We start from the raw sequence: 60,948 nt of genomic DNA, 5'->3' as shown, positions 1-60,948 counted from the left end.
CGACGGCTGGGCAAGCTCTCATCTACAGCGGCATCACACACATATATGCAGACCGTCAGCCCCACGGGAAGGAGCACATGCCTGACTTCTGTATCGCGTCCTCTCTCTCGAAGCTGAGATCAGTTAACTATGACAAGGACAGCCTTGCATGCTCCAGGCAGTGGAAAAAACACAGTGTGTTGTAAGCAACTAGACAAGAGCCACATAGCAGCAAGTAATGAGTATAATCTAGTGAGAATTCAGGAGGTGGCATAAATTTTACTTCTTATTAATGTTTTAATCGTCACTTTGTAAAATGTATTAAACCAGTTCATATCAAAACTCAGTGTGAAGAATGTGAAATGGAAAACTACAAAGACATTTTAAATAAATAATTTATTTATTCAAAATAGTTTTCTTAACCTTATTCACAGTTTCAAGTTTAAAATGAAAAAAAAAAATAAGGGGGTGGGGGAAGGGGAGAGGTACCTATCCTTGATCAACTGTCATACAAAGTCAAAGAAAAGCAGATCTGTTCAGAACATGCACTACAGACAGACTTGCACAATGGCTGGTCTTGGAAAAATCCCGTACTGAAGTTTGAAAAGGGTAGGCTTTTTCTGTGCGACTGAGAAGGAAACACTGTGGATGCACCAGAAGTTTCTCTAACCCACCTGAACCACTGCAATCATCTGGATAGAAATGCCCTTGACCAAAGCAACATTTCTCCAAGATAAGTATCTCTTAAACCCACATAGCTTAACATACTTCAAAAATATTTAAAAGTGTTAACTGCCCTACAGCAAGTCTATGAATACTGAGGTACCACGTCCTTCTCAAAGAAACGAACGTGGGAGCTCTAAGTCTGACTGTGATGCTGGCGCCTCCGACGAAGAAGCCAGAGAACTCTGCCACGGTTGTCTGTCGTGGGCAATGAGAACTCTGTGTTTCCATCGCTGTGCCTGTTTTAAGTGGGTATTTCCCTCATATTTAATGACACGGAGCACCGAATGGAAACGCTAGTACCCGAGTGCAGAAGGCACTGACAGCATCTGTGGACGCAGCCCCAGGCGGGAGTCACTGGACAGCGGTGCTGCCGCCTCCGCCGCGAGCCAGCTGGTCCAGCAAATGGATGAGGAGGTCGACTCTTTCCAAGAGAGAGGCGTTTTTGTTCGCAGTGGCTCTCAGGAGCTGGGAGTAAACCTGCTTGTTGGTTTTGAGGAGTACGTCTTCATCAAGGATACTACTGGGTAAAAAAAAAAAAAAAAAAAAAAAAGCAAGAGATGAAGAGAATAGTGGTGCCCACCAAGAACAGTAAGAGACCCAAAACTAAACACTGATGGCCCTGTCATCACTTTTCATGGAAGCAGGGGTCCTATTAATGCCGACTTCATACTTACTTTCCTAAACCGACTGTTCACAGGCCTGTTTTTAAACACTTATTTTAAAACATCAATTAAAGCCAATACTTATTCTTTTCATAAATAGTCGAGTGTCTACCATGTACCAGGAACTGCTCCTGGTCATGAACGAAACAGACCTGGATTCCCAGCCTTCATGGAAGCCACATTCTCCTGAGGGCAAGCTGGGCGGGTATACGAGGATCTGGGTAAGGTGCGGGGAAAGAAACTCCCCCAAGCCATTTACTGTATACCTTGTTTTCTTCTTAGTTGAAGACAGCAGCTTGATGGACTGAAGGAGAAGGAATGCCAAGCGAGATTCAAATATACTGAGCAGTTTTGTCACTTCTTCTCGATTAAGACTAGGAGGAGAATCAGCAGCTGGAGGGCTCTCTTCACTCTTAGGCTAAAAACAACAAAAAGAGATTTCAGCTCAGTCACCCCACAGTTACTGCTTCATACTAAAGTGTTGGAGCCACAGTTTGAATAATCTAGCAAACGTTTTAACCAAAACAAAGAGCAAATCGAGAGGATTTTTGTCCAGGGACAGCCCTGTTGGCGGCCTTGTCTCAGCCTTCTCTGCCTCTGGGAGAACATTCTGATAGACCAAACCATGTGAAAAAACTGTCTCAAACCTAAATGGCACTTATGTAGAAGAAACTTAAGCTTGAACGAAACCCTCCTGACTTTCCAACACCACATGCTCAAGGAACAGATGGAAACTGGTCCCATGTGGTTTGAGAACCAGAACCGGAAGTTCGCAGGATGGAGGCACCACGGGAACTCAGGGAAGCTTTCAGCCACAGAGAAGGCAGCATGAATACACGGATGCTGGGGAAACTGAAAGGCCTTCCCAGGGAGCCGGCGTAAGCCCACTCACCGTTCAGCTGTAGGCAGTTTAGTGGAAACTGATACAGACCTTTTTTTTTTGTCTTTATTCCCAGGGCCTTATTATTAACCAAGGTCTATGTGGTTATTTAAAGAAACAATTTTAAAATATAAAAGATACACTTGCAAGTTAAAGAACTGTTTAATAATTCCACCAAAAAAAATAAAATAAATCAGTTAATGTGTTTTTATGCAGTGTTAGTCGCTCAGTTGTGTCCAACTCTTTGACCCCATGGACTGTATCCTGCCAGGCTCCTCTGTCCATGGAATTCCCCAGGCACAAATACTGGAGTGGGTTGCCATTCCCTTTTCCAGGAGATCTTCCCAACCCAGAGATCAAACCCGGGTCTCCTGCATTGCAGGTGGATTCTCTGCCATCTGAGCCACCAGGGCAGGCCCATGCAAAGCATAGATATTTCTGTATTTGTATCCACGCATGCATGCATATGCCCACTGTACATACTCACCATGTAGCACTGACTTTAAGACATAAAAAACTGATAAATCTGTTTTTCCATTTACCTGTTCAAATTCCTCCACAAGCTCTTTTCTGATAAGCTGGAATGCATGCTTAGTTCTCACCATTATATCAAGGGCCCCAGATAGCGTTTTTAATTTCCCAACATTGCTATTCTGACCTAGAGTGGCAAACACAAAATGATCATTCCTTTAAATACAGAGAAACTCATCCAATGTATTAATGAAAATTCTGATTTTCAAACATTATGAAGGCAGCTCATGAAAATCCCAAGAAATCTAAATCCAACTTCTGCTCAGTAGTTATCCCTAGAGAAAAACAGAACTAGAGAAACAATAAACAATCATTGTTTTCTTGCCTCACTACCTGGTTTCATACTCAAGAGTAGTAAACACTGTTTAAAAAGGAATTAACCATATTGATCATCATAGCAAATCTGTTCCTAGTATCTACTTAAAAAAAAAAAAAATGAATCCTGCTCATTCTAAGGAATTCAAACATGGAAAATTCAAAGATGCAAACTAGAAAAGACCTCCCCAGACCACCCCCAGAAAGAGCTACTTGACGTTCAGTTCTGCACATGCTGCCAGAATTTTAAGAAGATGATTTTAGTAAAAGGTATTTCTTCCTTTTTTTTTTTTTAAAGATCTTTTTGATGTGGACCATTTTTAAAGTCTTTATTGAATTTGTTACAATATGGCTTCTGTTTTACGTTTTGCTTTCTTTGGCTGTAAGGCATGTGGAATCTTAGCTCCCCAACCAGGGACTGAATCTGCACCTCTGCACTGGCATTGGAAGGCGAAGTCTTATCCACTGGACTGCCCGGGAAGTCCCCCTAGTAAAAGGTGTTCCTAAAAACTGTTTTGGGTAGGTAATACGTTCTCAAAACGTGTAACGTTCAAGTGGGCATACGCTGAAAGCTGCCCTGCCGGCCTCCCCAGAAGAGACAGTGCCATCAGTTTCGTGTCCATCCTTCCAGAGACACTGTATAAACATGTACACATTAAACTCATTTTAATTTTATAGAAGAAAATAACTGAAATGAAACCAGTAGGATTGCTGTACTTCAAATAAATGTTTGTTTCTTTACCAGACAAGAGATACTTCTCGCAAGATGCTTCTGCAGAAAGGGAACAGCTGAACAAGGTAGAGGAGTGAGTTTAGAAAAACACACCCGGTGGTGGAGAGCCAGCCCACTCCAAGCTGAGGCGAATGGCAGAATACCACGTCTCCCTTTACCCCTCCCTGCCCTCCCACCTCATCTGCACCTTGTCAGGCTCTGTGGTTACCGTGCAGAGGGACTCAGTGGGGCCGCCACGCTGCCACCACCGCTTCTCCGCCCCCACCTTGTTCATGATGACTCAAATCTTTGTCTAAAGTAACTTGTCAGAATTTTTTTTTTTTTTTTCAAATAAGAAATCCTGGGCTGTATTCCAGTATTTCTAGTCATTAAACATAATCTAACACATTTATGTTTTAAACAGCATTTCAAAAAAACATCCCTATCCAAAGACATTAACTATAGACAAATTTAAAAGAAGACAGCATTACTTACATCCAAGAGTGATCCATAGGTCTGCCTCACTCTAAGACAATCCAACACTAAGCCAATGCATACAAATCTGAGAAATAAAGAAGACTTACTGGCCATCTGGAACTCTGCAAAGGCTACTCTTTCTAACTGTACTCTAAGGAGTTCACACGGAGCGTCTTTCAGAAGCTGAAAAAGCTTCCCAGCCTTGCTGTAATGAAGGTCTGCCAGCACCCGGTGCTGCTTCCTAAGCTGCTCATCACCAACCTAGAACCAAAAATAAGATAAATCCTAAGGCTTGGGCTTCACAGCAACGACTTCACCAGACCTCTGGATCACTAAATGCTTTTCAGCATTTTGTTGAGTCCCAGAGTTTTAGCTCTTGCATCTGGGTCTGTGTTTCACTGGTTTTGGGTGTTGCATGCGGAAGGCAGGCCAGCTCCATCCTTCTGTGTGCAGGAGTCCAGCTGTCCCGGCGCCAGGGAGCTGCCTCAGAACCCTCTCATGCTGGCATGTGCCATGAGGATATTAGGCCATCTGGACAAATATAAGTTTAGGTTGGGGCCCCCCTGAGGCAAGTGAAAGAGTCTAGGGTCAGCTCAGAGGAGAGAGAAAAACCCTCTCCAGGTTAAGCTGGGCCTCAAAGGACAATATTCCTGGGATAAAGGCAACCCAGAAGCAAACCCACACCCAAGGGACTGCAAGGTAAGCTGCCTTGGTGCTAAGGAAGGGAAAACAACAAAACCATTAAAAAAAAAATCCCTGAGAAACTATATAGGCACAAGACTCCTGGCAGAAGCAGGTCACCCTCTCTGAAGGAAGGCACCTCGACCTCAGGCCTCAGATTATTCTCAGAAACACATGGATTTGAGCACCAGGGTTCACGTACAAGACTGTTCATAGTACTGTTTCTAATTAGCCCCCTGGTAGCTCAGAGGTTAAAGTGTCTGCCTGCAATGCGGGAGACCTGGGTTTGATCCCTGGGTCAGGAAGATTCCCCTGGAGAAGGAAATGGCAACCCACTCCAGTATTCTTGCCTGGAGAATCCCATGGACAGAGGAGCCTGGTGGGCTACGGTCCACGGGGTCGCAAAGAGTCAGACACGACTGAGCGACTTCACTTTCACTTTCCAGCCTCAAATGAGAACCACCCCAAAGTTCAGCTATCACAGAATGGATAAATAAACTGATATACTCATTTAATGAATCCTACAAAGCTAAGTAAATGAACAGTTATGCATCCACCTGGAAGAATCTCCAAAATGTGATGTTAACTAAAGAGCAGTAAGTCAAAGAAGAATATATACAGTATGGTTTGTTCTATAAAGGTCAAAACCAGATAAAATATAAACATACTGCTTAAGTGATAAAACACAGAAAAAGTATGGACATAATAGAAAGCCCCGGACAGGAGTTAATCTGGGCGGGTACTGAGAGAGACTCAGCAGGGGAAGGGGCACACAGGGCGCACCTGATGGACCCTTCCACTCCTTAACCTCGAGGCGAGGTACACAGGGCTTTCCTTTGTTATTCTTTAAACTGTACAAATGCTTCACATGTATCCCCTGTGTCCTTTGATATGCATGCTCCATTTCACAGTAAAATTTTTTTAAACTGAGTGATGGATACTTTAAATTGGCATAGAACCATTTTCTATAAAGAGTAACTACATTAAAAAAAAAAAAAAGACTAAATAATACACTCCGGCAAATGTCTAATTTTGCAAACTAAGGCCTAATCAACTGTAATGGAAAAAAATATGCAACATGGGGGAAGGGGAAACACTTACCCTTCAAGCTTTTCTGAAATGGCTACAAGAACAGATGGCATTTAAAATCTATACAGAAATGCAAGACAAACAACACTTCTAAGTGGACTGAATCGGAATGGCAGTACCTGGTTCCGCAGGCAGCTATGGTACATGGACGCCAGCCTGTGATGGATGGTTGCAGCCCGGTACTGACAAAGGGGCTGTCGGGCAGACACCGAGTCCACGTCGCAGTATTTCAGCGACTTCATCATCGCCTCGCTGACTTCTTTTTCAATCTGTGTATTTTTTTTTTAAGGGAAAGGGAAAAATGACCATCTCATAATCTTGTGTAAGAATTTTAAAAACAAATACTGCTTGTCAAGGAAAAGACTGTAACAGATGCTATGTATCTGTTAAAGGAATATATAAGGTTAATACTTCTACATAATCAAGCAAATATTATTACCTGCTCTTGAGCTTTTCTAGATAATGGAGCATAATCTTGCTGTAGAGTTGCCATCGTAAAATAAGTAGTGGACAGTTCCCAATTCACCGAGTCCCAGACGGCTGGGTGTATGTCCCGTGTTCCCAAGGACCTTAGAGCTTTCAGGTAGTAATCGACAGCCTGTGAGGGAGCAGAGGGCCACTGTGACTCAGCTTAAGTACACACCTTAAACTAAAACATGCCTCATAGTCACCCCAACAGCAACTTTCCTTGAGAGAATTTATAGGACAGTGTCATGAAGAAAGGGAAAAAAGTAAATCAATGACACTCTTCAATGACGGAAGTGATTTCAAGTGGACTGCATTTCGCCCGCCTTTCCTCTTAAGTGTCATCAGGCAAGCTGTTTTACGACTCATGTGAACCCATGAGGATTCATTTCTTCCTTCATTTTTGTCCCCTCCTTTCTAAATAAAAATTATAGCTTATATAACTAGCAAACTAGATAAAATATTTTTTGACGAGTCTACAGATGGAACAATTTGCTGGGTTTGACTGTATTTAAAGAAGCAACCCTTCCCACCTCTATCATAATGCTGAAATGCATGGTCATTGTATTCAGCCAAACAAAATCTCACTGAATTCCATCACCCACCAATAATTTCTACATTTCTGGTGTGTACTTATCCACTTTTTCTATGAATATGTAAACTTAAGAAAAATAAGATCACTTTGTTTTAAAGCTCAATATGCAACAAACATTACTCACTAAATATAAACAGATTCAAAGTTCTTGACTAAATGTGTGTTCTTGAGTTCTTATACCTTCTCCAATACTAGATATCACCATTTGCCAAAAAATTTTACAATTTGATAAAAGAAACTCAGTTTAAAAGTTTCATAAAACTTTGAAATTGTTCTTACATATGAACCAGTTTTTTTGTTCAAGGTTAGTTGTTCTGCTACTGGGGCAGCTTATTTTCAAGGATTCTTAGTTTTCTTTTTATCTTAAGGGTTTATTAACCTCTGAGCTGTCACGTGCGCTTTGTTTTCCCTAGATTTGGACTACTCTGCAACTGTGCTTTCTGTTGTGCATTTAAAACACAACTTTTATGCATCTGAACATCCATCTTTTACTTTGTGATTTTTGTTCATTGTGTTATGAAGGGAAAATCCCATCTCATCAGATTAACTATCTACTTATGTTTTCCTTTGAGATTTCTACAGCTTCACTTCTCCAGGTCGATCTTTCATCCATTTGACATTTACTCTGGTGGTAGTTGTTGTTCAGTTGCTAAGTCGTGTCCAACTCTTTGCACCCCCATGGACTGTAGTCAACCAGGTTCCTCTGTCCATGGGAGTCTCCAGGCAAGGATACTGGAGTGGGTTGCCTTTTCCTTCTCCAGGGGATCTTCCCAACCCAGGGATCAGACCCATGATCTCCTGTGTCTCTTCACTGGCAGGCAGATTCTTTACCACGGCACCACACAGACTGGGGTGGCTTTAATCTGGTTCAGTTCAGTTCAGTCGCTCAGTCGTGTCCGACTCTTTGGGACCCCATGAATCGCAGCATGCCAGGCCTCCCTGTCCATCACCAACTCCCAGAGTTCACTCAGATTCACGTCCATCGAGTCAGTGATGCCATCCAGCCATCTCATCCTCGGTCGTCCCCTTCTCCTCCTGCCCCCAATCCCTCCCAGCATCAGAGTCTTTTCCAATGAGTCAACTCTTTGCATGAGGTGGCCAAAGTACTGGAGCTTCAGCTTTAGCATCATTCCTTCTAAAGAAATCCCAGGGCTGATCTTCAGAATGGACTGCTTGGATCTCTTTGCAGTCCAAGGGACTCTCAAGAGTCTTCTCCAACACCACAGTTCAAAAGCATCAATTCTTCAGCGCTCAGCCTTCTTCATGGTCCAACTCTCACATCCACACATGACTACTGGAAAACCATAGCCTTGACTAGCTAACCATAAAACCAATAAACCATAGCATTATTGACTATGCCAAAGCCTTTGACTGTGTGGATCACAATAAACTGTGGAAAATTCTGAAAGAGATGGGAATACAGACCACCTGACCTGCCTCTTGAGAAATCTGTATGCAGGTCAGGAAGCAATAGTTAGAACTGGACATGGAACAACAGACTGGTTCCAAATAGGAAAAGGAGTATGTCAAGGCTGTATATTGTCACCCTGCTTATTTAACTTATATGCAGAGTACATCATGAGAAATGCTGGACTGGAAGAAACACAAGCTGGAATTAAGATTGCCAGGAGAAATATCAATAACCTCAGATATGCAGATGACACCACCCTTATAACAGAAAGTGAAGAGGAGCTAAAAAGCCTCTTGATGAAAGTGAAAGAGGAGAGTGAAAAAGTTGGCTTACAGCTCAACATTCAGAAAACGAAGATCATGGCATCCAGTCCCATCACTTCATGGGAAATAGATGGGGAAACAGTGGAAACAGTGTCAGACTTTCTTTCTTTGGGCTCCAGAATCACTGCAGATGGTGACTGCAGCCATGAAATTAAAAGACGCTTACTCCTTGGAAGAAAAGTGTTGACCAACCTAGATAGCATATTCAAAGGCAGAGACATTACTTTGCCGACTAAGGTCCGTCTAGTCAAGGCTATGGTTTTTCCTGTAGTCATGTATGGATGTGAGAGTTGGACTGTGAAGAAGGCTGAGCGTTGAAGAATGACGCTTTTGAACTGTGCTGTTGGAGAAGACTCTTGAAAGTCCTTTGGACTGCAAGGAGATCCAACCAGTCCATTCTGAAGGAGATCAACCCTGGGATTTCTTTGGAAGGAATGATGCTAAAGCTGAAACTCCAGTACTTTGGCCACCTCATGCAAAGAGTTGACTCATTGGAAAAAACTGATGCTGGGAGGGATTGGGGGGCAGGAGGAGAAGGGGATGACCGAGGATGAGATGGCTGGATGGCATCACTGACTCGATGGACATGAGTCTGAGTGAACTCCAGGAGATGGTGATGAACAGGCAGGCCTGGCATGCTGCGATTCATGGGGTTGCAAACAGTCGGACACGACTGAGCGACTGAACTGAACTGAACTGACTAGACGGACCTTAGTCGGCAAAGTAAAGTCTCTGCTTTTTAATCTGGTTACACCAATGCAATTTACTGAACGATTGTGTTTTCCCTATCAATTCAACCTGTCGTCTTCACTACTGAATCCCTAGTACTCTTAGGCTAGATGCTGATGTCTCTTCCTATGCCATCACCAAGTTAACTATTTCAGTTTTATCACCTTTTAGTGGTGCTATAGCAAAGTGGAAACAACAATCAAGTGTGAACAGATGAAGCCCCATATGCAAGTGTTACCTTATTGTAATACAAGCCTTCTTCTGGTGAGAATTCACGTTTAAATTCATCACCTGCGCCACAGTGCGCCTGTGCGCAAATCCGCATGAGTCGTCCCGTGTTACATAATAAAAGGGCCGCATTTGTGGCATCGTCGATTGACTCAAAGTTGTGAATTCCCTTTTCAAAACAAGAAAAGCTTTTTTTCCACAACTGTTGCTCTGCAGTGGACACAGTTTTGCTCACTTTGCCAGAAAAGAAAGAAAACAATTGCGTAAGCAGGTATCAGTGTAAGCCCACCAGTGTGTCTTGATGAGAGGAGCGTGGCAGTGACAGGGTGCCCAGGGCAGCAGCAGCCACCTGGACCAACTGCAGCGCGCTATTCTCATCACACCTGTTATACTCTCTTCACGCCTCTGTTCCCCACCCCCCAAACCTATGCTGAGGTCCTACACACAACTGCGATTCACTTAAGGTCATCTGTGGCTGTTGTTCAGTTTCTAAGTTGTGTCCTCCTCTTTGCGACCCCCTGGACTGTAGACCGCCAGGCTGCTCTGTCCGTGGGATTTCTCAGGCAAGAATACTAGAGTGGATTGCCATTTCATACTCCAGGGAATCTTCCCATCCCAGGGATTGAACTCGTGTCTCCTGCATTGGCAGGTGGGTTCTTCAGCACCGAGCCACCTGGGAGGTCATAAAGTGGGACTCTGATCCAAAATGACTGTCCTCATAAAAGAGATGCCAGCAATGTGCACAGAGAGAAGGCCAGGGGAGAAGACAGCAAGAAGGGGGCCACCTGAAGGGGGCCACCTGCAAGCCAACGGGAGAAGTCTCAGAGAAATCCAGCCTTGGACTTTTAGCTCCAGACTGTGAGACATCAACTTCTGTTGTAAAACCATCTAGTCCGTTGTATTTTTTTTTAACTCTTTATTTTGTATTGGAATACAGCCGATTAACAATGCTGTGACAGTTTCAGGTGGACAGCAAAGGGACTCAGCCACACACACACATGTATCCATTCTCCCGTAAACTCCCCTCCCAACCAGGCTGCTACATAACACTGAGCAGAGCTCCCTACTACATCCCTATGCTATACAGTAGGTTAGTCTGTGCTATTTTGTTATGGCAGCCAAGCAGGCTAAAACAATATTCTGAATCCTCTTCTCTATTAATCAGCTGGTATTAAAGCAAGCAAATAAGAACATCTGAGCAAAGCACCATTTTATAAAGATTCTAGAGACATGGTCCCATGAATTTTAAGAGGCACAATCTGCGTCTTCTCGAATTCTCCTTTCTGACTACCACTTTTCATATGCCTTTACTGACTTCCTCCTCCAGAAGCACCTTAAAAGCACATGTTCTTGTATCTCAACTTAAAAAAACAGACTATATATGTATAAATAACAAAGCTCAGGTCCTCCCACCAGCAATGACCTCTTGTACCTTGGTGCCAAGCACCACTCACAGGGCACAGGCATACGGTAACTCACTTATTCAGCTTATGCACTGTCCCCCGCTTTCTCCCTCAGCCCGTTTTGTTTCTCATGCTGTGTGTACAGCCTCTACAATTTCACCCATTCTCATGGGTTCAACTATCACCCTGATGTGAATGGTTCCCAGTCTAAGTTTCGCTAACCCAAAGAGCTCTTGCTGACCCACACATTTCTGACTACTAAACCAGACCATTCACTCACATGTCCACTGGCCTCTCACACTCAACATGGGTCCAGAGGAATCCAACACCCTCTGCCTGAATCACTGAAGACCACTCGTTGCTACTCCCAACGCCCTCTGACATGGTATCTCTGGCTCTTTCCTTCTGCCTACTCTGGTCAGGACATCCCACCTTTCCCACGTCTGCCTGCTGACGCCCTACATGTCATGTGCCATCTGCCCAAACTACATCTTCTTCCCACAAGCCTTCCAAACACATGCAACTCGAAGAAACGTCTCCTTTCCCCACTCCTCTACTGAACTGCACTGGTGCTTACAGCATCTTTCAGAGACCTGTATTCATATCCAGCTTCCCAACTTGGAGAACTACGTGTTAGCTGACTTTATATCCAGCACAAAGCCTACCACGTGGCTGACTGTCCAACTCACTTCTGAACTGATCAGGTGGAGGACAGAGGACACCGAAATAACTCCCAAGGGAAAATAATGTCTCTTCCTATTTTTATTTCCTCAGGATTTAATAATAAAAGATAAAAAGTGTATCCCTTTATGAAATTACACCAAATGCCACAGTTCCTGGCTTGAACCATGTAAAAAATCAGCATGATTTACTAAGAGGATAGGTGATAGAGAGGGGACCCCAGAAAGATACTCACCTAGCCTCTCGCTCTGTAACGCAGCAGCCTGATTCATGTAAAAGACACCGATCTCGTTTCTAATGTTACCCATTCTCTTCAATACTTGTACATAGTGCTCTGGGTTTTGGCTTTTTAAGTCACTAAACTGCAGGATTTCATTAGCAGCCTCATAACATTTACAACTAACTGAAAGTTGACTTTCTAAGTCTGTAGACAAATCAGTGGCCCATGCAAATCCTTAAAAGAAAAAGAGGAAACATTACCGTGAATCATATGAACCCTTCTTCCTTAGCATCTAAGTAATCTAATACTTTTAAGACAAAAGAACAAATAGATGCAATATAGCATAAACATATTAAAATTCAATTAATACCACTAAACTTTTAAATTTCAGAAGGTCTCTGAATTTATTTAAACAACTGTGTTTTGTTGAAACATTAACATCTGATTAAGAGAAGTATTTTCCTGCCTAAAAATACCAAACAATTCCCAAGACCCAGATTTTACCAGATGCGCTGCTTATTGGTACAGACCTAAAGTTGTCCACTGATACGAAGTAAACCATTTTTTCCTTTTTAACTACTGAAAACCGTTCTTGAAATAAATTTCTGACTGCTACCAGAAGCTAGTTATGTACATTTCCTTCTCCAGAGGATCTTCCCGCCCCAGGGATCGAACCTGGGCCTCCTGCATTGCAAGCAGATTCTTTACCGATTTAGCTACAAGGGAAGCCCCATTATATGAATAGTTAAGTTTAAGTCGCAGAAGAAGCTAACTGATAAGCTCTAAAGACTTAAACCTGCCATCTAGTGGAGACTGGAGTAAACTCAGGGGCTGGGCCCAAAAACTCAAGGGAAAAAAGGGCAGTACCCCTGCTGCTAACTTTCAGGGAGCACATCACTCTTACAAAGAGGTACCTTAAGTGAAACCAGCATGATGGGAGCTGCAAAAACAAACTATGGATTTTCTCACCACATCTATTAAAATAAAATGGTCATCTGAGAAATTCAGACAGGGAGGAAGGGAAGAAAGAGGGCCAGAAACCCCCAAGGAAATTATACATTTCCTCCCTCTGTGTACTCTCTAGATGTTAACAGTCCAAAACTTTTTGGGATGTGGGTATCAAGTGATATAAACAACTCAAGAGCATAATAAACAATTTCATGATACATTACAAAAGCACCTTACATCTCATTTACTGCCCAAACTGCGGGTGCTTATATCTACTGGACAGAGCTAAGAGGAGGAATACTGCTGCTGTGGACTAAATTCTCCCATCTCCCAGGCTTAAAATCTGACGACTCCAAAAAGACAGCCGTGAACCACGTTCAAAAAATAATGACCTCTGTATCTTAGCCCCTAGGAACCATTCAGAAGGTAACACATTCCCTTTTATGCACTGCTAATTCCTTTTCAAAAGAAAATCATGGGTTGGTCAGTTGACGAAAGGGTTATTACAGAAAGACAAGTGTAAAATGGTCAGTATGATCGCCCCCCAGAGATTATTTTTAGTTAGTTCCAGTTGTATAATTAGTAATTACAAAATATTCCAAAACCATTTTAGACACAAATACACAGGATTGTGTTCAACGTTAACATTAAGAAATGATGACACCCTGACGTTTCTGGCGCTTCTCTGAGCCACAGAGCAGGCCCCTCCCTGCGTACCCTGGCAGCTGGACTCCCTGTGGAGGCTGTGCAGGATCTCCTGGTCCTCCTTCGTTTGGTAGTTGAACTCCTCAAGGTGTGCCGCCCTGTTGCTTGCGTTCTGGGCCAGCATTAGCTGGATATCACCGCAGAGCGTCAAATACTGAGAAAGAAACAGCAGCACTTCAGAAAGCATATTGGTGCAGAGGCAGCAGTAAGTATCTATGTGGAAAGAGCAGGAGGGAGAGAAAACATAGCACATTAAAAATGAAGGGACACAGTAAAACTTAGGAAGATCGTTCATGTATTTCAAAATGAAGGGCTATTAAACCAGAGTGGAAAGTACTAGGAAACATACAAGGTTAGAAAAAAATTTTTACATGAACATTTCACTGAGCAAAATTTCACTGTGATTCAGATGCCTTCTCTGATCTCTTCTCCCAAAGCTACTGAACATATTCATCTGCAGTGACTTACCATGGCTCTGCAAAGCTAATTTAATGTATCGTAATGCTCTTCCGTACTTCTGAAGACTCATGGCAGCATCAGACAAGACGTAATAGGCCTTCGATGACTTGAGAATCAGCTGGAGCTTCATTTTATGTTGCCAAGAACCAGGGATCATTCCAGATTGACTGGAATAATTGCCCTTCTGAAGGGAGCCCACTACAACATGAGGGGGAGAAGACGTACATTTTATTTGAATATAAGTCTCACTGTACCAAAAAAAATTGTTTCTTGATATAAACACACCAGGCTTTGGTACAATTAACAGTACAACAAAACTGGTAAATGCTATGCTACTTAAACGCGGCGAAGTATTACTAGAACAGCAGTGTTTCAATCCCCTTGAGATCTCCAAAGCCCTCCTTCCACACAGCTGTCAACTCTGTCACTCCCTCTGGGGCTCACTGACATCCCTGGGTTCGTGACTGGCATCTACTTCCTTTCTCTAGCCTATGGGTCAACCTGCCCCAAAGTGCACCTTCCTGAAGCACAGCTTTAATCACAGAACTCCTGTTCTAAACATTAAAATGGTTCCTCACCACTTATTATGTCATGCTCAGCATCTCCCAGGTTCAAGATTTCTCCTTTTTTGATCAGCTCTAATGTTTGAGTCTTTCAAAATACAAATGAAAAGTATTTAAGGCTCTTTTATGGTTTTATTCATGCCTGTATTTCTTTTTCCTCTGCTACTGTAAGCATTTTCGATGTGTGAGGCATCTTCAGAGAACCAAAGATGAGGTTTTGCTCACAAGCGTATTTGTGTTTGTGTATAAAACCATTAAGCACAGCTGAGGATGACTAAGGCAGGCTTCAGGAAGTGCTTACAGGACAAAGTGGTGAGGGAACCAAGGAATTGTGACTCAGACAGAGGTGGTGAACACAGAGGCCTTGAACAAGAGCAGGATATTCAACAGTTGAGAGGGGGAGGAAGGAATAGACAGAAAAGGCGTTTCAGAAAAGACAACAGCGTGAGAAAAGCAGAGACAGGAGTCTCCATGCTGGTGTGTAGAAGCTCAGGCCAGCACACAGGAGGCACAACGTAAATGCTGGGGAAGCGAGTCCTGCCACGCCCCACTTATGCTCATGAAGAGAAAACCTTTCAGAAAGCTCTTGGTACGATTTTAAACATACGGGCTTTCAAAATACTTTTAAAATTAGCTGGAAACTGGTTTCAAAAAAGGGAGGGGAGATAGGGTTGGGAAAAGAAATACAACTTAGGTTAAAATGAGAAACTCAGCACTTTTACTTTGAAGCCCACAAGTTCCTCGTGACATGGCGTCCTTGACCAGATTGACGCTTTTAAGCACACGTGCAGCTTACTCCAGCACTGGGAGGGGAACAGGCTGCCACTGCTCTGGTCATCACGTGCCCCGCTCTGAGCTCATTTACCTGCACCGACTCACTTAATCCACACAGCACCCCTTTAAAGGAGGCCCTGCTTTTGTCTCTACTTTGGGAGAGAAAACATGGCTCAGCAAAGTCAAACGACCTGCCCCAGTGAAGCTGGGACCTGAAGCTGTGCGGTTTGGCTCCTAAGTACTTGTGTTTAAGCCCTTGACTGCTCCTACTGAAGCAGGGCCTTCTCAGGAGAAGCCTAAGGGCTGAGGGCATTAGTTCTTCACAGCGGGTGACAGGAGGAGGCAGGTTCCTCACACTCTCATTAGAAATATCTACCAAGGATCGAAATCACCCAGCTTTATTTTACACTTTGAATGAAACGATATCTTCCCCTACTTTCCATTCATATGTAGCCTTTATTTGAATTCCTTTCAATGAAGGCCTTAATTGACCCAAATCTGCTGCTGATAAAGGCCCAGTACATTATTCCATTGAAATGGCCTTATTTGCACTTCAATTCAACTTACTTTTGTCCAAAAACAAGGCCATCTGCTTCTCTAGACCCTCAGGACCCCCTCTTGTGGATTCATCCTCATATTTTAATGGGATTGGGGTATTGGGGTCAGCGGCAGGGAGGTCACTTTCTTTTTTGATGCTGCTGTCCACAGACTTTAAACCCTTTAAAAAAAGGAGAAATGTTTACTATACATGTCACTGAACATCAACTGGAAATGAAATATAACACAGTATCTGGACAACCAGATACACCTAAGAGAATTTATATTTTGAAAACAGACTTTAGAAACTACATTTGGCCTGAAAGTTAGGAAAAACTAATTTTCAATTCATGCTTTAAGGGGGAAAAAAAATCACAGTAGAATATCACTCAGAATAGCATTTAGCTGATTCACTTTGCTGTACAGCAGAAACTAGCATAACGCTGTAACAGCAACTATACTCCCAATAAAACTTTATTTAAATGAAAGATTAACATGTAGACACCAATAAACAACTGAGAAGGCAATGGCACCCCACTCCAGTACTCTTGCCTGGAAAATCCCACGGACGGAGGAGCCCGGTAGGCTGCAGTCCATGAGGTCGCTAAGAGTCGGACACGACTGAGCGACTTCACTTTCACTTTTCACTTTCATGCACTGGAAAAGGAAATGGCAACCCACTCCAGTGTTCTTGCCTGGAGAATCCCAGGGACGGCGGAGCCTGGTGGGCTGCCGTCTATGGGGTCACACAGAGTCGGACACGACTGCAGCGACTCAGCAGCAGCAAACAAGTGCCATCTGCATATCAAGTACAAGCTTTACTGAAAGAGTGATGTCTAAACGGAAACTTACCTCCAGAACATAGCTCAGCACAAGCCTACAGCGCTCTTCTGTGTCATGACAAACCGGAAACGCACAACTGGGCTTCAGAAACAAACATTAAAAATTATTAACGTGCTGCCAATACAACAAATTCCATCTCCCAGGAATTACTAAAATTCTGCAAATCAATAAATTTTGAACTTTTCTGTGTATTCAGCTTAGTGAGGTATCTGTTTCAAGGTTAATGAATTGTTTCAATTACACACTAATCTTGTTTTAATTGCAGAGTAAATGGATATAAGCATCAATAAAAATTTTGTTTAAAAAGATCTTCCAGTATATGTTGCTTTAAGTACTTAAAATTGAAAAAAATAATTCTATTACAACAAAAAAGGCAAGCAAGAGATGTTTTAAATAAATCTACACCTAATCCGAAGGGTCAGCTCACCCCCGACGAGCACGAGTGCTTGCTAACACACAGTTTACAATATCAGCAGTTTAGCAATGTTAACCAGCACTGCCCACGGTCTCATGTATAATGCATACACTTAATTAGGAGCAGAGCCAGTTAATAACCTCTGCCTAGTAGGTGATATGATGTGTAAGCAGTTCTGTGAGGCATTCCACTTGGTGAATCTTACAGGCTGGAATTACCACTCTCATTATACAGAGAAGTAAACACAGATGTTAGGTGCTGTGTTCAAGCTTGCAGTGGGCGAGTGCTGAGACCGGGGCCCTGGAGCCATACTGTCTGTACTCCAGAAAGTACTGAGATACGGTAGATCTAACACAAAAGACATGTTTATATGAATGCTATTTCTGAGTGCTTTCAATATTGATAGAAAGTTCTCTGCTAAAAAAAAAAAAAAAATCTGTAAACACACCACTCACCAAATGTAACTGCATTCTGTTGACGAAGCAGTTTCCCAAACAAGGTACTTTTTACAACCAATGATTTTGTTTACAGTAAGAAACATTTTTTTTTTTTTTTTACTGTACTGGGAGTTGCTCAAGCTGCCAAGTGCACTAAAATTCAGATGGATAGTTAATGACTTTTTCCTGTGGTCATTTAGTCAAATATTCACTGAACACCAATTATGTGTTGTGGGCTTCCTAGGTGGTGCAATGGTGGTGAATCCGCCTGCCAGTGCAGGAGATGCACGTTTGATCCCTAGTCGGGAAGATCCTCTGGAGGAGGAAATGGCAACCCACTCCAATATTCTTGCCTGAAAAATCCCATGGACAGAGGGGTTGCAGTCCACAGGGCTGCAAAGAGTCAGATATGACTGAGCGACTGAGCACACAGGAGCATTATGGGTTGTAGCCATGGAGACACAGGAGAGCCTGTATTTCCAGGGAGCCCGTACCTCCAGGGAGCCTACAGTTCAGACACACGGGAATTTCAGGTACAGATTACCAGCCCCATGGAGGAGAAAAAAACAGTGCATGTTTTATCTAGAGCAGTCAGGGAAGGTCTCCTAGAGGTGACATCTCAAGCAACTTAGAAAAAGCCAGCCACAGAAAGGTCTGGGGAAAGGGTAAGTTCCGAGCACAAGCGACAGCAGATGCACAGGCCCGCAGATGGGCGTGACTCTGCATATGAGAGAGAGAAAAAGGCAGTGGGGCTAAGGTAAACGACAGGGGAAATGAAGAGGTCAGAAGGACAGGCAATGTTTTGGAATGACAGAGAGATCCTCTAAAAACCTATTTGAATATAAAACTTCCATCTGAAAGTTAACATCAGAGCTTAAAGTAAGAGATTATCTATAAATACAACTGGAAAGTAGTAATAATTTGGAAAAATAAAACAGTCTAGAAAAAATGGATGGTACGACAGTCAACGCGATCAACACCAACAGAAACCTAATGGGCAGGAAGCTGTCAGGGTCCACTGGGCTGTGACCAGTCAGGACATGTCCAATCCAGCTGACATGCCTGCAGTCACTGAAAGGTGCTGTCCTATAGCACAGGGACAAGGTGCCAGGTCTTTCCACATTCGGATCAACAAGCTGCCCATGCGCTCTGATTCTATGTTCACCAAGCAACATATACTGTCTCCCAGCAACACAGCAACCGGGAAGGGGCACCCTGATGAGGAGAGGGGGCTGCACATTGGTCACTGGGAAGAAAAATCTCCCACGTGGAAATTAACATGCTGATGTGTCATTTACACATCTGCCCACCGTCGGTTTACATGTGGGTCAGTGACCCTGGGACAATCATACAACTGAGTTTCAGATTTCATAGAGCTAATGATTATTAGACCCCATATCGTGAAGGATTAGTTGAAGTAACGCCATCTTTTGAGAGGCTAACGGTACTCAATTAATTGCATTGATGAAATTTTAATACAAATGTCAACATGCTCACCCTGATCTGATGAATGGATTTGTATTTTTCTGGAACGGACAGCTCTCCAACAGACTTAATTATAGCCACTGCTTTGCTGTCATCTGATGGGTCAGAGCTAGTGCTGTAGGGCCCGTTCTCATCGCTGTCTGGCATCTCCTCCTCCTCTTCACTGTAACTTTCATCAGAATTCTCATTTAATGGAGAGTCTGAACTTTCTTCTTTTTTAGGTTCATCCAATTGAAAAAGTTCTGAAAGCATGTAATTGGCTGAAGCAATAATCTTACAAAAAGAAAAAAATATATTAGTGACTCACCAAAATTGAGCATTCTAAAACGAAATGAACTTTACTATCGTACTAACAAATTTGAGGAGATCTGCAGACAGGCATACGTACAGAAATGTTCCTGATTCCAAGTACCAATGCTCTGAATGTACTGTAAAATCCTCATGGGTTGACATGTTTATTTCCTGAAACTATCCATTCCCAGCCTTCTCGCTTAAGAAAAAACTGCAACTGTATTTCACTAGAGACAAGTTTTCACATGTAAAGTGTCACAACTAAAATATTAGCAAGCTATCACTCCGTATCAACTAAGAAACTGGAATTTACTATACAATTTACAGTTCTGGGGGGAAAACCTCCATGAGCTTAATGAGCAAAAAGTCCAGAAATTTCTGGTTTCCCTTAAAATTAGCATTTACATATCAGCATTATTCTACTCTTATTATTTAAGTAATTCTTTATCACAGACATTCAATAGCCTTAACATTATTTTCTAACTTACTAAACACCACCTTAATCTGCAATTGGATATTTAAGCCAAAAACTGTTCTGCCACTTTTCTTTGAAACCAGTTTCTCTTGGTTTGGTCTCCATGAAAATCTTTATCTCCAAACTGAATATGGCTACAATTAAAATTAACTTGAATCTTTAAAAAAAAAAAAATCATACTACATATCTTTTCTGATTTAAACAGGATTCAACAACTAGCCTTACACTGAGGCATACAATTTTCAAATTCAGACCACTGAGGTTTGTAATAAGGGTGATGTAAAACCATCGGGTGCAAGACTGAGGTTTTTTTAAGAGATGCTTTTATATACTGAGGTACAGAATGTGGACCTTATTTATACTGACATTCATTTAAATGGGTCTTTCAAGACAGACTATAAAATAGTTTTCCACTTTCTAACAATGAAAATACAAAGGAAAAATGGCACTACTTTGTTAAAATTATGTGAGTTCTAAATTTATAGAACAAAATCTGGCAAAATCAATTTTAATATATTTGATTCAATAAACACAAAATATTTCAATATGTAACGTGTACACGTGCACACACACAGACTCTTGAAAATTCAGTGTGTGTTTTCCATTTAAAGCACATCTCAGTTCAGATTAGGCACAACATGTGGTATAACTGGTTAGCAAACCAGATCAGGCAGTTGCAGACTCTGCATTAGGTAGCTTTAATGTCTGGGCAACCATTCTCTATCAGAATGCCAGAATTCTTTTAGAGGGCGTGTATTAATCTTACTTGAGGATGTCTGCTTTTGTCCAGCAATTTAACACAATTCAGAAGCAGGGTTCGAACTGTCCCGTAGTGTTTCTTATTTTGATTCTTCTTCATCATCATGTTGCAAGCAACCCTAAAAGGAGTTTACATCAACTTTACTGCCCATTCATCATTTTCTCAAGACTCAAGCCTAGGCATGCTCTTCTTTCCTTCCAGCAGAATAAGGACATAAGAAACAACAAAACATTGCGTTTTACACCCCTGCTCTTTGCCCTTTCCCTATTTATTTTGCGACAGTATATAGATGTATATACATACACATTTTTTAAACTATGAAAATCTAAAAGGTATTTAAAACCTTGGCATAGATAGTGAGGCCATACACCTAAAACTTTTAAATAAGGCTGCTACTTCATCTTAACTTCTTAAAGCACTCACTTATATAAAAGAATAGCCACTGGCATTGTGAATGGATTTTGGTATTTGTCTTCAGTTTCTTCACAAAGAGTAGTGAGATCATAGAGTTTCACTATATCACTGCCACTTGCTGGGAAGAAAACAAAACAAAAAAACAAATAAACCTCATTTTACAGTTGCCACTCAAATCAATGATTACTCATTCAACATTAGCTTACCTTTAAATAGCCAATAGGTATGTCCTTCCTTGGTACAATTAGATTTCAAAAATGATAAAATATTTTGTGCAATGTCTTTTATGACTTTAGTAGAAAAATTAGAGTTTTCCAAATTGGGAATTTCTTCTGTCTTTATCATTTCATACTTCTATAAAACAAAGAAAAGACAGTTTGAGAAAACCTGCACAGCAACACTTCTCTTATAAAAAGAGACCACATATACAAACCCTGCAATTAGAGACCTACACAGCATGAGAGTTTAAGGCACTGGTTTTCGGTCTTTTCTCTGCTCTGATACTCTGAAGGAATCTGACCCATCCTTGCCAGCAATGTGGTGGTTTACCACAGGAATAATTCTTAAGGGAGAGTCATCACCATACTTTGAACCACAGACTTAGGCACATCTCATTTCTGTTCCAACCACAGAATAAGTTACACCGTACACTTTCTTCCTTTCTGCCCTCATGGTTTTCAACTGGGAAGGTGATAAATCAAGGCAGACTTCACCCAGTAAGCTTTCTCAAAATACGTTATTTTTGGCTTTTTGTTTTCCCAGACACCAGAGTCACCTGGGCAGGATTTCCAGCGTACACTGCTTTTCCTTTGAGCTCTGGACTATTCCTTTAAAGAAATGGATCACGGGGGTGGGGAGGGGTGGGGTGTGTGTGGAGGAAGCAGGAAAGAGGAAAGGCTGCAAAGCTATTACCATTACAATCTCTAAAGCGCCTCCTCATTTTTTTTCTTGCTAGTCTTCTGCTCACACTTCCCTAAACGCCTCTAAGCGTATTTTCTGAAGTACTCTAAGGCTAGAAACTGCAATTCGACCAGAAAACAGACCAGGTCGAAACAGAAGCGACCACACCCTTCTCTGGTCACCCAGGCTTCCATGTGCATGCTTCTAACCCTTCACCCACCCTTCCCTATTTGCTCTTTGCATGTTCTTATTTCCCATTAGACTGAATCGTTCTGAGTAGTGACCAATCTTATTGCTTTCCAAACTCCAACATTTCTGATGGGGACAAAGTCCCTCATAAATAGAAAACGCTCTATAACAATTTGCTATACAAGCTATCTACTTTATGCAATTGCTGCTGGTGCCTTTCCTCAACATGCTGCATTAAGTATTCATATCTGTATACTGAATAACAGTATACGATACTGAATAAACACCTTCACTGTTCAGATACTTTGAAGTAATTACTATGGGTGCTTGCCTTAAAATTATAGTTCTCCGGCTAAAAAAGGAGATTTTAGTATATTTATGACCTGCTCACAAATTACCTATAAATTAAACTCCTGTAACATCCAGAATTGACAGCACCAACTCAAATGTACTAGCAGTCTAATTTCAGTTTAGCCATCATTATCTTCCTTCCCAAAATACACCTTACTCAAGGGTGTTAAAACACTTTAGTGAGATACTTTCTGCCCCAATCTGTAGGTGAGAGGTTAGTTCAAAAGTCACATTGTATCAGGCTTACCTGTACAATCCCATTTACATGAAAACACATGACAAGCTCTGGCACGTTGCATATCAAGTTGTCCAACCAATAGTCAATCCCAGTTAGCACATTGATTGGTTTGTTGTTATCCCTAAAAACACATTTCTGGTGTTATTTGATTAATGAAGATGTTCCATTGCAAATCCTCTGAGGCTTACTGCCCTCATTAGAATGTTTTAATCTGTTCTCCCTAGCTGGAGAATGCCATTTATGCTTCTCTTCTGATGAGACACGCATACGCAGCTCATGGGGTATGTCATCTTCCCATAAGCTTTGCCAGGACTCCTAATGGGTGTCCTAAGAGCTTTCAGGAGCAAAAGGAGGATCTATGACATAGACGGCTGGGAGCCTACTGCACACTCCTCATACAACCTGAGGTGAAGACTTACCAGCGTACATCACAGTGCCCAAGGCAGGATTCACACAGGATGGACGACGTGAACACTTACAACTGGAACATTACAAAATGCTCACATGTAGTTAGCAGGAAGCCAGTAAACCACCTTCTTAACTAGTTAAATAAACTGCACTCTATCCTCACAAGTCGTAGATTCAGACCTAAGACTCAGTCAGTACCGCAGGTCTCTAACTCCACTACCGAAGACTAGAATGAAAAGCCAGCCACAGGGTTTTCAGCACTTGCTCAAACACTCCTGTACTGTGGCCATTTCAACTGGTGGAGGAAGGAGGGAAGTGAAAGAAAAAAACACTAGAAAGAAGAAAGGATGCCAAAATACGCAGGTGAAAGCAAACTGGAACACGATTCTAAAGGAACATAAGTCTAATTACCTGAGACGTAAGCTGACTGCTGGATATCGGCCACCTCCAAAGATAGGCATGTTGGAGCCAACTAACATGTGTATGTCTTCAAACGTCCATAAAATATTCCGAACAAAATCATTTTTAAGACCCTTTGATTTGAAATAAAATAGAAAGATTATATAATAAACAGGGGATCTGTAATCTCCCCCCATGATCCACAAAAAGACTAGAAGAAGGAAAAGACAAAGGAGAAAAGATAAATGAAGCTGCAGAGCCAGAAGATCACAGAGATGTTTAGGAAGACATTTTTAGGGCCAAGTGGATTCTTTCCCTATGAATTCCAATTTAAGACTAGCTCTTAGATGACGAAGTAGACTGGGGATGTGGTGTCTCGATTTGGACCCCACAGAGAGCATACCTGACTGTTCTCCCCGTCATTGAATAAAGGAGTCAGGTTTTGTTCTTTAGGCGCTGAGGCCACATGCCCCACTATGTATGAGGGTTCAAGAGGCTCAGTTCCCTGTGAAAAGTGCAAGGACAGGAGTGATTCTGCTGTCATAACTTCTTACAGATGGCCTACTGTTAAAGAGTATCACCCACACATCAAGGCATACAGCTCAAACCTGCTCTTGTAAATTACAGCTGATATGAATCATTACCTCTCCTCACGGGGTGCAGACTTCAGTTCCTAACTGTCAGTCACTATAATAAGCTAAACACATTCAGATCTTGCTCAAATCAAGACTGAAGATTTATTTTAAGCTTTCCAACCTTTTTTCTTCTTTTTTGAGGTGAACTGGAACAGCACTGCTCTTTCAAAGCCTATTCCATCCCTACTGGATTAAAAATTTCCCAAGAAATCTCAGCCATATTTTTGTGACACTGGTCATCAGAACAGTCCTCAGTTTCACACATTCTAACGTGTTTTTCACAGAAGTCTAGTCTCTGGGGTACTTGGTGAAAAATTCCCAGAGTCAGATCTGCAAAACACTGTTTACAAGGATTTGCTTTTGGAGAATAACAATGCTTATTACCATAAAAGGCTCCTGAGAGGTCCTGCACTGGGAAAGCCTACATGACCTCTACATAATCCATTACTCTCCAATTTATTTGATCTTGTGACACTTTTTATTCTTATTACAGATTATTCTTATAATTATTCGTATTATTATCTGTGGAATATATTTTGGAAAACACATAGGAAGAGGAACCTTTGACATAGTAAGCACAGTCCACTGATTTTCCAACCATCAGGGCAGCTGCCATTAAAAACCATTAAGAAACATTAAGCCAAGACGAGCAAGCATGTGTGTGTGCGTGTGAGCACGTATGCGTGTTGCTTATTCCTATCTGTGTGCTAATAAGCTTAGCACCCGTTTTCTGAGGTAAGCAGTGGGAGATCTCCAGTGCTTTTGCATGTCTTCTTCACAGAGGTCCTTAAAGAATTTCAAACATGTACTGTATTGTTTATTTATACAGACAAGTTATCAACCTATGGATCCGTTCCCAAAATTATATTTGCCATGTATTGCTTTAGTGGGATTTATAGGTTCTAGGTTATAATGTTCTTAATAAAAGTTTGGCTCCAAGGCCAGACCCGAGAACTATTTAAACTCTATTATTGCTTAACATGGGCCTCAAACTTGCCGATTTAGTCTTGGGAGCAAGAATTCATGAAGTTTAGAGATTTATATATGTCACAGAAAGCATTCTGTAAAAGATTATTTGTAGGCAGGGTAGCTCTGCTTAGGGATATGCCATTGCCCAGACAACCTGACTGCTCATAGGGCCCTTCTAAATGTGTGGAATATACAGACACAGTGGAGTACTGCTGCGAGGACAGGCCTCTGATCAGTAAGACCAGAGTTTAAACCCTAGCTTGAACTTCACCAGCTGTGTGCCCACAGACAAACATCTACTTTTTATGAGCTTTATTTACTTATTTGTAAAATGATACCATCAACATAATACATATGGAGCTAAAGGGATGAAAAATACACACACCATACATGGCATAAAGTACGTGGCATCAGAAGCATTAAATAGAGTCCAGGCCATTTCTTTCACAGGCAAGTCTATAGATTCTCAAAAGCCTCCAAAGTTTTTCAAAGTGACCTTTGAAGGACAGGATGGTACGGGGAGACGGGCAGCAGGAGACTGGAATTTTCATTATGTGGCCTTTTTATAATGTGTGTGTTTTGCAGTCAAGGAATACTAAATAATTTTTTAAAAACTCCTTCAGTAAAGTATAATCACATATTTTGCTGTTGGCCAACTGTTGGTTAAGTCATGTCTAACTCTTTGCGAGCCCATGGACTATAGCTCACCAGACTCCTCAGTCCTCCACTATCTCCTGGAGTTTGCTTAAATTCATGTCTACTAAGTCAGTGATGCTGTCTAACCATATAATCAAATACAGAAAAGCACATCAATTATACAGAATACAGTATAATGACTAATTATAAAACAAATTATCCATGTAACCACCACCCAAGTCATGACATAGAACCCTGCCAGCACCCAGCACCCATGTCCCTTCTCATTTCTATGTTAATAACTTCCCTACCTCCTGGGTTATCACTATGTGGACTTGGATGCTAATTACTCCCTTACTCTTCCTTACAGTTTTCCCAACTCTGGAAAAAAATTAAGTTCACTACACAGTTCAGTGAGGCATCTCTATCTGGAAACCTACCAAACTAAAACAGGTTAAAGGTATTTTGTCTCCTATGACCTTATAGTTTGCAAGGATAGAAATAATCTAATAATGAACGTTCAGTGTGAGAGCACACAGTCAGAGGAGAAATGCAATTTACCAAGTTACCTCAAGCTTGTCAATTTTCTTAAAAAATAAACATGCACCATTTACATCCATGGAGTTAGTTGACAGACACAATAAGGACAAAAACAAATGAACAATAAGAAGAAACCAAGAATATAAGAGATCACAGTCCATTCTCTCTTCTTTCTAAAAGCTTTATGACATTAATGTAGGTTAAGTCTTAGCAACTCCACTGAGAAAATGTGCAGAGCTATTTCAGGACTAACAAATCCGACTGAAAGTTAAGGTAGAAGGCTAGTATTTAAATTACAAACAGGCCTGTGAGTCTCAATATCTGAAAGGCACTCAATATTTTCAGTTTAAATACACCATATCTCCTTATGACTATGAGATAAATCAGTATTAATAAACATATTAATAAGCTATTTTAAATGTGGTAAAACTTTTAAAAATATCTTTGAATTATTTCTCGAAAAAAAAAAAAAACTGACCTAGCCATCCATAAAAACCCCTGTAAATTCCATACTGAAAACCTAAAAAAGGACTTTTTGTACCTGTGAAGACATAAATTGATAGAATATTTTTTATTCCTATTTGTCTATTTTTTATTGATAGGATAATTGGCTTTGTCTCCTTAAATGATTTTGCTGAATTAGCATCTAAGCAATGTCTAACCTGACTGGAAGCACTGGGGTCTTCAGAGACTGAGGAAGGCATTTCAAAGGGGGCAGGCCATGAAGCCCCATCTGAATCATTGGTCTGATCAGAGCTGGAGGACTCCTGCTGTTCTGCGGCAGACGGGACAGGCTGAGCAGCTCCATCGCCATTGATACTGGCCAAATCAGAAGCAAAAAAACACCACATTGTTACTTAACTTTATGTAACAGCCCACCAGTTTTAAAAAACTAGATTCTATAACCAAGCATAAATCTCATTAAAAAAAGGAATACACGACAAATGTCAACAATAACGGTAGCCAAACTTAAATTACCTTTACTGGCTTCAAATTAAGTTTTATATCAGAATTTCATTTCTTCTCTTCAAATAAAAATAAACAAATAGCTAAGTACCTGTAATACAAAAACTTCGAAAGAATAGCCTTCTGATACCAGTGTTCTTTGCTTTTTTTCTTCCTCTGCCATTTCTGATCAATAAGTCTTTGATAAAACTCTTTTAACCATGTCCAATCACCAGTCTGATAACACAAGAAACTGATAATTAGTGCCTGGGATAAGTCCCACTATGCACAAAGCATTAAAATTATCTGTGTGTTTATAAGCTACAAGGGAGCAGGGCTGTGATTCTCAAGACCTTGCCCAGTGGCTAACACATACGGATTGAACTGAACTGTGATCTTTACAAATAGAAAAACATTTACTATAAATGTCAGTTTAAATCACTTCTTTTCCTTTATCAGAGCATTGCAAGGCTAGTCTTTTAAGAGTAGCCTATGGGAGTGAGTGGCAAGACCACGAACTATTTGCAATCAACAACTATTTGTAACAACAAGGTAAATACAGAAATGTAGAGTCAGCTTTCAGAAGCTGCATTATTACATTTTACAAAATAATGGTGACTTCCCTTGTAGTTCAGTTAGTAAAGAATCCACCTGCAATGCAGGAGACCCAGGTTCGATTCCTAGGTGCTGAAGCTCCCCTGGAGAAGGAAACGGCAGCCCACTCCAGTATCCTTGCCTGGAGAATCCTCATGGACAGAGGACCTGGCGGGCTACAGTCCATGGGGTCACAAGGGTCGGACACGACTTAGCCACTAAACCACCACCACAAAAAAATGGTGCAGGACAACAGTCATTTACCACACATGGTTTGAGAAGCTCTGCTTAAAGAGAACCAATTAATTCTGACATAACTATATATTCAGAGGAATAATTTTTTAAACATTTTTCACATTTCCTGGCAGCAATGTTTCATGACAATCTCTTTAATACAGACATGCATGAAAGGATTTTTCAAAAATTTAACCAGTCCCTTAAACTTCATATTTTTCATAACTTTCTTCACTTCACCCTTTTACTTATAAGAATTCTGGCTACTGGTATCAATAAAATAAGTTTCTCAACTGTTCTCTTTTCTACCTTTTTCTTTATTAAAGCTTTTTAATCTTCAGTTAAACTTTCCATTTCTTGGTGGAAGCACTCAACCACGTTTTCACTTTGTCCTTTCTTTGAAACAAAATCACATTTCTAGTGCCCATAAGTTGTTAAAACAGTGCTTTTTTGTTATTTCTCAAGAATTACCTGAGATGATCTCATAAAGAGTTCCTGGATATCTAACTCGTCTAACAAGAGAGTCCTTCCTATGCGGTGCACGGCCATGCTCACATGTGATTTGCTGTAGGGAATCTTCAGAAGCTTTTTTATGTTCTTAAAAAATACAAAAGGAAAAACAGTTTAGAAACACCTTTGCGGTATGATCTGGAATCTTTCAAATTTAACTTCACTCAGTTTTAAAGCATAATAAACCTTATTTCCTTTAAGTTCATACAAACTGTACCTTAAGGAGCTACCTACAAACACATGGAAGCCAGAGCTTAAAACCAGAATCACCTACACTAACCAGTCTCCCTGTGTTCATGTAAATGACAAAGATTTACTTTTACACGATGGAATTTCATAAAGTATATATAGGTCACACTGTTGTATTGACCCAAGCTTTTAGCATCTCAGAAAAAACCGGCCAACTAAGCATCAACAGATTTTACTACAAGTATCATATCTAATTCTCAACCAGCAACATTACATAACCCAATACTGTAACTGCTATCATCAAAATACAGCCATCAATACCAATGCCAGTATTTTGCGAGTTGTTCCCTCCTCTTTGAGGAATGATGCAGTAAACAGTGTTACTTTAATTAAAAACGTGTTCAATAATCAGACAGTTGTAGCTTATTTCATCAATAATTTTTCCAGGCTGAAGAAAAGAACAGGCTATAAATCCCCAGCACAAACATCCCAATTATAGTCACAAAGAGGACACTTACTTCAGAGTCAGAGACAACATCCACATCGTTTCCCACTGAATCAATAAAGTCGTATGCCATCCCAAAACTAACGGAGAAAACAAAGGCCACAAAAATCACGTTCATGGTGGGGCAGGAGTTGTTATAACAGAATACTATATTTCAGCACTTCTTAGATACACATTTTCCACACTCTAACATCTCTGAAAACAGCATGCCTATCACCATTACAGTTGGCTAGTTTTTCTTTCTTAGTGGTACATAAAATAATGGGATCACTTAACAGATACAGAAAATAAGACTTGTGGTTGCCATGAAGGAGTGCAGTTGGGGAGGGAGATTGGAGTTTAGGATTAACAGATACAAACTATTATATACAGGATGGATAAACAAGGTCCTACTGTATAGCACAAGGGACTATATTCAATACTCTATGATAAACCATAATGGAAAAGAATATGAAAAAGAATATACATATATGTATATATACATATAACTGAATCACTACTGTATACCAGAAAACAACACATTATAAGCCAACCAGACTTTTAAAAATTTTGTTAAAACAAATAAAAATAATGGGACAACTTAAAATCAATGGCATCTTAAGTTTGATACAAGACAATAATAAAACAGTAATAGAAGCAATAATAGAAAATATTTAGAATAAAAACAATTACAATCATTTTTATTTTTGTAGTCATGAAATCTAAAAAAAAAAAATGCAATAGAAAACAGTCAGTCTGAGTTATTCTTTTTAGATGGGGAGATAAGACAGACAACAACAGAAATATTTATAAGGATTTTAGTCTCTGGGATCATGTTCCCAATGATATATACACTAGTACCGTTTTTAAAAATGTATGAGAAAAAAATGCACACAACACCAATTCAACCAGAAGGAGAAAAAATAGCTCACTGAACACCAAACTTGTGCCAGGTACCACATGAGGCACATCTATAATCTGCAAGCATGGAAAGCAGCTGCCGTCACCATTTTTTAGTGAGGAGGTGGCAGAGTCAGAACACTTATTTAGGACTACCTCACTTCAAAGTATGCTGATGATTTACCACATGGGCTAGGCAAGCCCTTAACCTTTCCAAGTCTCACTTTTCTGCAGGAAAGTTAACAGCACCAAATTCAAAAGGCTGTTGACAGAATGAAACGAGATAAGCACAAAAAGTACTCAGCAGTGTCTGTACACTGTCAATATAATTATCAGCCAAATCACTTTATAACATTTAATTCTGCTTTATTAAGCCATTTTTCTAAAAGAAGACATGCGAATTATTTGCCATTTTTCTGCTAGTATAAAGAATGCTACATACAAGCAACATTTTGCAAACATAACTTTTACCTCTTGAGGCATCAGGATAACTTCCAAATCACTGGCACATAAGGTATTAATATATTTATGGCTCCTTCTGTATTTATGTGGAAATACTTTAGGCTCAATCACTGAGAGGGAAAAAGGGAACCCCCCACATTAAAAGGTCAATAAAAATATGGACATCAGTACATTCTTCTCTATAAGACCCAGGTCTCTTTCTCAACCTTAAATACCACCAGCAGAATTTCCAGCAAGTGTCAAAATCAAGGGTATATATCTAAACATGCTGTGTTTTTACATCACTGTTGTTTCAGACCAGACAATCCACCACCATTTAATGGAAAATTTCACAGGACAGGTTAGGCAGTTTTAAGGGTTTCCCCCCTGAGACTCCATATTCACATAATCAAAAGGTATGAAAACTGGCTAAAATGAAACTAGCTAATTGAATTTTAGTGGTCAAAATTCATCTTTGTTAATAACATGATGCAGACTTGAAAGAAGCATATGCAATTGATATCTTCATATTTTAACAGAATCCTATTATTGTGAAAAAGCACAATGAAAGTCAAATATAATCTTTTTCTAAAGCGAAGTCTTGGCATGTCGATGAGCATTATAAATTACGCTGAAAAGCAAGTCTTAAGAGTTTTACGGTGGAGGGTTGAGGAACAGGTAAAAATGCCATTAATTAATATTTACCTGGAAAATGGCTTGCTTTTCCTACTGTTGCCAAGAATGGTAGTTCCTGCCGGTCCTAGCTTGGCACTCTCTCGTAACCAGTTGGCAGGTGGGAGTTTCAAGTCTGTTTTTTCTTCGAGGCGTGCAAATGCCGTCCGAGGAGGGGCAGAAGAGTATTTCACCACAGCTCGGCTCTTCACTTCATTGCCTCCGAGAAATAAAGCTGATCCCTGATTAACATGTTAAATGAAACTTTAATTTACATTACTAGGAATTTAAAAAAATCCCATCTTAATAATAATAATAAAAACCCTACCACATCAGGCTTACAAGAATATGCTACATGTAACTAGCAGCAGTTGATAAATGGGGGCATAAATTTGTACAATTTACTTAGCTCTTTTTCACATAATTTCAAAGAAAAAAGATGAGTCAAGGAGTATCATGGTTATGGTTATTAGCTAGGAAATAGGACAATCAAACTGTCTTTTAAAACATCCATAAGGGCAGAAGCAGAAACCAGGGAGTAAACAGTACCCCAGTAACTAAACGCAAAACGTAATAAAACCTCAGTTCAATATTAAATGTATTTTAATTTCAATAGCATGCATCATTTAGGAAGTGGTTTGTGGTAATATTTGGCCCTTCTTCGTTTTTAAGTGTTTAGTAATTCACTGGTCAGTCTGTTACACAAATACTCTGAATGTCTAAATTCACAGCAAGGCAAGTTACCGGGGGATCTGCACAGATTTCACCCACATACCTCCAAGAAGGCTCAGGGTCTGAGTTAACTCTTCCAACCTTGTCTCACACAGTCCCTTTTCAGCCAGGCAAACAGTTTGCGCCCTTCAAATACTAGCTCAGTCCCATCTCAGTGAACGCACTCTCTGTCCCCCTCCAGCTCTGCAAGGCTGGGTCAGTTCTGGAGCCACTTGTGGTGTTGGAGAAGACTATCAAGAGTCCCTTGGGACTGCAAGGAGATCGAACCAGTCCATCCCAAAGGAAATCAGTTCTGAATACTCACTGGAAGGACTGATCCTGAAGCTGAAACTCCAATACTCTGGCCACCTGATGAGAAGAACTGACTCATTGGAAAAGACCCTGATGCTGGGAAAGATTGAAGGTGGGAGGAGAAGGGGATGACTGAGGATGAGATGGTTGGATGGCATCACCAACTCCATGGACATGAGTTTTGAGTAAACTCCGGGTGGTGGTGATGGATAGGGAGGCCTGGCGTGTTGCAGTCCATGGGATCGCAGAGTCGGACACGACTGAGCGACTGAACTTAACTGATTCCTACCTGCGCTCCTCCTCGAGAGAAGGGATCGTGTCAATCTCACCTGTGGGCTAGCATGGACTGGGAGGCCAGGGTCGCTTTTGACATACATGACTTGCCTGGTAAATACGTGAGTACCTGTCCACAGGCACACGGACTTTCTTCCCTCAGGGGCCCCGTCGGGGAAGCGTGGAGAAGGCTCCACCAGCCGCCGGGCACCATGACATCCCTCCCGGGCCGAGCCGACCCGCAGCCCCCCGCCGGAGCCCTGCAGGTCCCGCCCCCACGGAGGACTCACCTGTGCAGAAGGCTCCTCAGACTCCCCTTGGGACAGGAGGCTGAGCCCTCCCCGAGCAGCGGCCCCGGCCGGCGGAGCCTCGGCCCCGGCCTCCTTAGAGTCCGCCATCACCTCGTTCCAGGGGAGGCCAGGCGAAGCTCGACCCGAGGAGCCGAGACGGATACCAGGGGCCCAGCGGCGCCGCCGCAGACAGCGGAGCGAGCGCTAGCGAGGCCCCGCACTTCCGGCCTCTGACAGGAAGAACGAGCGCGGACGCGTTCAAATCTCGCGAGCTTCGTGCCAGAGGCCCGGCCCCGCCTCCCCCGGTGGCGGCCACCTTCGCGGAGGCGGTAGGGGTGGGGGCGGGAACTGTAGTGCGCCTGCGCCTGTCAAAGGCTCTTCGGAAACTACGTCTCGCGGTAATCCGACTCCCAGGCTCCGCCCCTTGCACGCCGGTCCTCTTTGTTGGCAAACAGTCCTTGGGACTTGGGCTCGGGATAGAGTCGGGGTTTTCCCCGTCCCTCTCTGCGTTTGGGCGGAGGAAAGCTGCCGTAGGTGTAACCAGCGGCTCCTGTTACGTAAAGCAGTGTAGCGGTAGCCCTCTTCCCTCCCCAGCTTCCAGTGCGCCCCACCCCTCGGCTTCCCGGCGGGCTCGCAGGCCCAGGAAGGGAAAGACGTGCTCAGGTGAGGGGCCGTCCACAGAGTCAGGCCCTCCTGGACTCGGCGTCCTGCCGGCGCATCACAATGTGTGCATGGGCCTCGCGGGCCCGAGTGCAGGGAGAGGGGCGTAGAAGAGGCCCTCCGCCTTTGCTGAGGGGAGGAGATCGATTCAGAGGAGGTGGCACCCCCCCACCCCTACCCCTGCCAAAGGTGCAGTTTGCTGCTTAGTGACTTAGTGGAGCATTTACGGAGAGCCCCCTTATTTATCGCCCCCCAGGGATCTCAGTTAGGTTCAGTGGCTCAGTCGTGTCCGACTCTTTGCCACCCCGTGGACTGCAGCACGCCAGGCCTCCCTGTCCATCACCAACACCCGGAGCCTACTCAAACTCATGTCCATCCAATGGGTGATGCCATCCAACCATCTCATCCTCTGTCGTCCCCCTCTCCTCCCACCTTCAATCTTTCCCACCATCAAGGTCTTTTCCATTGAGTCAGTTCTTCGCATCAGGTGGCCAAAGTATTGGGAGTTTCAGCCATCAGTCCTTCCAATGAGTATTCAGGACTGATTTCCTTTAGGATCTAGGGATTTAGCAAAGGCTATTGTGGTTCAGGGCCTTCTCCAGCCTGAAAAGGCCCAGGAGACACCTGGGGTTTTAGTTGGCATGCAGATCCTGATTCAGTTGGTCTGGAAGGAGCCTGAGATTTGGAATCTCTACCAGACCCCAGGAGATAATGCCAGTCCCTTGAGCTGCAAAAAGGTGGAGAAACAGCAAAACCAAGTTAGCCTCTGAGCCAGCACTCAATATGGTGACGGTTTAGTCACTTTAGTCGTGTCTGACTCTGCGACCCCATGGACTGTAGCCTGCCAGGCTCTTGTGTCCATGGGATTCTCCAGGCGAGAACACTGGAGTGGGTTGCCGTTTCCTCCTCCAGGGAATCTTCCCAACCCAGAAATTGAACCCAGGTCTCCTAAATATTCTTGCCTGGAAAATCCCATGGGCGGAGGAGTCTGGTAGGGTGCAGTCCATGGGGTCGGGAAGAGTCCTACACGACTGAGCGACTTCAGTTTTCACTTTCATGCATTGGAGAAGGAAATGGCAACCCATTCCAGTGTTCTTGCCTGGAGAATCCCAGGGATGGGGGAGCCTGGTGGGCTGCCATCTGTGGGGTCACACAGAAGTGTGAAGTGACTTAGCAGCAGCTCCTAAATTGTGGGCAGATTCTTTACCAACTTGAGCTTTGAGGGAATACTCAATATCTAACCTATCAAATGTAGTTAAATGGAGCTGCAGCCTTCCTTAAAATGTCTGTTGTATTTTGCAGTAAAATGTTGGGAGTGGTTTTAAAAAATTAGTTTTGCCTTTGCAATTATTTGTCTCAATTTGTAATTTACATCAGGTGCTGATAAGGCACTAATTGCAGATTTAGAAGTCCTTGTGTCTGTTAGCAAACAATTTACAAATTGTTTCAATTATAACAATATTTTTATGAATTAAATATAACTGTATTGTATAGTACATTGTGTAGACCCTTAAGTCAACATGTATTGGTTTTGATATTTATAATTTTCTGTTTGGATTTTGCAGTCACTGCTTTGTGTTTTTGCCCATAATACATTGTTATTTTACATTGTAGTAAGTTGAATACAAATGTTTAACATTAGGAGAATGGTGAAGTCTACTTTTGGTACATAATATCATTAACTTGTGCAACAGTTCACTTATTTTTCAAGAACATGTAAACTCCATAGGCTCTGTTAAAGGTGCCTGTACTATAAAATTGTGCATGATGTTAAGTGAGAAAAAGAATCTAAAGCACGCCTGTGATAAGACCTTGATTTTACAAACATATCTATTTCTGTGTCAATGTCAATAAAAAATGTATCTCTGAGGGGTAAAATGAAGTGATTTAATATTCTTAAAGCTTCATTTTCCTATTTTTATTTCCTATTATGCATTATTTTATAGTAAAACATCATTAAGCTTTTATACATACATAATTTATCATCTAATGATCCTTAAATTCTGTTGTTTTATTATATAGTTCTGTGTTTGTAAGAAGGGATTTCCTGAGGTAACTGTAATTCTTTTTTTAAGACTCATATATATTGCATGCCTCTTGAGAATACCCTGGAGAAGGGAAAGGCTACCCACTCCAGTATTCTTGCCTGGAGAATCCCCATGGACAGAGGAGCTTGGCGGACTTCAGTCTATGGGGTTGCAAAGAGTCGGACACGCCTGAGCGACTAAATACTGGAGAGCTAAGTGCTTGAACCCATGTTGATGATGCCTAGGGAGAAAATGTGCTGGAAACAGCCTGTGAAAAGGCAAAGAATCAAACAGAGAGAGAACCAGGAACTCAGCACACAGAGAGTCAGCAGCAGAGGGGACCATGAGAGTCCCCAGAGGGGACTTCGGGCCGGGGGAACTGAGGATGCCCAGGAATGGTTTGTGGAGGGAAGCCTGAGGAGGGGCCGGGTTTCTGGGGTCTCTTAACAGGGCAGGACTAGAGAGGTTTAGGTACTAAGGGAGGAGGATCCCTGATGGCTGGTTTTAAGTGCTTATTATTTTCTTTTCCCGCTTCGAAAATGTTTATGTGCTTTGGGTTTAAGTTATTATCGTTTTTAATGTGTGTGATTGAAATGTAATGTGGGAAGACCTGGACCATAACTTCCAGAACTTGACATTTTGAGACATGTATGTTCATTGTTACGTTTTCCCAGTGTCTGCCTTCCCCTCCTTCCCTGCCCCCAGCGGCCAGCCCCTCAAGTACACTTCACCCTCTGTGGCCGCCTCTGCCCTGCAGGAGCCGCATCCTGGACCTTGTAACCAGTCAGCGCTCTCACCTGTTTACCTGCCTCCCCAGTGCCTGATGCCATCACCAGTTAAGCGACGTTGCTGCTTCAGCACGTTGTCCCATAAATCTGTGTCTGCTGGTGATTTTCCTTTGCCTGGAATACCTTTCCCTTCCTCACCTGGCTGATTTATTCGTGAACACTCTCGGTCGCATGTGTCATCCCTAATAAGTCTCTCGTGACACCTCGCTCCCTCTCCTTATCTCATGGGGTTTGTTCCTGAAACTTGTATGCAGCTTTATCTGGCACTTGCCCCTTAACAGAAAAATTGTTATTTTTGTCGTTTCTTTAGTCACTAGATCATGTCCAACTCTTTGCGACCCCATGGACTGTAGCCCACCAGGCTCCTCTGTCCATGGAATTCTCCAGGCAAGAATACTGGAGTGGGTTGCCATTTTCTTCTCCAGGCAAGTATACTGGAGTAGGTTGCCATTTTCTCCTCCAGGGGATCTTCCCAACCCAGGGCAGACAGATTCTATACCACTGAACCACGAGGGAAGCCTATAGAAAAATTACTTATTTGTGTCTGCCTCCCTTGCTGAACAAGCTCCTCAATAATGTCCTGTCTGATCATCTCTGTTTTACCGGTACCAGAGCAGCATCAGCCCACGAGTGTTTTAGCCCTTAAGCTAATGCAGATCAAATGACTGTGCCAACAGGCTTTTAAAATGCTTATCGAAATGTTTCAGACATGAAAACCTTGTTGGCTCCAAGATATATATAATCTCGCAGAAAAAAGCTAAAAATGTTAATGAAAGTGTGTCTCCAGTATATCGCACTGTCAATGTCCTTAATTACTAAAGTTAGTATTCACACAGTTTGTTCCATTCTAGAATAATTGGTACATTCGATTTTCTCTGCTTACAAAAATCCTCCCGGCCCGTATGATGATTTCAGAGACATGTCAGTCAATCATAAGCTCATTTAGTTACTTGTGGAACACAGTATTTACCAAAGCAAAATTAGAAGTCTTTCACCAGGTTTTTACAGTTATATGTAAGGCAGGTATGCCTATGGCCCTAGGAATTCCCGAATTTGCAGCTGTGCCTACACAAAATTCCAAGGAGCACTGAGACGGGCTTGGGCCCTTCTGTTTGCCAAGGGCCCCTCCGTGACCTAGTGTCTTATACCTCCACAGCCTCACGGTGTCCTTTGCCTGCTGGACCTTGGAAGGCCCTGATTTTCTGACTTCCACTCCTGGACTTTGAGCTGGAAGAGAGATTTGAGGTGTCTGAGTCAGTCTCATTCCTCTTTAGATGAGAGCAATGCCATCCAGAAAGGAGAATAGAATTGACCCATTGAACATCGTACAAAGCTCGTGTAAATAGCAAAGACAGGACCAGTACCCAGGTCTCTGAGTACTAGTTAGTACTGTTAGCCTTTAAAAAAGTTAAATTGCAAACACCAGCCAGTGGAATGTTAATTTGCTTTAGAATCACCCAAGGAACTTGTTAAGTGAGCAGATCCTCAACCATCTCCAGATTCTAAGATGGTATCACTGGGGCAGTACTGAGCAATCTGTGTTTTTAGTGAGTTACTAGCATCTGACCACCTTGCGCTACAGACCACACCTTAGAACAGCGATCTCCTAAAATAATTCCCTGGGGTGCAGGGAAAACTATGGCTGCTGGTGTGTGTGTGTGTGTGTGTGTGTGTGTGTGTGTTTTAATTTGAAAAGTAGGGGCAAACAATTCCGAGGACAGATGAGCCTGGCAGGCTACAGTCCATGGGGTCACAAAGAGTCAGACGTGACAGCAACTATCACTTACTCATAAACCTTACTCTTATGGGCTTCCCTGGTGGCTCAGTGGTAAAGAATCCACTTGCCAATGCAGGAGATGAAGGTTTGATCCCTGGGTGGGGAAGATCTCCTGGAGAAGGAAATGGCACCCACTCCAGTATTCTTGCCTGGGAAATCCCATGGACAAAGGAGCCTGGCGGGCTAGGGTCCACGGAGTCACAAAAGAGTCGAACACGACTTAGCAACTGGATAACAACAACAAAGCCTTACTGTTAATATATTTAATATACAAGTTGACACAGTTGGCCTTCCTTGGGCTGTGGTCAGCTGCTGTATCAGTTCAGTAAAATTGGGTTTGCAGCCAAACCAAACAATCCCCAAACATCAGTGACTTACAACCCAGGATGCCAGATAAAACAAATTTCAGGTAAACAGTGAAAAAACATTGGGGTGAGAATGCCCAAATATTTAGTAGAGGCGTCCCATGTGACGTTTGGGACATGCTTTCTCTAGTCCAGGTAGTTTTTGCTCGAGGACCCAGGCTGATGAAGCAACCTGGACCTGGAGCTCTGCCAGTGGGGGTGGTAGAGAAACAGAGAGATTGGTGAGCCACCAACTGGCTCCTGAAGCACCTGCTCAGAAGTCACAAACATCAGCGCCACTCACTTTTTTTGGTCAAAATGATACATTTTGGCAAGCTTAGCATCTGGGTGGAGGTACAGACTAGTGGTCCACTAAGGAGGGTCATTGGGTGTCCGTGGACCATTTTGCAGTCTACCATGGCATATGGTGGCTTGGGCGGGCCACTTGATGCCATCCACATGGTAAAATTTGGTGACAAAACAAGGCCTTTAGGAGAGTCTTTCAGAGTGTTGTGATAAGGTGAGGGGTGACCTTGAAAATCTCATGTACCACACAGAGATCACAGAATTTATTGTGGCAAAATACTTAAAAATCAAGTTTGACAGTAGTTTTTTGGAAAAAAATATTTCACATTTCCTCGTCTTTTCCGTGATGACTGGTAGCTGTCATGAAGGTGCTGTAGGAGAGTTTCACAAAAATAAACAGACTTAACCTGTTCCTTCAAGATAACAGTGATCTTTTAACAATGAGTGAGAAAGTCATTGGTTTCCAAAAGAACTGAATCTCATGGAGAGAGCATTTTTGAAAATAGAGGTTTGCAAATCTTTCCAATGTTTGTGATTTTGTTGCTGAAAATGACATGTATCGCTTATTAAAAAAGAAAAACAACTAATACCTGCACAAAACTTACAAACTGAAATTTCTCACGTCTTTTAAAAAATCTCCCAGATGAAGAGTTTTTGAATCCATATTTTAATTTTGGCCTACTCACAACACGCAGACTGATCTCCTTGTCAGTCTCCAACTGATCTGTTTACCCCAAAATGTGCCTGTAAGATTCACTATTGCTAGCTGCCAGCAGGGTTTTCCCTCTCTCCTCTCTTTTATACATCCTGTTTTTAATTGTGTTCCATGACAACAGTCAATTGACCTTTCTTCTTATACACAAGTAAGTGAAGTGCTCGTGAAACAACTAGCTAAGTATATCTGAATTATTCCTTGACATTATATAATTGGTTTTTAAAAGGAAGATTGATAGACTTCAGAGAAGCTGGAAATTTAGCCAGATTTCAGTTAAAACCTTTGTATAACTTGTGGATACATCTGAAATGAGCAGTGTGACTTGCTAAGACATGTGATTCTTCCTAGCTGGCTTACTTATCTCCTGAGATATTTTAAGGGATGACAGCCATTAAAGCCAAGTTTCAAAATGAACTGAACCTCAGGACCCTTCAAACTATTATGTCACAGAGTTTCCAGCCAAGAGTCACAAACATAAACCTATCTGACCGCTTCACTCTCTTTAAAAAAATGTTGGGAGAACAGAACTATTAAATAGTTTGCAGCCACTAAATAAAATTATTATTTTTTTTAGACTTTGAACATTTTCTACTTTTGTTTTATGCTAATGTATTACTGCTAGTATATTATTTGCAAATAAATTTATATGCATATATGGGGGCTACATGTTCAGAATTTTTTCAACTAATTAAGTGTATGATAAGAAAATTTAGAGCCTTCCCTGATGGTCTAGTGCTTAGGACTCCAGACTTGCACTACAGAGGGCCCAGGTTCAACCCCTGGTCAGGGAACTAAGATCTCACATACTGCCTGGCTTGGCAAAAAAAAAAAAAAAAAAAAGTGAGAAAGAAATCTACATTTAAAAAAGCTTATAGACCACTGCTTTTAGAACCAGAAGTTGCATACTAGCTACTCTTTAGTTCAAGAACAGTTATCAATCAAGCAAGGATCTGTATTTTCCTTTACACTTTAATTTGACCAGAGTAGAAAATTTTTAGAGTATAAGATAATGCAAACCTTGTTGTGTGATTGATCAGTGTAATAGCAAGGCTAACTCTTGGTTACAACTACAGGATACCTTATGTCATTATTCTTGATAATTATTTAATGGTTGTTCTGTAGACTAATAACGTTCTTGAAACTATTTGGAAATCATTTCAACTGCATTTGGAGGAGTTCCTTTTCCAGATACTCAGTGCACTCAGATTCATTCCCGAGCTATTAGCTTCGACTTCCAGAATCCAGTGCAAGTGATCAGAGGGCCAGTTTGTCTCTGCTAGGTGTTACTTTCCCAGCAGAAATGTCCTCAGAGTCTTGGTGAGTTTCATCGTCTGAAGATGATTATTACCTGAAATGAATCCTAGGAACAGTTCCAAAGTTACTAACAGGCCCCTCGTTGGTGGCCGGAGCACTGGTAGTGACTCACGCCGTGTGTGCACCTTGTGCGTGCTAAGTCACTTCAATTGTGTCCGACTCTGCGACCCTGTGGACTGTAGCCCGCCAGGCTCCTCTGTCCATGGGATTCTCTGGGCAAGAACACTGGAGTGGGTTGCCATGCCCTCCTCCAGGAGATCTTCCTGATTCAGGGACTCAAACCTGCACCTCATATGTCTCCTGCATTGGCAGGCAGGTTCTTTACCACTAGCACCACCTGGGAAGCACCTTAAATAGAGGGTAAGAAGAGAATTCTTAAATGAACCTTCAAATCAATCCCTCAGGCAGGCCCCTGCCTTTCCAGTTAAGGGGTTGGCCTTTGCAGACCCTATTGAATCCTTTAGCCATTGCGCATTTCCAAGCAAGCGTCCATTGGAGAGAACGGAAGGAAGGTATTGCTTAGTGCAGAAGTGTTCTGGGTCAAACCCACTGATTAGACGTTTTTACTAAACATTTCTCTATTGGCCTGCCTGTGGGTATTGAAGAAATCTATTTTACCTTCTCAGTATAATACAGTCACAAGGCTGTACCCAGGAATGGAATCCATTGCAGGAGAATGTTGGGCAGAATGTAAACTACTGGATGGACCATGGGTGTTATCTACATATGACAACTTTTTGCATACTCATTTATATTTCCTATCTGGGAAATGAAGCCAGAATCCACAGATGTCCTTATCCATCTGCACACTTTTGTTTACTACCCAGAAGGTGAGAATATTGCATTTTAAAAGTATCTGGACTTTCGTTCTTTCTTATCACAAATGACTTGAGAAGCTCTGACCATTCATGGTTACCCTGAGTGGAAGTGCCAGTCAAGCCTTGCGTCCTAGAGTGCTCTGAGATTTGGGTACAAAAGGCATTTTGTAAGCACAGAGTGGAAAAGTATCATTTATATTCACTTGCTGCTGTGGCATTTCTCTCTGGAATCTTCCTCTTGTCTGTCAACTTTGTGCAAAAGGACTGGCCTCATCTACATGACAGATATCTCTAATGGTCTGGAAGTAGCAGAGGGACTGCATAAGAGTGAGCTCTCCCATTGGAGGGTCTCAGGCTGGTTTCTCCCCATTAATGGTTGGACGTAATTGCTGTGGATATCGTGAATTATTTTGGAAAGACCTCAGTATGAGATCAACACAGTGATTTGTGCATATTGGCTGCAATGAATGTATCTTATCTGATTGCAGTGACTCATATAAGCATCACAGACACAGGGAAGACCTTCTGAGGGGTCATTTAGAGCGGAGCTGTTGTGAGCAGAGGGTGGTCAGTTCTCCACTGGCTTCTGGAGTGGAGAAATTTCCACCAACAAGATGGCCCTTGTGACCCATGGCAGGTCCTTTCTTTAGGGGCTCTGCTGTGATTTAAGAAACATCAAGGGCTTCCCTGGTGGCTCAGATGGTTAAGAATTGCCTGCAATGCGGGAGACCTGTGTTAGATCCCTGACCGGGAAGATGCCTTGGAGGAGGAAATGGCAACCCACTCCAGTATTCTTGCCTGGAGAATCCCATGGACAGAGGAGCCTGGCGGGCTACAGTTCAGGGATTGCAGAGTCAGACAAGACTGAGCAACTAACACACACATGAAACATCAAGAACTTTCTGCCCCGGATCTCAATATGTGACATCACACACAGCATGAGCGTTTGCCAACTGTAGCAGTTGCGAAGTAGAGCCTGGCTCTGAGGGGCTCCCATGCCTACCTGGGGATGTTCTAGAACAAGGAGCATTAGCCAAGAGACTGAGCCTGGGTTGGTGTTTCTTGAGTCGAAGGTCTGTGTATGAGGGTGTGTAAATGAGTAGTGGGGGCCGTGTATGGATACAAGCAGAGAGGTGCTTGGAGGGAAAGAATGCTGCCACCAGGGGGGATGGTTCTGAAAGAGACAGAGACCCATATCCCAGACCCTTATACCCCACCCAGGGTCCCCTCTGAGTCTGCAAACCAGCTGCCGCTTCTCCTCCTCCTTTGCCGCCTTCTTCATATCTTTTCATCCCAAGCATTTCAAATCCATACCTAAGCAGTGCATGCGTGCATGCTAAGTCGCTTCAGTCATGTCCGACCCTCTGCAAGCCTATGAGCTATAGCTCGCTAGGCTCCTCTGTCCATGGGATTCCCTAGGCAAAGATACTGAAGTGGGTTGCCATTTCCTCCTTGAGGGGATCTTCCTGACCCAGGGATCAAACCTGTGTCTCCTATGTTTCCTGCATTGGCAGGTGGGTTCTTACCACTAGCACCACCTGAGAAGCCCATCCCTAAGCAGAAAGTGAAAGTCACTCAGTCATGTCCAACTCTTTGTGACCTATGGACTATACAGTCCATGGAATTCTCCAAGCCAGAATACTGCAGTGGGTAGCCTTTGCCTTCTCCAGGGGATCTTCCCAACCCAGAGATCAAACCCAGGTCTCCCACATTTCAGGTGGATTCTTCACCAGCTGAGTCACAAGGGAAGCCCTCCCTAAGCAGAGAGAACAGCAAAACAAACCTCCATGTGCCCATTGCCACTGTGCTTTTTGAAAAAGTATCAACACCATTCTGTCTCCTTCCAGAGACCCTACTCTTCCTCAGATGATTACTGAAATTAGCTTATGCTTTTGAACTGTGGTGTTGGAGAAAACTCTTGAGAGTCCCTTGGACTGCAAGGAGATCAGCCCTGGGATTTCTTTGGAAGGAATGATGCTAAAGCTGAAACTCCAGTACTCTGGCCACCTCATGCGAAGAGTTGATTCACTAGAAAAGACTCTGATGCCGGGAGGGATTGGGGGCAGGAGGAGAAGGGGACGACCGAGGATGAGATGGCTGGATGGCATCACTGACTCGATGGACGTGAATCTGAGTGAACTCCGGGAGTTGGTGATGGACGGGGAGGCCTGGCGTGCTGTGATTCATGGGGTTGCCAAGAGTCGGACACGACTGAGCGACCGAACTGAACTGAACTGAACCATTTTTAATTTAATGCTCCCTGTTGCATTTTTCTGGGCATTTTCTTCTGTCAACCGCTCTTAAGTCAGTCTGCTGGGTTGGCTATGGCTCCAGGGAGTCCTAAGCTGTTCTGGGAGAAATGTTGAGATTGACCAAAAGACGTAGGCTTAATTCAATTCCATCCAACAGACTCATGTGTGGCCCTATGCTCCACAGTGGGTTAAGGATCTCAGCAGGACAGGTTTCTTCATCTCAAGGGCCTTTGATCCAGTTCTAGGCAGAGAACAAGGGCTGTAGCAAGAACTCAGTATAGGAGGTGACCTACAGTGTGTGACCAATGGTGTGACCACAGAGGAAGGGGACATTCCAGGTTGAGATGAACACCCTGAGCTGGAAGGGCTAAGGGTTGCAGGAGGTCAGGAAGGGCCGTGGAGCCTGAGGTGTTGAGGAGGGACTTGGAGGGTTGGGTGGGGGTTGGGACAGTGAAGGAATAACACTTGTCAAAACGTGGGGGGTGGGAATCTCTGAAGGGGACGTGGGGACAAGAGTGTCCTCCGGCTGGGTGGAACCCAAGTTGCAAGGGGCTTGGTGGGAGAGATTTAGGAATGAAGGGTGGGTGGGGGAGGAGAGCAGTTGGGTCTTCCCAGGTTAGTACTCTTGCCTGGAAAATCCCATGGACGGAGGAGCCTGTAGGCTGCAGTCCATGGGGTCGCTGAGAGTCAGACACGGCTGAGTGACTTCACTTTCACTTTTCACTTTCATGCATTGGAGAGGGCAATGGCAACCCACTCCAGTGTTCTTGCCTGGAGAATCCCAGGGACAGGGAGCCTGGGGGGCTGCCATCTATGGGGTCGCACAGAGTCGGACACGACTGAAGCGACTTAGCAGCAGCAACAGCGGCAGCAGCAGGTTAATAACGGTTGTTGTTTAGTGGCGAAGTCATCTCTGTCTTTCATGCAACCCCATGGAGCCCGCCAGGCTCCTCTGTCTATGGGATTTCCCAGGCAAGGATACTGGAGTGGGTTGCCATTTCCTTCTCAGGGCATCTTCTCTACCCAGGGATCTAACCTACATCCCCTGCGTTGGCAGGCGGATTCTTTACCACTGAGCCACCTGGGAACTAGATAATACTCACTTCTAAGTAAGGGAAACCAATACTGGATTTTTGAAATTACTTTATTTTGGCCACACTACACAGCATGTGAAATCTTAGTTCCCTGAGCAGGAGTTGAACCCGCTGCCCCAGCATTGACAGCACAGAGTCTTAACCACTGAACCACCAGAGAAGTTCCCAAACTGGATGTTTAGAGCGAGGCTAGGAAAGCAAACTCCAGACCACTCAGGAAATTGAAGGGAGTCAAGGTGGGCTTCATGGAGATTAGGCAGTAGCAGTGGTATGAGAAAACTCTGGGAGCTGCATGAAATAAAGCAGAGCCTGCTTCCAGTAACCAGGCAGTGCATTTTTAAAACTTATAAGTGAGGCTTATAGTGATTCCCCACTACATAAATTGTAAGTCTTTTTCTGCTGAGTTCTGAGAAAACTTTTTTTTTTTTTTTGTCTCCACCAGTGAAATAAATACATGGACAGAAAATTCCAAGCATTGCTTCCATGGAAGGGATTGCAAAGGAGATGGTGAGTTTTGGCAAAATATTCATGTTTTGTAAATGAAACAGAATAGAAACTTGATTTTTTGAAAGAATAAAATTTTCATTACAAACATAGGATCATTTATGTTGGAAAATTCAAACAATAGCAAAGTGCACAAAGGCAAGAAAATGTATTGTCCCCCTACCCAAAGAACACAATTTTTAATATTTTGGCGTCATGATTCTGGAACATGTTTTCAATCCTGAATGCCGAGAATCATTCACCCCTGCCCCCTCCCCCCCATTCATTGTGCTCTCAGGTTTTGGGTTTAGTATTTCTATCTCTGTTGACTTTCAAAGTCAGTTCATCTCTGAACTCTGACTGCAGATGAGAAAGGAGATCATCTTGATATTAAATGAGAGGAAAGTTTATTCTCAGATATGCATGAAACCAGCCCTAGGCTTGCTTCTTGATTTTTTTTTTTTTTGCAGGGCCTGGGGAAGACTGTAAATGGAGGCCTACATAGGATATGGCTAAATATCTAAGGCATATTCGTGCTAAGTCACTTCAGTCGTGTCCGACTCTTAGCGACCCCATGGACTGTAGCCCAGCAGGCTCCTCCATCCATTGGAGTCTCCAGGCAAGAATACATGAGTGGTTTGCCATGCCCTCCTCCAGGGGGTCTTCCTGACCCAGGGATTGAACTGCATCTCTCTCTTACGTCTCTTATATTAGCAAGCGGATTCTTTACCACTAGGACCACCTGGGAAGCCCATCTAAGGTATATATTGAGCCAACAAACTATTAAATGAAATCCATTCTGTCTTCCTTCCTTGACTGACTCACATTCTCAACAGCCACTTTTTGTTGATGTTCACTCAGTCGTGTCTGACTCTTTGCGACCCCTCAGACTGCAGCACGCCAGGCTTCCCTGTCCTTCACCATCTCCTGGAGGTTGCTCAAACTCATGTCCATAGAGTTGGCGATGCCATCCAACCATCTCATCCTCTGTCGTCCCCTTTCCTCCTGTCTTCAATCTTTCCCAACATCAGGGTCTTTTCTAACGTCAGCTCTTGGCACATAGCCAAAGTATCGGAGCTTCAGCTTCAGCATCAGTCCTTCCAATGAATATTCAGCACTGATTTCCTTTAGGATTGATTGGTTTGATCTTGCAGTCCAGGGACTCTCAAGCGTCTTCTCCAACACCACAGTTCAAAAGAATCAATTCTTCGGCGCTCAACCTTCTTTATGGTCCAGCTCTTACATCCAGACATGACTACTGAAAAAGCCATAGCTTTGATGGTATGGACCTTTGTTGGCAAAGTAATGTCTCTGCTTTTTAATATGCTGTCTAGGTTTGTCACAGCTTTTCTTCCAAGGAGGAAGCATCTGTTAGTTTCATGGCAGCAGTCACTATTTGCAGTGATTTTAGAGCCCAAGAAAATAGTCTCACTGTTTCCATTGTTTCCCCATCTATTTGCCCCAAAGTGATGGGACTGGATACCATGATCTTAGTTTTTTGAATGTTGAATTTTAAGCCAGCCTTTTCACTCTCCTCTTTCATCTTCATCAAGAGGATCTTTGCTTTCTGCCATAAGGGTGGTATCATCTGCATACCTGAGGTTATTGATATTTCTCCCAGCAATCTTGATTCCAACTTGTACTTCATCCAGCCCAGCATTTCTCATGATATACTCTGCATGAAAGTTAAATAAACAGGGCGACAATATACAGGCTTGATGTATTCCTTTCCCAATTTTGAACCAGTCCATTGTTCCATGTCTGGTTCTATCTGTTGCTTCTTAAGCTGCATACAGGTTTCTCAGGAGACAGGTAAGCTGCTCTGATATTCCCATCTCTTGAAGAATTTTCCACAGTTTGTTGTGATCCTGACATAGTCAAAGGCTTTAGCATAGTCAGTGAAGTAGAAGTAGATGTTTGTTCTGAAACAGCCACCCCTTGGAATCTATTAAAACGTGCTATCATCTGACCCTTGCACAGAGGCCCTCTGGCCACCCCTTGGGCACAGGGGTGAAAACACCAGGTCCTCTGGGAGCCAGGTCTGGGAAGCAGCCTGTGTGGGCCCTGAAGCAGGCTTGAAACCATTAGAGCAGGCTCCCTGGAGCTCCAGATGGACCTGTCTCCCTGCCAGAGGGAAGCCAGAGTGGGCACTCCTCGGGCCCAGAGTTGAGTGAATCATTCCATGGTTTTATGTACAGGTGGCATGCTGGGAACACAGAGGTGAGCAAAGACAGTTTACTGGGGGCATGCAGAAGCATTCAAATATGTTCCTCCCTAAAAGTGAATTTGCAACTATGAATTGACCCAGTTGGGAAAGTCAGAGAGAAGGTAACCTGGCAACAAGGGGAGAGAAGAGAATTCTAGGCAACAGGAAAAGGCCAGGCAAAGGTATCAGTGGAGAGAGGCCCAGAACAGTGGTGGGGAGACTGGGACAGAGCCCCAGGAGCTCAAGATGAGAGATGGGGCCGGGGAGGCAGGTGAGCACTGGCCAGGGGAGGGCGCTGTGACCTTGTTAAGAAATTTCTCAGTATCCTCAGTGAAGAGCTTTGGTGAGGGTAAATGAAGATACACCACCTTGAATTGGTCCAGGCTGGAAATGATGGTCCTTTGGACCAGTGGGGTGGTGATGGAGATGGAGAAAGGCAGACAGGCTCCAGGGAGATTTAGAAAGTACAATGGCCAGGACTTTGAGGGGATTGGATCAGTGGCAAGTAGGAAATAGGTATCAGGGTCATCTGTTGGATAAATGGGAGGGATGAGCTGGAATAACTGAGAAAAGATAAGGCTGGATAGGAGGTCATGAGTTGTCTCTGTATGTGTGTGTATATATATATATACATATATGTATATGTATAGGTTTGAGCTACCTTTGGGATATCCAGGATGGCCCTCAGCAGGCTTCAAGGTACACCACTCTAGCTGTAAAAAGGGATCAGGGCTACAGACTTCAGTGTGGGAGTCATCTCTCCATGGAGGTGATGAGCCAACCTTAACCTTAGGGTCAGGGTCCATGAATGTGATGTCTGGGGACACACTGCTCACCTGGTAGGAATTAAGCAACCCAAGCTTTCCAAAGCAGATGAGAACCTTAAGAAAGAAATCACCCCAGCAGTGAACTATAATGAGAAAGAAAAACCTTCCAGCCACCTTGCTCATGACATTTGTTACTGTAAACAGGCTTGTCGTGCACAAATCAACTGCAACACAAAGAGGATTATGGATGACTGGGTCATCGTCGCATAGAGTCTTTCTGTGCTTATGACTTTAAATCAGATTCCTGTTACTTGCACATCATTTTGCCGTGTGTATTTGTAAATATATCTTGCTGGCATATTTTATGCTCCAGTTAATTTAGCTGACATCTAATTTAGTTGACATATAAAAATAAAATCAATTTTCAGACAAAATACCCATAAAATAAGTGAAATGCGATAATAGGTTTCAAGAAATTAAAACGTAATATATTTAGGCTTCTAGTCTAAGCCAATCTCATCTAGAAGAGTAGATATTGTATATGTGATTTTTCCCGAATCTCTGTCAATTACACAATAATAAATGTTGCCACTCTATATTCAGAAATTTATTGCTTGGAGTAGTTTGCCATGAAAAATGAAAAATGTTTGTTGATGTTTCCTTTAAAATGTCAAAAAAACCCCACCCCTAAATACAAATACTTTGTATGTTGATGTTCAGCTGTAATTAAGCCATGACAATGATTATTACTTTGGATGTAAACACTATCAAATTTTCATTGGGTGAATTTTTTTAAATTAATGTTGTGTTATGTTCTGTTTATTATCCTTTTTGCTTATGTTTCCTGCCATTTTCCATTTGTCTGCTTGAATTTTCTTTTTAAATGGTGAGTTAGCAACTGATAATGTGTATTGATTTCAGCTTTGCTTCTAATTTACATTTTTATCTCTTTGGTAGATGTATTTGGCTTAATCATTTTATTTTTATAAGCAGTTGTACAATTTTTTAATTTAGCTAGATGATTAAATTTGGCTTTTAAAGAAAGTTTGTTTTAGAAACTGGTCCCCAAAGCAAATTAGCATTTGGCATCTCCAGCATGTCAAAGGGGCTGGTCTCTTGAAGATAACTAGACATGTTAACGCTAAAATTTTAAAAGCGGTTCATCATTTTGAAACCTCTGACTATAGAGAGCTGTATATTCCAGTAGGTGGTGCAAATCGACTCCATTTCGAATGGAAATGTAATTTAAAATTGTGATGTAACTGTTTTCACTGTAAAAGTAATAGTTCAACATTCTTTCTAACTGTAAACTCATTTTCCTCTATTTCTAAAGGAAGCTTGATGTACTCTTTCAGTGTTCATTTTTCTTGTGCTTTATTCCACAGGTACTGTTACGGTGATACTGGGACAGGGGAGCTGAGAGGGAAAACTGGGGAGGGGCTGCAAAAACCAGGGAGACCTGGTAAAAATTAAAACACAAAGACAAGTTGTTTGCTTCAGTACTTCAGTTCTGTAATGAAATGAGCATAATGTCAGTGTTATTTGAGTAGCTTTCATGCTCGCACGATGGACTGAATGCCATGTTTCATCTTTCATAGAAATTGGGGGTGTTTCACTCCCAGGAGTCTGATACTCTCACACCTGAGATGTGTATATAAGCATATTTTAAAATTAATTTTCACTTGTGTCACAGTAATACACGTGCACGAAAGGCAGCAAAGTCCAACGATTCAGAGCAGTGATTCTGGAGCCAGCCTGCCTGGGCTGGATGCCCCCTCCCCGCCCCTCTGGATCTGTTTCCTATTCTCTGAAATGTGGAACAGACTCCCAGCGCACAGCGATACAAGGATTAAATGCGCACATACAGAAAGTATGTAAAGGGGCCTGGAGCACAGTCAGCACTGCAGGAAGGTTAACACTAGACTTTTTACAGTAAAACAGTGCAAGAAGGACTGTGATGCAAAGGAACAGTCTCTTGCCACGTCCCTCCCGTCCCCTCATATCCCTTCCCTGTGGCGAGCGGCTATCTCTCCTGCTGGTTACCGACAGAACTTCAAATAGGGTTCTTTAAAACATCAGATTTGTTTATTTGGCTGCGCCAAGTCTTACCTGTGGCACATGGGATCTTTAGTTCCGCATGTGAACTCTTAGTTGAGGTGTGTGGGATCTAGTTCACTGACCAGGGATCAAACCTGGGCCCCCTGCATTGGAAGCATGAAGTCTTACCCACTGGACTGCCAGGGAAGTCCCCCAATATTATTCTTATCCAGGTATTTCTCTTTATCCTTTTCATCTATTTTTAAGTGTGCAATTCAGTGGCATTAAGCACACCGTCGGTGTTGTGGGACCATCACCACCATCCAGCTCCAGAATTTTTTATCTTCTCAAACGGAAGGTAAAAAGCACAGAGGGAAGCCCTGTGCTCTTGAAGCAACAGCTCTCCACTCTCCTGCCCCAGCCCCTTGTAATCTCTCTTTTCTGTCTCTATGAATTTGCCTGTTCTAGGTATCTCATATAGGTAGAATTGTATTTGTCCTTTTGTAGTCAGCATGTCACTGAGCATAAACTCTTCAAAACTCATCTGTGTTACAGCATGTGTCAGAACGGTCTTCCTGTTTAAGGCTGAATAATATTCCATTGTGTGTCCATGCCAAATTTCATTTATCCATTTATCTTCTTGTGGACATTGGGTTGTTTTCTGCCTTTGGGCAACTGCAAATGCGCCATGAACACGGGTATCCAAATACCCATCAGAGCCTCTGCTCTCAATTCTTGGGGGCAGCTGTTTCTTGATTTATCTGTTTTTTACAGTATCTTTTAATTTCCAGATATGTTAAATCAGACAGGTGGGGACTTAATTATAACCAACTCCCTCTCTTTCTACATACTCCCTATCCCTATCCCACACAGTTTTGGTTAAATAAAAAACCAGTGCTTTCTCTATTGTAACTTTACAGATGTTGTCAGCTGCTGAACCAGATATGCTCTAGTCCTTTGCTTACTTTCTGGAATACTCACTTTTATTTTTTCTGGAGTTAACAGTGACATCAGCTTTGCATTAGCTCAGTTTTCTATGTACTGTCATCACTAAATTATCTTTAATGCTCTGCTACACGTTTACCAATAACAAGCTCCACTGGGGCAGACACAGTTCTTTTTGTTTGGTTTTTCTTCTTTCTGCTGAAGCCTAGTATCCTCCTGCTCCAGTCTAGAGTGGGCGTTATCTGCACCTCGGCATCCTGTGGCTGTCTTTCTTTCTTCTTCTGCTTCCCTCACCCCATCTGTGTTGTCTGAAGCTCATTTTTCAGTGGTTTCCTGAGAAAAGGCACATGAGCTATAACACTGTTGAGTTCTTGCTTGTGTTAAAAATAATCAGCAAACAAATGGATAAGAAAGCTGTGGTACATATACACAATAGAATATTACTCAGCCATCAAAAAGAACACATTTGAATCAGTTCTAATGAGGCGGATGAAACTGCAGCCTATGATACAGAGTGAAGTAAGCCAGAAAGAAAAGCACCAATACAGTATGCTGCTGCTGCTGCTGCTAAGTCACTTCAGTCGTGTCCGACTCTGTGCGACCCCACAGACCGCAGCCTACCAGGCTCCCCCATTGCTTGGATTCTCCAGGCAAGAACACTGGAGTGGGGTGCCATTTCCTTCTCCACCAATACAGTATACTAATGCATATATATGGAATTTAGAAAGATGGTAACGATAACCCTGTATGCAAGACAGCAAAAGAGACACAGATGTATAGAACAGTCTTTTGGACTCTGTGGAAGAAGGCGAGGGTGGGATGATCTGAGAGAATAGCATTGAAACATGTATATTATCATATGTGAAGCAGATCACCAGTCCAGGTTCGATGCATGAGACAGGATGCTCAGGGCTGGTGCACTGGGATGACCCAGAGGGATGGGATGGGAGGGAGGTGGAAGGGGGGTACAGGATGGGGGACACATGTACACCCATGGCTGACTCATGTCAATGGATGGCAAAACCCACTACAATATTGTAAAGTAATTAGCCTCCAATTAAAATAAATAAATTTTAAAAATATATATTTGTTTTACCCTCCCTATTTGGGTAGACAGTTTGGCTGGGAATAGAAAGCTGGATTGAAAAATTGCCCAGTATCATATAGGGCACCCTTGTTATTGGTTTTTGCTTCAGTGCCGCTGCTGGTAAATATTTATGCTACTTGGATTCTTGTTTCATCTTGAAAAATTTCAAGACCACTGTAGAAAAACCCTGAAGAACAGAACAAAGCACCTGAGCACTCCTCACCTAGCCTCATTACTGTTAACAATTTGCCACATCAACTTCCTCTGAATTCGTCTTTCTTTCTCCTGGTCAGTCAGTCCATCCCTCCATCTAAATTTCTATCTATCTTTCTGTGTGTATATTCACATATATAGCTGTATGAGTTTAATTTCTTTGTTGGATATTTGAAAGGTATAGGTATCACAATGCTGCCATCCTAAATACTTCAGCACAGTTCTTCTAAGAACAAGGACATTCATCTGTACTTGCATAGAGTTCCCTGGTGACTCAGTAGGTAAAGAATCTGCCTGCAAAGCTGGAGACCTGGGTTCAGTTCCTGGGTTGGGAAGATCTCCTGGAGAAGGAAATGGCAACCCACTCCAGTATTGTTGCCTGGTAAGTCCCATGGACAGAGGAGCCTGGATGGCTACAGTCCATGGGATTGCAAGAGTAGGAAATGACTTAGTGGCTAAACCACTACTGTCACAGCAAGATATTCAACTCTGATAAAATAAAATCCAATAGAGAGTCTGCATTTGAATTCCCCAGTGGTTTCAAATCATCACTTATAGGTGCCTTGCTTCTTTTGCTGACCCAGTCACATCACAAGTGTCCACTGTAATAGACTCTGTCGGGGCCCTGCCCGTGCCTTGAGATCATTCAGCGAGCTCTGGCCAACTTGCAACTGCCAGAAACTGCACCCCTGTGCAGGATCCCTGCATCCCTAATCTCTCTGGATTAACTATGAATTATCAGCCTCCAGCTGCACTGCATTGTTAGTCCTGTGCTTCTTCACCTTCATGTCTCATGTCAGGGATGAGCCTCTGCTTGCCTGCTGGTGATGTCAGAATGAAGACGGGAGTAGTTGCTTGGCTAAACAGGGTGGGAACGGGGCAAGGGTTTAATCCTTCCATCTATATATTTTCAAGCAATTCTCTGCTTTCAGCCCCTGTTTTTCCCTGCCCCCACTTTCCAGAGTTTTTGTGTCTCCAGGTCTTGGGGTTCCTGGTTCTGTGGGTGTCGCCTAGTTCGACTTCTACTGGCACCTGTGATGTAGCTGCTGCTCCTCATTGCCTCGGCTACTGCTTCCCCATCTGCTTTGTATGTTCCAAAAAATATGCTGAACTTTTCTTTCCTTATTGTCTCTCCTTTAGTTCTCTTTGTCCTGTGGGCCTGCACCTTTGAAAAGTTTCTTTATTGGTGGGATTCCAGAAGGAGAAGAAATAGAAGCGTGTGGTAAATTGGCCATGTTGACCCAGAAATTTCTCTGTAGCATATTTTAAAGTAAGAAAACCTACTGTTTCTTTAAGACTATTGAGCACCTGCCACGCACCTGTATGTGGGGGTCAGAGCAAGACGAGAGATGATTCCTGGGTTTATGGAGTTGATAGTCTAGAGGAGACATGTTGACCCATGACCCATTAACAGCTGTAACAGGAGCTTTGAAGGAAGGTTCAGGTTTCTACACTTCCCTGGGCCAACTGACTTGGTCTAGAGAACGTGATGTTTAAGATCTGAAGATGAATAGGAGTCAGGGAGATGAAGGGGCAAGGTGGATGGGGGGAAGGGCAGTTGCACAAAGGCCGGTGAGAACAGAGAGTAAGGCTTGTGGATGGAATGCAGAAAGGGAGGGAAAGAGGGTGAGAGATGCCGCCAGAGGCAAGGGCAGGGGCCACAGGAGGCTTTGGGCCCAGTACGGGCCGTCTTTGTTCTCAGCATAATGGAGGCCTCTGAGGGATTTTAAGAGTTGGCATGGTCTGACTCAGGTTTTCAAAGCCCACAGGATGCAGGATGGCTTGGTGGGAAGGGCAGGGTATATGCTGGGATTCCTGGAAGGAGGAAGTCACTCAGTTGTGAAATAGCGTCGGTTACATCAGGTTGGTGGAAGCACACATTGAGAGAGGTGGACGAATTAGAGAGATATGCCAGGACTCAGGGATGGCTTGGATCTGGGGAGCAGAGAAGAGAATGGAACAAGTCTCCTGTGTGTGGAAATGAATGGATGGTAGTCCTTTCACAGGGACCAGAAACTCTGCAAAATAACTAGATGTTAGAACTATCAGAAACTGAATTGTCCATCAGCAGAACAAGCAAATGGATTGTCAGAGAGGCAGAGTTGGAGCACCTGTGACTTCAACCAACAGGAAAGCCAGAAAGTCAAGCAGACTAAGGAGAAAGAACATGGGTCGTGATTTTAGAAAACAGGATCAGGGTCATGGTCAAGGAATGGGTGATCAACCAAACGTCCTTGATACAATCCTGATCTCAGTTTTAAGAGGACAAGATTAGACAAGGGGGCTCAGGAGAAGGAAAATTCAAGGATGTTGGGTAAGTTGCCTCTTTTAAATGTGATTACTCCATTTCCAAGGGAAGTTGGTTGTGCTAGATGACCACAAGGAAGACATGGGTTGGCCTCCAACACAGGATTGTCCAGGTGGATTGTACCTGATGCCACTGGTCTGGAGGCAGGCTAGGCAGAGCCAAGTGGCTTCTACTCAGAAAGGAGCAGTGGGCTTCCATCAGATCTAATGAGGAGCTGTGCTCTGAGTGGGTACTGAGCTGCCTCTCTGTTTAAACCGCCCCCCAGGACCCCAGCTCCAGCTCCAACTTCAGCCCCATCCTGTTCCACCCTCTATCTGCCAGGCTTCAATGGGAAGCAGAGCTTGCTCAAGACAATTTAGCAGTAATGCTTTATGATAAGACCACTCATGGAGGTGTGGGCAGGCTGAGAGCCCATGTGGGAGGATAAGGCTTCATCACCACCAGCGGGGGACTGAAGGTCCATGGGATGGAGTGGTGTCCTGGAGCACCGTGAAAATCAGAAGCTGGGTGGAGGTAGAGGGGAGTAGAGGTTGCCTGAGAAATTGTGCCCGAGCAGGAAGGAAGCGGGGAAGAGACATCCTGGGTTTTCTCTCCTTTCTCTTCTCCAGAGTCCTCTTGCTCAAACCTGCCAGGAAGCCAGAGGGCAAAAGAGCTCGGGTGATACCGTTGGCGGGGTCGGTCTTCTGGACAGGTCAGACAGGAATGGAGAACGGACCAGGGAAGAGGAGCAGGTGCAGAACCCCGTCTGAAGGGCCCGCATCGTCGCCTGTGCTCTACATTGCTGCTGCTGGGAGATGCCGTCCCCGAGTGCAGCCTCATCCTGGGACGCACCCAGACCCCACGTGCATCCCAGGTCTGGCAGAGAGCCTCACATACACCCACACTCAGCCTGAGCATGGAAAGTTCTCCCGAGGCCAAATGGAAATGGCTTTCGGATTACCCACCATTTGGCTGGATTATCTGCACCATTGCCTCTGTCCATTACTGGGGAGAGCCAGGAGGGGTCCGGACCGTCCTTGGAGTTCCAGGATGACATTGTGGAGAGCTGATTACAGTCTGTGTGTGGAAAAAGAAAATGTTTGACTGTCACTTTTTCCCCTCACTCTGGTTCAGTGAAGCTTGATCTCTGGCCTGTGGCTGGATCCTGTATTGAAGAGCCTGTCATCACTGGTGATTTTTCTTGAAGACCTCAATTCAGACTGAAGTGAGGCTTTCCATTAGCAAAGCTGTACAGAGTCTGTACTTGCCTTTGAGGCTTCCAGGCTCCTGGAGAGGTGCTCGGTGTCCCTCCGCTCGGTACTCCTCAGCCCCCTCACAGGCCCACCACCTCCAAGTCACGAGAAGAACAGATGCCAACACAGCCGCCGATCTGATGTCTGAGCCGAGGAAGAGACGAAGGCAGAATCCAAGGTCAGGGCCTGGAGGAGTCCCAGAGAAGCCTGGGAATTAGGATATCTTCCTGGTGGGCTTTTCAGGTTGGCCTGGAGAACACCTGCCTCTGCCACAGTCTCCTTTACATTCAAAGCCCCTACTGTCTGGACAGACTTCCAGAGCCTCAGAGCCAGTCCTTAGCCTTGGTCCTGCTAAGCTTAGCTCTGGTCCCTCTGACTTCCTAGGCCCCTCCTCCTTCAGCCCTCATCACCACTGAGGTCCCAGGGGCCTCTTGACAAAATTCACGCACTTTAGGGGACTGGTAAGATACAGTCACAAAAGAGCTAACGTTTATTTACACCTAACTACATGGCAGGCAGGCTTCCCTGGTGGCTCAGTGGTAAGGAATCCACCCTCCAGTGCAGGAGATGTGGGTTTGATCCCTGGGTCAGGAAGATCCCCTGGAGAAGGAAATGGCCACCCACTCCAGTATCCTTGCCTGCGAAATCCCAAGGACAGAGAAGCCTGGTGGGCTACAGTCCATGGAGTCGCAGAGTCAGACGTGATCTAGTGACTGAACAACAGTATATTTCTAAGTGTTGGGATTTTTGTCCTGCAGAGAAATATTGAGAGTATTGAGAAATACAGGGAAATATTGAGGTGTTAGCATTCAAGTGGCTTTCGCTTTAAAGTTTGACTTAGAGACCAGACAACTGGTAACTCTAGATACACTTCTTTTTAAAGATATTTTAAAATGTGGACTATTTTTTTTAAAGTGTCTTTATTGAATTTGTTACAACATTGCTTCTGTCTCATAGTTTGTTTTTTTGGCCATATATGTGGAAACGTTAGCTTCCTTCCAGGGATCAAACCAGCACCCCCTACACTGGAATCGAAGTCTTAACCCCTGGACCACGATGGAAGTGGTGCACTTCCAGACACACTTCAAATTTTTTAAAAACTCTGTTTTACTCCAACTGGATTGGGTTAGAATAGAAGTTGGCAATTTTTTTCAGACTAAAGAGTCCGACCATACTAAAATCCAGAAAACATGGTCAACAAAGATACAAAATGAAATTGCCTGTTTTTTAACAGAAAAATATGTAATTTTATGTTAATTATATTGATAGGGTGATTAATAAAGGAATAAACTAAGTATGGAATTTATCAACTCTGCTCCTGAGAACTGAGACTCGATCTTACTCACTTGGCCAGTGCCCTTGGGGCCTGCCTTGAGCCCCTTGTCAGGCGGAAGTCTGCCAGGTGGTCTATTTACTACAAAAATTAACTCTGGCTATCAAAGACATCATGGCAAAAACTTTTCAATAGTGGAGAGAAGGGCTACCCCACATCGACCTCATCTACATTTTCAGGGTCTGATTCCTGAGGTTGGAAGCATTGAAAATTTCAGATTGTATTCGGAAGATATTGAAGACATTCTAGCATATCCTAGCCTTCCTGCTTAAAGATCTCAGCAGGGCTAGGGCTGGAACTTCATTATTCCTCCTTGTTTGATTTCAAGATCTGACTCTTAAAAGTCTGAGTTAAGGCCAGATGTCATGCCTCTGCAGATTTTAAGCTTTATATGACTGTATGTTCCACAATGCAAAGCTTATTAGAGTGGATTCCATGGGAGCTGATGGGGGCGGGGGACTTTGCCTGCCACCAGGGTGGAATGCAATGCTTCTTTGGCAATGTGGAAATATTCCTCCTTCAGGCCATGGGCCCTCTAGAGTATGAACCACTGATAACTGACTGTGGTACCATCAGCATCTAGTACAATGTGGTGGATAGCCTATAAAACACTTTCTTGGAACACATGTAAATTCATGATTTGAACACAGTTCATCTAGCACTCTCCACGCTCAGCAGACATTGCTGATTCCGTATGTTTTATAGCTTCATTTACATGCCCTTCTTCTTGTCTGGGTCTTGAACTCTTGCAAGACATTGATTTACGCATGACTTGTCTTGCTATACCTCCTTTTTCAAAATTCTTGGGCTTCCCTGGTGGCTCAGTGGTAAAGAATCTGCCTGTCAATGCAGGGGACACAGGTTCAATCTCTGATCCGGGGAGATCCCATATGCTGCGGAGCAACTAAGCGCATGCGCCACAATTACTGAGCCTATGCTCTGGAGCCCAGGAGTCACAACTACGGAAGCCCGCGAGCCCTGGAACCTGTGCTCTGTAGTGGGAAAGCACGGCAGTGAGAAGCCTGCACCCCGCATCTAGAGGGTAGCCCCCACTCGTGGCTCCTAGAGAAAAAACCCATGCAGCAACGAAGATCCAGCAGAGCCGATCTTCTTCAAACAAATAATAAATGAATAATTCTTTCAATTTTGTTTCTGACCGCAATAGCAATACATGCTCCTGATGGTAGCTCAGTCAGTAAAGAACTCAGCTGCCAACGCAGGAGACACGACTTCAACCCCTGGGTTGGGAAGAGCCCCTGGAGAAGTAAATGGCAACCCACTCCAGTATTCTGCCCTGGAAAGTTCCATGAACAGAGGAGCCTGGAGGGCTACAGTCCAGGGGTCGCAAGAGTCGGACACAACTTAATGACTAAAACGACCACTCTGGAAATTTGGAAAAGGCCAGTGAAGAAAATAGGAAATTCAATTAATCCTAAAATGTTGGTGTAACCTTCCACTTTCCATGAGTATGTATATATGATTCTACAAAAGAAGATCATCCTATAGAAGTGTTTACCTCTCCTTTTGACTGTACAATGCAGTGTAAATGTTTTTCTGCATCATTCTTCTATGTCTTTCATGACTGCATTGGGTTCAACTTTATGTTTCAATTTTTTTTTCTCTAGCAAATCCTGAAATGAGCATACTTAGGGACACATCTTTGTGCAAATGTGTGGGTGTTTTCTTGGGGTAAATTCTCAGAAGTAAAATTACTAGATCATAAGTATGGATATTTTTAAGGCTTTGGGGGAGCTATTGCAACCAAATTACTCTTTGCTGCCAATAGTAATTTCTTAATTCTTGGTCCTGATGCCAATACTGGCAGCGTCGTTGGACAGTGTCTAAAATGCTCCTGGCTGCCCAGCGGGGCATGTGTTGCCAAGAGCTGACCTTTGTAGATGAGACTTTCTGCTCCAGTGGTTCTTTGTTCCTTGCAGATGAAATGGTCTTTAAGGGTTCGATGCTTCCTATGACTTTCTTTTAAACTCGATGGTGAAGGCAACCTCCAAGTGGAGAGCACAGCGCTGTGCTGTCTGCCGCTCAAGCAGTCAGCTTTCGTTCTTGTGGATTTCCCGCCGAACCAGTCTCATTGATTTCGCCTCAAGGAGGGCCTGTAGCTAACGGCTCCCTTCCTGAGAGTGAGACCTCCTCTCTAGAGGACAACTCTGGGAGGGTTGTGACACTGAGAGCTATTTATTCCACCCGCTGGAATTATTCTACCTTAGACAACACCCTGCTCTCCAGAGATGACCGTGGGGATCTTCCTGGGAATTGAGCCGAGGGGTTTCAGCAAGGCAGTTTTTTAAAACTAGGGGCTGACTGTTCCTGGTGGCCTTTTTGGATGCCAGCAACAACTGGCCAGAGTAGGAGATGCTGGCTGGACCGACCCCAGGCTGTCCGTGCACAAGTTGCAGCTGCTCTGGCCAATGGGAAAAGAGAGCTAATTTGCTCCAAGGGCCCTAATTGGCTGATGGTGCAATTCCGTGCCTACTATTTTAAGGCTGTGTTTCTGGCCCCAGCTTGGCAGGCTTGCTTGAGACATCTGGCAACAATGATCAGAAAGCCTCTTTTTTTCAAGGAGGCTCACCATCAATTCATCTGTGGACTCACAAGGAGAGGCTCATTTAGTAGAGCCAACATGTTTCAAAGAAAAGTATATTTTCATTAACTCGCCTCAAAGCAGTAATTAGATGTTCAGAGAACGCAGTAAAAATTTATTTCTAAATATTTGGCAGTGAAAGGTTGAAGGCAACGTGTGAGTACGTGTGAGTGCATGTGTATGTGTGTGCACGTGTCCAACATGTTGCATGTGTTTTAAATAAACCCATCATCTTCCCTCTAAAAGGGAGCAGGAAATACAATTGTAGACTTTGAAATTGAATTTTTAGCAACAGGATGTGTTTCTAAATATTTCTAATATATCAAAAGGAAAATGTATGCTTAAAGGCTTTAAAATTGTTATCAAAGCAATTGTGAAGCAAATGAGGTGCCTTTTATTTCATTATTTTTTTTTTAAAGATGGTGGTGTTTGAACACTGGAAACCAAATATCAACCGAGGATCAAAAGCAGCGGTGATGTCTTTGCATGAGATGCAGCTGAACTTCGATGCTCCCACGATCCGTTTCACAGTTTATAATCACAGTTATCACAGAACCATTAAAAGCCTGTTAAGTTGAATTCCCACAATTCCTTGAGGGCAAGGGCAAAG

General features: G+C 43.1%; 1 protein-coding gene across 4 annotated transcripts; it reads right to left on the bottom strand.

The window, feature by feature from the left end:
• Positions 1-360: 360 nt before the first annotated feature.
• On the bottom strand, positions 361-33,239 carry EDRF1 (erythroid differentiation regulatory factor 1). 4 transcript variants are annotated; one of them, XM_004020363.6, is made up of 25 exons: positions 33,034-33,239; positions 31,481-31,689; positions 29,469-29,535; positions 28,723-28,848; positions 27,536-27,660; positions 27,141-27,297; positions 24,102-24,203; positions 23,711-23,832; positions 22,901-23,012; positions 21,420-21,567; positions 21,223-21,331; positions 20,806-20,917; positions 19,286-19,546; positions 16,946-17,017; positions 16,124-16,274; positions 14,229-14,417; positions 13,773-13,973; positions 12,123-12,341; positions 9,814-10,037; positions 6,492-6,650; positions 6,172-6,321; positions 4,390-4,543; positions 2,790-2,905; positions 1,634-1,785; positions 361-1,225 (listed from the first exon to the last, which is right to left on the bottom strand). In XM_004020363.6, exons 1-25 carry the CDS (start codon positions 33,139-33,141, stop codon positions 1,057-1,059), a joined length of 3,714 nt encoding a protein of 1,237 aa, XP_004020412.1. In that variant the 5' UTR covers positions 33,142-33,239; the 3' UTR covers positions 361-1,056. The 4 variants fall into 4 exon arrangements, with proteins under 4 accessions (XP_004020412.1, XP_042094996.1, XP_042094997.1 ...); XM_042239062.2 differs by having other exon boundaries at positions 361-1,222; XM_042239063.2 differs by lacking the exon at positions 24,102-24,203.
• Between the last annotated feature and the right edge of the window lie 27,709 nt (positions 33,240-60,948).

This window comes from Ovis aries, chromosome 22 (assembly GCF_016772045.2).
Source record: "Ovis aries strain OAR_USU_Benz2616 breed Rambouillet chromosome 22, ARS-UI_Ramb_v3.0, whole genome shotgun sequence".
Classification (NCBI taxonomy): domain Eukaryota; kingdom Metazoa; phylum Chordata; class Mammalia; order Artiodactyla; family Bovidae; genus Ovis; species Ovis aries.
This window is presented reverse-complemented; position numbering and strand designations above follow the sequence as displayed.

What these genes read in the sequence shown, in the direction of transcription:
- EDRF1 (XM_004020363.6), bottom strand. Translation starts at nt 33,141, where the DNA reads ATGGCGGACTCTAAGGAGGCCGGGGCCGAGGCTCCGCCGGCCGGGGCC. An exon ending in TCGAAGTTTTTGTATTACAG is followed by an intron (nt 27,298 to 27,535) that starts GTACTTAGCTAT and finishes TGATTTGGCCAG; the next exon opens with TATCAATGGCGATGGAGCTG. An exon ending in TGCAGAGTTCCAGATGGCCA is followed by an intron (nt 2,906 to 4,389) that starts GTAAGTCTTCTT and finishes TTGCCACTCTAG; the next exon opens with GTCAGAATAGCAATGTTGGG.